Below are 72,089 nucleotides of genomic sequence, written 5' to 3' on the forward strand. Positions count from 1 at the left end.
ACTACAATTACACCTTTGGCCCGACACTTTGTAGCTATTTTTCCTAGATTGCCAGCAAACAGATGAATGCACACCTAGCAAAAAATTTAAACTAAAACGCATAGGCCTCCTCCATATCCCCTCTAGCCCACCTTTCCATCTCCAAACGTGGTGTGCTTTCTACCATTAAAGGTAGGTAGAAAAAAATGTTCTTTCAATCTGCTGACTATCTAGGAGAAATAGAAGGACCATCTAGTAGAGCTCATCAATATCACATATGCAGACCGGACAAGTTTACAACTTTTACCCTAATCCTTAAACTAATATTACATTTTCAAACAAAACAGCAAGTTCCTCACCGTTCACAGGTAATGGCTCACATTATTGTGGTCGGTGCCTAAAACCTACAACTGGGCACCGTTAGGTCAGCAAGCGGATGTGGACCCGCTTTGCCACAAACTGATTTGGCTTTGGGCTAAATCTGGAGGCTGCACTTGGGATACCCCGGTTTTCACCTCTTGCACCTCAAAGGGGCATTTGGTCTTCGCTGCAGGGTACCCAAGCCGTTACTCGCAAAAGTAGTCTCAGTTATGTGGCAGCTGACACTAACATAAGACCAAGGTGCAAAACCTATTAATGCTATACTCACCTCAGATGAAGCCTGTTGCAAAAAAAGGATTACATTGTGAGCCATTACTATGCTTCCTAAGAGCAACGTGCAATGCAATTAAGTAAAGTTCTAACTTTTATCTATTGGACAACTATACAAAGTTTCTGACAAGGCCTTCAATTAAAATGATCTATACTGCTGATCTGCTCATAAGTCTCCTCACTATCCCACACCCCAAACCACTTTTCGATACAGTCCACTCCCTTCTCAGCCCCAAAGAACATGCCACCGTGACGCATCTCAGTGCTGAAGAGCAAGCCGCCCATGGCGCTACACAAATAAGGTTTATTATTTTATTATTATTATGAAGGGATCCCTAAGGTCCAAAGGCCCAAGTAAAACACAAACTTTCCACCCACTACAATTACACCTTTGGCCCGACACTTTGTAGCTATTTTTCCTAGATTGCCAGCAAACAGATGAATGCACACCTAGCAAAAAATTTAAACTAAAACGCATAGGCCTCCTCCATATCCCCTCTAGCCCACCTTTCCATCTCCAAACGTGGTGTGCTTTCTACCATTAAAGGTAGGTAGAAAAAAATGTTCTTTCAATCTGCTGACTATCTAGGAGAAATAGAAGGACCATCTAGTAGAGCTCATCAATATCACATATGCAGACCGGACAACTTTACAACTTTTACCCTAATCCTTAAACTAATATTACATTTTCAAACAAAACAGCAAGTTCCTCACCGTTCACAGGTAATGGCTCACATTATTGTGGTCGGTGCCTAAAACCTACAACTGGGCACCGTTAGGTCAGCAAGCGGATGTGGACCCGCTTTGCCACAAACTGATTTGGCTTTGGGCTAAATCTGGAGGCTGCACTTGGGATACCCCGGTTTTCACCTCCTGCACCTCAAAGGGGCATTTGGTCTTCGCTGCGGGGTACACAAGCCGTTACTCGCAAAAGTAGTCTCAGTTATGTGGCAGCTGACACTAACATAAGACCAAGGTGCAAAACCTATTAATGCTATACTCACCTCAGATGAAGCCTGTTGCAAAAAAAGGATTACATTGTGAGCCATTACTATGCTTCCTAAGAGCAACGTGCAATGCAATTAAGTAAAGTTCTAACTTTTATCTATTGGACAACTATACAAAGTTTCTGACAAGGCCTTCAATTAAAATGATCTATACTGCTGATCTGCTCATAAGTCTCCTCACTATACCACACCCCTAACCACTTTTCGATACAGTCCACTCCCTCCTCAGCCCCAAAGAACATGCCACCGTGACGCATCTCAGTGCTGAAGAGCAAGACGCCCATGGCGCTACACAAATAAGGATTACTATTATTTTATTATTATTATGAAGGGATCCCTAAGGTCCAAAGGCCCAAGTAAAACACAAACTTTCCACCCACTACAATTACACCTTTGGCCCGACACTTTGTAGCTATTTTTCCTAGATTGCCAGCAAACAGATGAATGAACACCTAGCAAAAAATTTAAACTAAAACGCATAGGCCTCCTCCATATCCCCTCTAGCCCACCTTTCCATCTCCAAACGTGGTGTGCTTTCTACCATTAAAGGTAGGTAGAAAAAAATGTTCTTTCAATCTGCTGACTATCTAGGAGAAATAGAAGGACCATCTAGTAGAGCTCATCAATATCACATATGCAGACCGGACAACTTTACAACTTTTACCCTAATCCTTAAACTAATATTACATTTTCAAACAAAACAGCAAGTTCCTCACCGTTCACAGGTAATGGCTCACATTATTGTGGTCGGTGCCTAAAACCTACAACTGGGCACCGTTAGGTCAGCAAGCGGATGTGGACCCGCTTTGCCACAAACTGATTTGGCTTTGGGCTAAATCTGGAGGCTGCATTTGGGATACCCCGGTTTTCACCTCCTGCACCTCAAAGGGGCATTTGGTCTTCGCTGCGGGGTACACAAGCCGTTACTCGCAAAAGTAGTCTCAGTTATGTGGCAGCTGACACTAACATAAGACCAAGGTGCAAAACCTATTAATGCTATACTCACCTCAGATGAAGCCTGTTGCAAAAAAAGGATTACATTGTGAGCCATTACTATGCTTCCTAAGAGCAACGTGCAATGCAATTAAGTAAAGTTCTAACTTTTATCTATTGGACAACTATACAAAGTTTCTGACAAGGCCTTCAATTAAAATGATCTATACTGCTGATCCGCTCATAAGTCTCCTCACTATCCCACACCCCTAACCACTTTTCGATACAGTCCACTCCCTCCTCAGCCCCAAAGAACATGCCACCGTGACGCATCTCAGTGCTGAAGAGCAAGACGCCCATGGCGCTACACAAATAAGGATTACTATTATTTTATTATTATTATGAAGGGATCCCTAAGGTCCAAAGGCCCAAGTAAAACACAAACTTTCCACCCACTACAATTACACCTTTGGCCCGACACTTTGTAGCTATTTTTCCTAGATTGCCAGCAAACAGATGAATGCACACCTAGCAAAAAATTTAAACTAAAACGCATAGGCCTCCTCCATATCCCCTCTAGCCCACCTTTCCATCTCCAAACGTGGTGTGCTTTCTACCATTAAAGGTAGGTAGAAAAAAATGTTCTTTCAATCTGCTGACTATCTAGGAGAAATAGAAGGACCATCTAGTAGAGCTCATCAATATCACATATGCAGACCGGACAAGTTTACAACTTTTACCCTAATCCTTAAACTAATATTACATTTTCAAACAAAACAGCAAGTTCCTCACCGTTCACAGGTAATGGCTCACATTATTGTGGTCGGTGCCTAAAACCTACAACTGGGCACCGTTAGGTCAGCAAGCGGATGTGGACCCGCTTTGCCACAAACTGATTTGGCTTTGGGCTAAATCTGGAGGCTGCACTTGGGATACCCCGGTTTTCACCTCTTGCACCTCAAAGGGGCATTTGGTCTTCGCTGCGGGGTACCCAAGCCATTACTCGCAAAAGTAGTCTCAGTTATGTGGCAGCTGACACCAACATAAGACCAAGGTGCAAAACCTATTAATGCTATACTCACCTCAGATGAAGCCTGTTGCAAAAAAAAGGATTACATTGTGAGCCATTACTATGCTTCCTAAGAGCAACGTGCAATACATTTACGTAAAGTTCTAACTTTTATCTATTGGACAACTATACAAAGTTTCTGACAAGGCCTTCAATTAAAATGATCTATACTGCTGATCTGCTCATAAGTCTCCTCACTATCCCACACCCCAAACCACTTTTTTATACAGTCCACTCCCTCCTCAGCCCCAAAGAACATGCCACCGTGACGCATCTCAGTGCTGAAGAGCAAGCCACCCATGGCGCTACACAAATAAGGATTATTATTATTTTATTATTATTATGAAGGGATCCCTAAGGTCCAAAGGCCCAAGTAAAACACAAACTTTCCACCCACTACAATTACACCTTTGGCCCGACACTTTGTAGCTATTTTTCCTAGATTGCCAGCAAACAGATGAATGCACACCTAGCAAAAAATTTAAACTAAAACGCATAGGCCTCCTCCATATCCCCTCTAGCCCACCTTTCCATCTCCAAACGTGGTGTGCTTTCTACCATTAAAGGTAGGTAGAAAAAAATGTTCTTTCAATCTGCTGACTATCTAGGAGAAATAGAAGGACCATCTAGTAGAGCTCCTCAATATGACATATGCAGACCGGACAAGTTTACAACTTTTACCCTAATCCTTAAACTAATATTACATTTTCAAACAAAACAGCAAGTTCCTCACCGTTCACAGGTAATGGCTCACATTATTGTGGTCGGTGCCTAAAACCTACAACTGGGCACCGTTAGGTCAGCAAGCGGATGTGGACCCGCTTTGCCACAAACTGATTTGGCTTTGGGCTAAATCTGGAGGCTGCACTTGGGATACCCCGGTTTTCACCTCTTGCACCTCAAAGGGGCATTTGGTCTTCGCTGCAGGGTACCCAAGCCGTTACTCGCAAAAGTAGTCTCAGTTATGTGGCAGCTGACACTAACATAAGACCAAGGTGCAAAACCTATTAATGCTATACTCACCTCAGATGAAGCCTGTTGCAAAAAAAGGATTACATTGTGAGCCATTACTATGCTTCCTAAGAGCAACGTGCAATGCAATTAAGTAAAGTTCTAACTTTTATCTATTGGACAACTATACAAAGTTTCTGACAAGGCCTTCAATTAAAATGATCTATACTGCTGATCTGCTCATAAGTCTCCTCACTATCCCACACCCCAAACCACTTTTCGATACAGTCCACTCCCTCCTCAGCCCCAAAGAACATGCCACCGTGACGCATCTCAGTGCTGAAGAGCAAGACGCCCATGGCGCTACACAAATAAGGATTACTATTATTTTATTATTATTATGAAGGGATCCCTAAGGTCCAAAGGCCCAAGTAAAACACAAACTTTCCACCCACTACAATTACACCTTTGGCCCGACACTTTGTAGCTATTTTTCCTAGATTGCCAGCAAACAGATGAATGCACACCTAGCAAAAAATTTAAACTAAAACGCATAGGCCTCTTCCATATCCCCTCTAGCCCACCTTTCCATCTCCAAACGTGGTGTGCTTTCTACCATTAAAGGTAGGTAGAAAAAAATGTTCTTTCAATCTGCTGACTATCTAGGAGAAATAGAAGGACCATCTAGTAGAGCTCCTCAATATGACATATGCAGACCGGACAAGTTTACAACTTTTACCCTAATCCTTAAACTAATATTACATTTTCAAACAAAACAGCAAGTTCCTCACCGTTCACAGGTAATGGCTCACATTATTGTGGTCGGTGCCTAAAACCTACAACTGGGCACCGTTAGGCCAGCAAGCGGATGTGGACCCGCTTTGCCACAAACTGATTTGGCTTTGGGCTAAATCTGGAGGCTGCACTTGGGATACCCCGGTTTTCACCTCCTGCACCTCAAAGGGGCATTTGGTCTTCGCTGCGGGGTACCCAAGCCGTTACTCGCAAAAGTAGTCTCAGTTATGTGGCAGCTGACACTAACATAAGACCAAGGTGCAAAACCTATTAATGCTATACTCACCTCAGATGAAGCCTGTTGCAAAAAAAGGATTACATTGTGAGCCATTACTATGCTTCCTAAGAGCAACGTGCAATGCAATTACGTAAAGTTCTAACTTTTATCTATTGGACAACTATACAAAGTTTCTGACAAGGCCTTCAATTAAAATGATCTATACTGCTGATCTGCTCATAAGTCTCCTCACTATCCCACACCCCTAACCACTTTTCGATACAGTCCACTCCCTCCTCAGCCCCAAAGAACATGCCACCGTGACACATCTCAGTGCTGATGAGCAAGACGCCCATGGCGCTACACAAATAAGGATTACTATTATTTTATTATTATTATGAAGGGATCCCTAAGGTCCAAAGGCCCAAGTAAAACACAAACTTTCCACCCACTACAATTACACCTTTGGCCCGACACTTTGTAGCTATTTTTCCTAGATTGCCAGCAAACAGATGAATGCACACCTAGCAAAAAATTTAAACTAAAACGCATAGGCCTCCTCCATATCCCCTCTAGCCCACCTTTCCATCTCCAAACGTGGTGTGCTTTCTACCATTAAAGGTAGGTAGAAAAAAATGTTCTTTCAATCTGCTGACTATCTAGGAGAAATAGAAGGACCATCTAGTAGAGCTCATCAATATCACATATGCAGACCGGACAAGTTTACAACTTTTACCCTAATCCTTAAACTAATATTACATTTTCAAACAAAACAGCAAGTTCCTCACCGTTCACAGGTAATGGCTCACATTATTGTGGTCGGTGCCTAAAACCTACAACTGGGCACCGTTAGGTCAGCAAGCGGATGTGGACCCGCTTTGCCACAAACTGATTTTGCTTTGGGCTAAATCTGGAGGCTGCACTTGGGATACCCCGGTTTTCACCTCTTGCACCTCAAAGGGGCATTTGGTCTTCGCTGCGGGGTACCCAAGCCGTTACTCGCAAAAGTAGTCTCAGTTATGTGGCAGCTGACACCAACATAAGACCAAGGTGCAAAACCTATTAATGCTATACTCACCTCAGATGAAGCCTGTTGCAAAAAAAAGGATTACATTGTGAGCCATTACTATGCTTCCTAAGAGCAACGTGCAATACATTTACGTAAAGTTCTAACTTTTATCTATTGGACAACTATACAAAGTTTCTGACAAGGCCTTCAATTAAAATGATCTATACTGCTGATCTGCTCATAAGTCTCCTCACTATCCCACACCCCTAACCACTTTTCGATACAGTCCACTCCCTCCTCAGCCCCAAAGAACATGCCACCGTGACACATCTCAGTGCTGATGAGCAAGCCGCCCATGGCGCTACACAAATAAGGATTACTATTATTTTATTATTATTATGAAGGGATTCCTAAGGTCCAAAGGCCCAAGTAAAACACAAACTTTCCACCCACTACAATTACACCTTTGGCCCGACACTTTGTAGCTATTTTTCCTAGATTGCCAGCAAACAGATGAATGCACACCTAGCAAAAAATTTAAACTAAAACGCATAGGCCTCCTCCATATCCCCTCTAGCCCACCTTTCCATCTCCAAACGTGGTGTGCTTTCTACCATTAAAGGTTGGTAGAAAAAAATGTTCTTTCAATCTGCTGACTATCTAGGAGAAATAGAAGGACCATCTAGTAGAGCTCCTCAATATGACATATGCAGACCGGCCAAGTTTACAACTTTTACCCTAATCCTTAAACTAATATTACATTTTCAAACAAAACAGCAAGTTCCTCACCGTTCACAGGTAATGGCTCACATTATTGTGGTCGGTGCCTAAAACCTACAACTGGGCACCGTTAGGCCAGCAAGCGGATGTGGACCCGCTTTGCCACAAACTGATTTGGCTTTGGGCTAAATCTGGAGGCTGCACTTGGGATACCCCGGTTTTCACCTCCTGCACCTCAAAGGGGCATTTGGTCTTCGCTGCGGGGTACCCAAGCCGTTACTCGCAAAAGTAGTCTCAGTTATGTGGCAGCTGACACTAACATAAGACCAAGGTGCAAAACCTATTAATGCTATACTCACCTCAGATGAAGCCTGTTGCAAAAAAAAGGATTACATTGTGAGCCATTACTATGCTTCCTAAGAGCAACGTGCAATACATTTACGTAAAGTTCTAACTTTTATCTATTGGACAACTATACAAAGTTTCTGACAAGGCCTTCAATTAAAATGATCTATACTGCTGATCTGCTCATAAGTCTCCTCACTATCCCACACCCCTAACCACTTTTCGATACAGTCCACTCCCTCCTCAGCCCCAAAGAACATGCCACCGTGACGCATCTCAGTGCTGATGAGCAAGCCGCCCATGGCGCTACACAAATAAGGATTACTATTATTTTATTATTATTATGAAGGGATCCCTAAGGTCCAAAGGCCCAAGTAAAACACAAACTTTCCACCCACTACAATTACACCTTTGGCCCGACACTTTGAAGCTATTTTTCCTAGATTGCCAGCAAACAGATGAATGCACACCTAGCAAAAAATTTAAACTAAAACGCATAGGCCTCCTCCATATCCCCTCTAGCCCACCTTTCCATCTCCAAACGTGGTGTGCTTTCTACCATTAAAGGTTGGTAGAAAAAAATGTTCTTTCAATCTGCTGACTATCTAGGAGAAATAGAAGGACCATCTAGTAGAGCTCCTCAATATGACATATGCAGACCGGCCAAGTTTACAACTTTTACCCTAATCCTTAAACTAATATTACATTTTCAAACAAAACAGCAAGTTCCTCACCGTTCACAGGTAATGGCTCACATTATTGTGGTCGGTGCCTAAAACCTACAACTGGGCACCGTTAGGCCAGCAAGCGGATGTGGACCCGCTTTGCCACAAACTGATTTGGCTTTGGGCTAAATCTGGAGGCTGCACTTGGGATACCCCAGTTTTCACCTCCTGCACCTCAAAGGGGCATTTGGTCTTCGCTGCGGGGTACCCAAGCCGTTACTCGCAAAAGTAGTCTCAGTTATGTGGCAGCTGACACTAACATAAGACCAAGGTGCAAAACCTATTAATGCTATACTCACCTCAGATGAAGCCTGTTGCAAAAAAAGGATTACATTGTGAGTAGAGATGAGCGAACGTGTCCGTTACGGACACATCCGCACCCGGACACCGGCTTTGGCGAACACTGCAGTGTTCGCGCGTAAGTGTCCGGGTGCCGCCGGGGGGCGGGGAGATGCGCGGCGGCGCGGGCGGCAGTAGCGGGGAACAGGGGGGAGCCCTCTCTCTCTCCCTCTCCCCCCCACTCCCCGCCGCACCCCCCCGCGCTGCCACGGCGGCCCCCGAACTTTTTCGCCCGAACACTGAAGTGTTCGCCAAGTTCGGTGTTCGGGCGAAAAAGGGGCGGGGCCGAACGTGTTCGCTCATCTCTAATTGTGAGCCATTACTATGCTTCCTAAGAGCAACGTGCAATGCAATTACGTAAAGTTCTAACTTTTATCTATTGGACAACTATACAAAGTTTCTGACAAGGCCTTCAATTAAAATGATCTATACTGCTGATCTGCTCATAAGTCTCCTCACTATCCCACACCCCAAACCACTTTTCGATACAGTCCACTCCCTCCTCAGCCCCAAAGAACATGCCACCGTGACGCATCTCAGTGCTGAAGAGCAAGCCGCCCATGGCGCTACACAAATAAGGTTTATTATTTTATTATTATTATGAAGGGATCCCTAAGGTCCAAAGGCCCAAGTAAAACACAAACTTTCCACCCACTACAATTACACCTTTGGCCCGACACTTTGTAGCTATTTTTCCTAGATTGCCAGCAAACAGATGAATGCACACCTAGCAAAAAATTTAAACTAAAACGCATAGGCCTCCTCCATATCCCCTCTAGCCCACCTTTCCATCTCCAAACGTGGTGTGCTTTCTACCATTAAAGGTTGGTAGAAAAAAATGTTCTTTCAATCTGCTGACTATCTAGGAGAAATAAAAGGACCATCTAGTAGAGCTCATCAATATCACATATGCAGACCGGCCAAGTTTACAACTTTTACCCTAATCCTTAAACTAATATTACATTTTCAAACAAAACAGCAAGTTCCTCACCGTTCACAGGTAATGGCTCACATTATTGTGGTCGGTGCCTAAAACCTACAACTGGGCACCGTTAGGCCAGCAAGCGGATGTGGACCCGCTTTGCCACAAACTGATTTGGCTTTGGGCTAAATCTGGAGGCTGCACTTGGGATACCCCGGTTTTCACCTCCTGCACCTCAAAGGGGCATTTGGTCTTCGCTGCGGGGTACCCAAGCCGTTACTCGCAAAAGTAGTCTCAGTTATGTGGCAGCTGACACTAACATAAGACCAAGGTGCAAAACCTATTAATGCTATACTCACCTCAGATGAAGCCTGTTGCAAAAAAAGGATTACATTGTGAGCCATTACTATGCTTCCTAAGAGCAACGTGCAATGCAATTACGTAAAGTTCTAACTTTTATCTATTGGACAACTATACAAAGTTTCTGACAAGGCCTTCAATTAAAATGATCTATACTGCTGATCTGCTCATAAGTCTCCTCACTATCCCACACCCCTAACCACTTTTCGATACAGTCCACTCCCTCCTCAGCCCCAAAGAACATGCCACCGTGACACATCTCAGTGCTGATGAGCAAGACGCCCATGGCGCTACACAAATAAGGATTACTATTATTTTATTATTATTATGAAGGGATCCCTAAGGTCCAAAGGCCCAAGTAAAACACAAACTTTCCACCCACTACAATTACACCTTTGGCCCGACACTTTGTAGCTATTTTTCCTAGATTGCCAGCAAACAGATGAATGCACACCTAGCAAAAAATTTAAACTAAAACGCATAGGCCTCCTCCATATCCCCTCTAGCCCACCTTTCCATCTCCAAACGTGGTGTGCTTTCTACCATTAAAGGTTGGTAGAAAAAAATGTTCTTTCAATCTGCTGACTATCTAGGAGAAATAGAAGGACCATCTAGTAGAGCTCCTCAATATGACATATGCAGACCGGCCAAGTTTACAACTTTTACCCTAATCCTTAAACTAATATTACATTTTCAAACAAAACAGCAAGTTCCTCACCGTTCACAGGTAATGGCTCACATTATTGTGGTCGGTGCCTAAAACCTACAACTGGGCACCGTTAGGCCAGCAAGCGGATGTGGACCCGCTTTGCCACAAACTGATTTGGCTTTGGGCTAAATCTGGAGGCTGCACTTGGGATACCCCGGTTTTCACCTCCTGCACCTCAAAGGGGCATTTGGTCTTCGCTGCGGGGTACCCAAGCCGTTACTCGCAAAAGTAGTCTCAGTTATGTGGCAGCTGACACTAACATAAGACCAAGGTGCAAAACCTATTAATGCTATACTCACCTCAGATGAAGCCTGTTGCAAAAAAAGGATTACATTGTGAGCCATTACTATGCTTCCTAAGAGCAACGTGCAATGCAATTACGTAAAGTTCTAACTTTTATCTATTGGACAACTATACAAAGTTTCTGACAAGGCCTTCAATTAAAATGATCTATACTGCTGATCTGCTCATAAGTCTCCTCACTATCCCACACCCCAAACCACTTTTCGATACAGTCCACTCCCTCCTCAGCCCCAAAGAACATGCCACCGTGACGCATCTCAGTGCTGAAGAGCAAGCCGCCCATGGCGCTACACAAATAAGGTTTATTATTTTATTATTATTATGAAGGGATCCCTAAGGTCCAAAGGCCCAAGTAAAACACAAACTTTCCACCCACTACAATTACACCTTTGGCCCGACACTTTGTAGCTATTTTTCCTAGATTGCCAGCAAACAGATGAATGCACACCTAGCAAAAAATTTAAACTAAAACGCATAGGCCTCCTCCATATCCCCTCTAGCCCACCTTTCCATCTCCAAACGTGGTGTGCTTTCTACCATTAAAGGTTGGTAGAAAAAAATGTTCTTTCAATCTGCTGACTATCTAGGAGAAATAAAAGGACCATCTAGTAGAGCTCATCAATATCACATATGCAGACCGGCCAAGTTTACAACTTTTACCCTAATCCTTAAACTAATATTACATTTTCAAACAAAACAGCAAGTTCCTCACCGTTCACAGGTAATGGCTCACATTATTGTGGTCGGTGCCTAAAACCTACAACTGGGCACCGTTAGGTCAGCAAGCGGATGTGGACCCGCTTTGCCACAAACTGATTTGGCTTTGGGCTAAATCTGGAGGCTGCACTTGGGATACCCCGGTTTTCACCTCCTGCACCTCAAAGGGGCATTTGGTCTTCGCTGCGGGGTACCCAAGCCGTTACTCGCAAAAGTAGTCTCAGTTATGTGGCAGCTGACACTAACATAAGATCAAGGTGCAAAACCTATTAATGCTATACTCACCTCAGATGAAGCCTGTTGCAAAAAAAAGGATTACATTGTGAGCCATTACTATGCTTCCTAAGAGCAACGTGCAATACATTTACGTAAAGTTCTAACTTTTATCTATTGGACAACTATACAAAGTTTCTGACAAGGCCTTCAATTAAAATGATCTATACTGCTGATCTGCTCATAAGTCTCCTCACTATCCCACACCCCTAACCACTTTTCGATACAGTCCACTCCCTCCTCAGCCCCAAAGAACATGCCACCGTGACACATCTCAGTGCTGATGAGCAAGACGCCCATGGCGCTACACAAATAAGGATTACTATTATTTTATTATTATTATGAAGGGATCCCTAAGGTCCAAAGGCCCAAGTAAAACACAAACTTTCCACCCACTACAATTACACCTTTGGCCCGACACTTTGTAGCTATTTTTCCTAGATTGCCAGCAAACAGATGAATGCACACCTAGCAAAAAATTTAAACTAAAACGCATAGGCCTCCTCCATATCCCCTCTAGCCCACCTTTCCATCTCCAAACGTGGTGTGCTTTCTACCATTAAAGGTAGGTAGAAAAAAATGTTCTTTCAATCTGCTGACTATCTAGGAGAAATAGAAGGACCATCTAGTAGAGCTCCTCAATATCACATATGCAGACCGGACAACTTTACAACTTTTACCCTAATCCTTAAACTAATATTACATTTTCAAACAAAACAGCAAGTTCCTCACCGTTCACAGGTAATGGCTCACATTATTGTGGTCGGTGCCTAAAACCTACAACTGGGCACCGTTAGGTCAGCAAGCGGATGTGGACCCGCTTTGCCACAAACTGATTTGGCTTTGGGCTAAATCTGGAGGCTGCATTTGGGATACCCCGGTTTTCACCTCCTGCACCTCAAAGGGGCATTTGGTCTTCGCTGCGGGGTACACAAGCCGTTACTCGCAAAAGTAGTCTCAGTTATGTGGCAGCTGACACTAACATAAGACCAAGGTGCAAAACCTATTAATGCTATACTCACCTCAGATGAAGCCTGTTGCAAAAAAAGGATTACATTGTGAGCCATTACTATGCTTCCTAAGAGCAACGTGCAATGCAATTAAGTAAAGTTCTAACTTTTATCTATTGGACAACTATACAAAGTTTCTGACAAGGCCTTCAATTAAAATGATCTATACTGCTGATCCGCTCATAAGTCTCCTCACTATCCCACACCCCTAACCACTTTTCGATACAGTCCACTCCCTCCTCAGCCCCAAAGAACATGCCACCGTGACGCATCTCAGTGCTGAAGAGCAAGACGCCCATGGCGCTACACAAATAAGGTTTATTATTTTATTATTATTATGAAGGGATCCCAAAGGTCCAAAGGCCCAAGTAAAACACAAACTTTCCACCCACTACAATTACACCTTTGGCCCGACACTTTGTAGCTATTTTTCCTAGATTGCCAGCAAACAGATGAATGCACACCTAGCAAAAAATTTAAACTAAAACGCATAGGCCTCCTCCATATCCCCTCTAGCCCACCTTTCCATCTCCAAACGTGGTGTGCTTTCTACCATTAAAGGTAGGTAGAAAAAAATGTTCTTTCAATCTGCTGACTATCTAGGAGAAATAGAAGGACCATCTAGTAGAGCTCATCAATATCACATATGCAGACCGGACAAGTTTACAACTTTTACCCTAATCCTTAAACTAATATTACATTTTCAAACAAAACAGCAAGTTCCTCACCGTTCACAGGTAATGGCTCACATTATTGTGGTCGGTGCCTAAAACCTACAACTGGGCACCGTTAGGTCAGCAAGCGGATGTGGACCCGCTTTGCCACAAACTGATTTGGCTTTGGGCTAAATCTGGAGGCTGCACTTGGGATACCCCGGTTTTCACCTCTTGCACCTCAAAGGGGCATTTGGTCTTCGCTGCGGGGTACCCAAGCCATTACTCGCAAAAGTAGTCTCAGTTATGTGGCAGCTGACACCAACATAAGACCAAGGTGCAAAACCTATTAATGCTATACTCACCTCAGATGAAGCCTGTTGCAAAAAAAAGGATTACATTGTGAGCCATTACTATGCTTCCTAAGAGCAACGTGCAATACATTTACGTAAAGTTCTAACTTTTATCTATTGGACAACTATACAAAGTTTCTGACAAGGCCTTCAATTAAAATGATCTATACTGCTGATCTGCTCATAAGTCTCCTCACTATCCCACACCCCAAACCACTTTTTTATACAGTCCACTCCCTCCTCAGCCCCAAAGAACATGCCACCGTGACGCATCTCAGTGCTGAAGAGCAAGCCACCCATGGCGCTACACAAATAAGGATTATTATTATTTTATTATTATTATGAAGGGATCCCTAAGGTCCAAAGGCCCAAGTAAAACACAAACTTTCCACCCACTACAATTACACCTTTGGCCCGACACTTTGTAGCTATTTTTCCTAGATTGCCAGCAAACAGATGAATGCACACCTAGCAAAAAATTTAAACTAAAACGCATAGGCCTCCTCCATATCCCCTCTAGCCCACCTTTCCATCTCCAAACGTGGTGTGCTTTCTACCATTAAAGGTAGGTAGAAAAAAATGTTCTTTCAATCTGCTGACTATCTAGGAGAAATAGAAGGACCATCTAGTAGAGCTCATCAATATCACATATGCAGACCGGACAAGTTTACAACTTTTACCCTAATCCTTAAACTAATATTACATTTTCAAACAAAACAGCAAGTTCCTCACCGTTCACAGGTAATGGCTCACATTATTGTGGTCGGTGCCTAAAACCTACAACTGGGCACCGTTAGGTCAGCAAGCGGATGTGGACCCGCTTTGCCACAAACTGATTTGGCTTTGGGCTAAATCTGGAGGCTGCACTTGGGATACCCCGGTTTTCACCTCTTGCACCTCAAAGGGGCATTTGGTCTTCGCTGCAGGGTACCCAAGCCGTTACTCGCAAAAGTAGTCTCAGTTATGTGGCAGCTGACACTAACATAAGACCAAGGTGCAAAACCTATTAATGCTATACTCACCTCAGATGAAGCCTGTTGCAAAAAAAGGATTACATTGTGAGCCATTACTATGCTTCCTAAGAGCAACGTGCAATGCAATTAAGTAAAGTTCTAACTTTTATCTATTGGACAACTATACAAAGTTTCTGACAAGGCCTTCAATTAAAATGATCTATACTGCTGATCTGCTCATAAGTCTCCTCACTATCCCACACCCCAAACCACTTTTCGATACAGTCCACTCCCTTCTCAGCCCCAAAGAACATGCCACCGTGACGCATCTCAGTGCTGAAGAGCAAGCCGCCCATGGCGCTACACAAATAAGGTTTATTATTTTATTATTATTATGAAGGGATCCCTAAGGTCCAAAGGCCCAAGTAAAACACAAACTTTCCACCCACTACAATTACACCTTTGGCCCGACACTTTGTAGCTATTTTTCCTAGATTGCCAGCAAACAGATGAATGCACACCTAGCAAAAAATTTAAACTAAAACGCATAGGCCTCCTCCATATCCCCTCTAGCCCACCTTTCCATCTCCAAACGTGGTGTGCTTTCTACCATTAAAGGTAGGTAGAAAAAAATGTTCTTTCAATCTGCTGACTATCTAGGAGAAATAGAAGGACCATCTAGTAGAGCTCATCAATATCACATATGCAGACCGGACAACTTTACAACTTTTACCCTAATCCTTAAACTAATATTACATTTTCAAACAAAACAGCAAGTTCCTCACCGTTCACAGGTAATGGCTCACATTATTGTGGTCGGTGCCTAAAACCTACAACTGGGCACCGTTAGGTCAGCAAGCGGATGTGGACCCGCTTTGCCACAAACTGATTTGGCTTTGGGCTAAATCTGGAGGCTGCACTTGGGATACCCCGGTTTTCACCTCCTGCACCTCAAAGGGGCATTTGGTCTTCGCTGCGGGGTACACAAGCCGTTACTCGCAAAAGTAGTCTCAGTTATGTGGCAGCTGACACTAACATAAGACCAAGGTGCAAAACCTATTAATGCTATACTCACCTCAGATGAAGCCTGTTGCAAAAAAAGGATTACATTGTGAGCCATTACTATGCTTCCTAAGAGCAACGTGCAATGCAATTAAGTAAAGTTCTAACTTTTATCTATTGGACAACTATACAAAGTTTCTGACAAGGCCTTCAATTAAAATGATCTATACTGCTGATCCGCTCATAAGTCTCCTCACTATACCACACCCCTAACCACTTTTCGATACAGTCCACTCCCTCCTCAGCCCCAAAGAACATGCCACCGTGACGCATCTCAGTGCTGAAGAGCAAGACGCCCATGGCGCTACACAAATAAGGATTACTATTATTTTATTATTATTATGAAGGGATCCCTAAGGTCCAAAGGCCCAAGTAAAACACAAACTTTCCACCCACTACAATTACACCTTTGGCCCGACACTTTGTAGCTATTTTTCCTAGATTGCCAGCAAACAGATGAATGAACACCTAGCAAAAAATTTAAACTAAAACGCATAGGCCTCCTCCATATCCCCTCTAGCCCACCTTTCCATCTCCAAACGTGGTGTGCTTTCTACCATTAAAGGTAGGTAGAAAAAAATGTTCTTTCAATCTGCTGACTATCTAGGAGAAATAGAAGGACCATCTAGTAGAGCTCCTCAATATGACATATGCAGACCGGCCAAGTTTACAACTTTTACCCTAATCCTTAAACTAATATTACATTTTCAAACAAAACAGCAAGTTCCTCACCGTTCACAGGTAATGGCTCACATTATTGTGGTCGGTGCCTAAAACCTACAACTGGGCACCGTTAGGCCAGCAAGCAGATGTGGACCCGCTTTGCCACAAACTGATTTGGCTTTGGGCTAAATCTGGAGGCTGCACTTGGGATACCCCGGTTTTCACCTCCTGCACCTCAAAGGGGCATTTGGTCTTCGCTGCGGGGTACCCAAGCCGTTACTCGCAAAAGTAGTCTCAGTTATGTGGCAGCTGACACTAACATAAGACCAAGGTGCAAAACCTATTAATGCTATACTCACCTCAGATGAAGCCTGTTGCAAAAAAAGGATTACATTGTGAGCCATTACTATGCTTCCTAAGAGCAACGTGCAATGCAATTACGTAAAGTTCTAACTTTTATCTATTGGACAACTATACAAAGTTTCTGACAAGGCCTTCAATTAAAATGATCTATACTGCTGATCTGCTCATAAGTCTCCTCACTATCCCACACCCCAAACCACTTTTCGATACAGTCCACTCCCTCCTCAGCCCCAAAGAACATGCCACCGTGACGCATCTCAGTGCTGAAGAGCAAGCCGCCCATGGCGCTACACAAATAAGGTTTATTATTTTATTATTATTATGAAGGGATCCCTAAGGTCCAAAGGCCCAAGTAAAACACAAACTTTCCACCCACTACAATTACACCTTTGGCCCGACACTTTGTAGCTATTTTTCCTAGATTGCCAGCAAACAGATGAATGCACACCTAGCAAAAAATTTAAACTAAAACGCATAGGCCTCCTCCATATCCCCTCTAGCCCACCTTTCCATCTCCAAACGTGGTGTGCTTTCTACCATTAAAGGTTGGTAGAAAAAAATGTTCTTTCAATCTGCTGACTATCTAGGAGAAATAAAAGGACCATCTAGTAGAGCTCATCAATATCACATATGCAGACCGGCCAAGTTTACAACTTTTACCCTAATCCTTAAACTAATATTACATTTTCAAACAAAACAGCAAGTTCCTCACCGTTCACAGGTAATGGCTCACATTATTGTGGTCGGTGCCTAAAACCTACAACTGGGCACCGTTAGGTCAGCAAGCGGATGTGGACCCGCTTTGCCACAAACTGATTTGGCTTTGGGCTAAATCTGGAGGCTGCACTTGGGATACCCCGGTTTTCACCTCCTGCACCTCAAAGGGGCATTTGGTCTTCGCTGCGGGGTACCCAAGCCGTTACTCGCAAAAGTAGTCTCAGTTATGTGGCAGCTGACACTAACATAAGATCAAGGTGCAAAACCTATTAATGCTATACTCACCTCAGATGAAGCCTGTTGCAAAAAAAAGGATTACATTGTGAGCCATTACTATGCTTCCTAAGAGCAACGTGCAATACATTTACGTAAAGTTCTAACTTTTATCTATTGGACAACTATACAAAGTTTCTGACAAGGCCTTCAATTAAAATGATCTATACTGCTGATCTGCTCATAAGTCTCCTCACTATCCCACACCCCTAACCACTTTTCGATACAGTCCACTCCCTCCTCAGCCCCAAAGAACATGCCACCGTGACACATCTCAGTGCTGATGAGCAAGACGCCCATAGCGCTACACAAATAAGGATTACTATTATTTTATTATTATTATGAAGGGATCCCTAAGGTCCAAAGGCCCAAGTAAAACACAAACTTTCCACCCACTACAATTACACCTTTGGCCCGACACTTTGTAGCTATTTTTCCTAGATTGCCAGCAAACAGATGAATGCACACCTAGCAAAAAATTTAAACTAAAACGCATAGGCCTCCTCCATATCCCCTCTAGCCCACCTTTCCATCTCCAAACGTGGTGTGCTTTCTACCATTAAAGGTAGGTAGAAAAAAATGTTCTTTCAATCTGCTGACTATCTAGGAGAAATAGAAGGACCATCTAGTAGAGCTCCTCAATATGACATATGCAGACCGGCCAAGTTTACAACTTTTACCCTAATCCTTAAACTAATATTACATTTTCAAACAAAACAGCAAGTTCCTCACCGTTCACAGGTAATGGCTCACATTATTGTGGTCGGTGCCTAAAACCTACAACTGGGCACCGTTAGGCCAGCAAGCGGATGTGGACCCGCTTTGCCACAAACTGATTTGGCTTTGGGCTAAATCTGGAGGCTGCACTTGGGATACCCCGGTTTTCACCTCCTGCACCTCAAAGGGGCATTTGGTCTTCGCTGCGGGGTACCCAAGCCGTTACTCGCAAAAGTAGTCTCAGTTATGTGGCAGCTGACACTAACATAAGACCAAGGTGCAAAACCTATTAATGCTATACTCACCTCAGATGAAGCCTGTTGCAAAAAAAGGATTACATTGTGAGCCATTACTATGCTTCCTAAGAGCAACGTGCAATGCAATTAAGTAAAGTTCTAACTTTTATCTATTGGACAACTATACAAAGTTTCTGACAAGGCCTTCAATTAAAATGATCTATACTGCTGATCTGCTCATAAGTCTCCTCACTATCCCACACCCCAAACCACTTTTCGATACAGTCCACTCCCTTCTCAGCCCCAAAGAACATGCCACCGTGACGCATCTCAGTGCTGAAGAGCAAGCCGCCCATGGCGCTACACAAATAAGGTTTATTATTTTATTATTATTATGAAGGGATCCCTAAGGTCCAAAGGCCCAAGTAAACACAAACTTTCCACCCACTACAATTACACCTTTGGCCCGACACTTTGTAGCTATTTTTCCTAGATTGCCAGCAAACAGATGAATGCACACCTAGCAAAAAATTTAAACTAAAACGCATAGGCCTCCTCCATATCCCCTCTAGCCCACCTTTCCATCTCCAAACGTGGTGTGCTTTCTACCATTAAAGGTAGGTAGAAAAAAATGTTCTTTCAATCTGCTGACTATCTAGGAGAAATAGAAGGACCATCTAGTAGAGCTCATCAATATCACATATGCAGACCGGACAACTTTACAACTTTTACCCTAATCCTTAAACTAATATTACATTTTCAAACAAAACAGCAAGTTCCTCACCGTTCACAGGTAATGGCTCACATTATTGTGGTCGGTGCCTAAAACCTACAACTGGGCACCGTTAGGTCAGCAAGCGGATGTGGACCCGCTTTGCCACAAACTGATTTGGCTTTGGGCTAAATCTGGAGGCTGCATTTGGGATACCCCGGTTTTCACCTCCTGCACCTCAAAGGGGCATTTGGTCTTCGCTGCGGGGTACACAAGCCGTTACTCGCAAAAGTAGTCTCAGTTATGTGGCAGCTGACACTAACATAAGACCAAGGTGCAAAACCTATTAATGCTATACTCACCTCAGATGAAGCCTGTTGCAAAAAAAGGATTACATTGTGAGCCATTACTATGCTTCCTAAGAGCAACGTGCAATGCAATTAAGTAAAGTTCTAACTTTTATCTATTGGACAACTATACAAAGTTTCTGACAAGGCCTTCAATTAAAATGATCTATACTGCTGATCCGCTCATAAGTCTCCTCACTATCCCACACCCCTAACCACTTTTCGATACAGTCCACTCCCTCCTCAGCCCCAAAGAACATGCCACCGTGACGCATCTCAGTGCTGAAGAGCAAGACGCCCATGGCGCTACACAAATAAGGATTACTATTATTTTATTATTATTATGAAGGGATCCCTAAGGTCCAAAGGCCCAAGTAAAACACAAACTTTCCACCCACTACAATTACACCTTTGGCCCGACACTTTGTAGCTATTTTTCCTAGATTGCCAGCAAACAGATGAATGCACACCTAGCAAAAAATTTAAACTAAAACGCATAGGCCTCCTCCATATCCCCTCTAGCCCACCTTTCCATCTCCAAACGTGGTGTGCTTTCTACCATTAAAGGTAGGTAGAAAAAAATGTTCTTTCAATCTGCTGACTATCTAGGAGAAATAGAAGGACCATCTAGTAGAGCTCATCAATATCACATATGCAGACCGGACAAGTTTACAACTTTTACCCTAATCCTTAAACTAATATTACATTTTCAAACAAAACAGCAAGTTCCTCACCGTTCACAGGTAATGGCTCACATTATTGTGGTCGGTGCCTAAAACCTACAACTGGGCACCGTTAGGTCAGCAAGCGGATGTGGACCCGCTTTGCCACAAACTGATTTGGCTTTGGGCTAAATCTGGAGGCTGCACTTGGGATACCCCGGTTTTCACCTCTTGCACCTCAAAGGGGCATTTGGTCTTCGCTGCGGGGTACCCAAGCCATTACTCGCAAAAGTAGTCTCAGTTATGTGGCAGCTGACACCAACATAAGACCAAGGTGCAAAACCTATTAATGCTATACTCACCTCAGATGAAGCCTGTTGCAAAAAAAAGGATTACATTGTGAGCCATTACTATGCTTCCTAAGAGCAACGTGCAATACATTTACGTAAAGTTCTAACTTTTATCTATTGGACAACTATACAAAGTTTCTGACAAGGCCTTCAATTAAAATGATCTATACTGCTGATCTGCTCATAAGTCTCCTCACTATCCCACACCCCAAACCACTTTTTTATACAGTCCACTCCCTCCTCAGCCCCAAAGAACATGCCACCGTGACGCATCTCAGTGCTGAAGAGCAAGCCACCCATGGCGCTACACAAATAAGGATTATTATTATTTTATTATTATTATGAAGGGATCCCTAAGGTCCAAAGGCCCAAGTAAAACACAAACTTTCCACCCACTACAATTACACCTTTGGCCTGACACTTTGTAGCTATTTTTCCTAGATTGCCAGCAAACAGATGAATGCACACCTAGCAAAAAATTTAAACTAAAACGCATAGGCCTCCTCCATATCCCCTCTAGCCCACCTTTCCATCTCCAAACGTGGTGTGCTTTCTACCATTAAAGGTAGGTAGAAAAAAATGTTCTTTCAATCTGCTGACTATCTAGGAGAAATAGAAGGACCATCTAGTAGAGCTCATCAATATCACATATGCAGACCGGACAAGTTTACAACTTTTACCCTAATCCTTAAACTAATATTACATTTTCAAACAAAACAGCAAGTTCCTCACCGTTCACAGGTAATGGCTCACATTATTGTGGTCGGTGCCTAAAACCTACAACTGGGCACCGTTAGGTCAGCAAGCGGATGTGGACCCGCTTTGCCACAAACTGATTTGGCTTTGGGCTAAATCTGGAGGCTGCACTTGGGATACCCCGGTTTTCACCTCTTGCACCTCAAAGGGGCATTTGGTCTTCGCTGCAGGGTACCCAAGCCGTTACTCGCAAAAGTAGTCTCAGTTATGTGGCAGCTGACACTAACATAAGACCAAGGTGCAAAACCTATTAATGCTATACTCACCTCAGATGAAGCCTGTTGCAAAAAAAGGATTACATTGTGAGCCATTACTATGCTTCCTAAGAGCAACGTGCAATGCAATTAAGTAAAGTTCTAACTTTTATCTATTGGACAACTATACAAAGTTTCTGACAAGGCCTTCAATTAAAATGATCTATACTGCTGATCTGCTCATAAGTCTCCTCACTATCCCACACCCCAAACCACTTTTCGATACAGTCCACTCCCTCCTCAGCCCCAAAGAACATGCCACCGTGACGCATCTCAGTGCTGAAGAGCAAGACGCCCATGGCGCTACACAAATAAGGATTACTATTATTTTATTATTATTATGAAGGGATCCCTAAGGTCCAAAGGCCCAAGTAAAACACAAACTTTCCACCCACTACAATTACACCTTTGGCCCGACACTTTGTAGCTATTTTTCCTAGATTGCCAGCAAACAGATGAATGCACACCTAGCAAAAAATTTAAACTAAAACGCATAGGCCTCTTCCATATCCCCTCTAGCCCACCTTTCCATCTCCAAACGTGGTGTGCTTTCTACCATTAAAGGTAGGTAGAAAAAAATGTTCTTTCAATCTGCTGACTATCTAGGAGAAATAGAAGGACCATCTAGTAGAGCTCCTCAATATGACATATGCAGACCGGACAAGTTTACAACTTTTACCCTAATCCTTAAACTAATATTACATTTTCAAACAAAACAGCAAGTTCCTCACCGTTCACAGGTAATGGCTCACATTATTGTGGTCGGTGCCTAAAACCTACAACTGGGCACCGTTAGGCCAGCAAGCAGATGTGGACCCGCTTTGCCACAAACTGATTTGGCTTTGGGCTAAATCTGGAGGCTGCACTTGGGATACCCCGGTTTTCACCTCCTGCACCTCAAAGGGGCATTTGGTCTTCGCTGCGGGGTACCCAAGCCGTTACTCGCAAAAGTAGTCTCAGTTATGTGGCAGCTGACACTAACATAAGACCAAGGTGCAAAACCTATTAATGCTATACTCACCTCAGATGAAGCCTGTTGCAAAAAAAGGATTACATTGTGAGCCATTACTATGCTTCCTAAGAGCAACGTGCAATGCAATTACGTAAAGTTCTAACTTTTATCTATTGGACAACTATACAAAGTTTCTGACAAGGCCTTCAATTAAAATGATCTATACTGCTGGTCTGCTCATAAGTCTCCTCACTATCCCACACCCCAAACCACTTTTCGATACAGTCCACTCCCTCCTCAGCCCCAAAGAACATGCCACCGTGACGCATCTCAGTGCTGAAGAGCAAGCCGCCCATGGCGCTACACAAATAAGGTTTATTATTTTATTATTATTATGAAGGGATCCCTAAGGTCCAAAGGCCCAAGTAAAACACAAACTTTCCACCCACTACAATTACACCTTTGGCCCGACACTTTGTAGCTATTTTTCCTAGATTGCCAGCAAACAGATGAATGCACACCTAGCAAAAAATTTAAACTAAAACGCATAGGCCTCCTCCATATCCCCTCTAGCCCACCTTTCCATCTCCAAACGTGGTGTGCTTTCTACCATTAAAGGTAGGTAGAAAAAAATGTTCTTTCAATCTGCTGACTATCTAGGAGAAATAGAAGGACCATCTAGTAGAGCTCATCAATATCACATATGCAGACCGGACAAGTTTACAACTTTTACCCTAATCCTTAAACTAATATTACATTTTCAAACAAAACAGCAAGTTCCTCACCGTTCACAGGTAATGGCTCACATTATTGTGGTCGGTGCCTAAAACCTACAACTGGGCACCGTTAGGTCAGCAAGCGGATGTGGACCCGCTTTGCCACAAACTGATTTGGCTTTGGGCTAAATCTGGAGGCTGCACTTGGGATACCCCGGTTTTCACCTCTTGCACCTCAAAGGGGCATTTGGTCTTCGCTGCGGGGTACCCAAGCCATTACTCGCAAAAGTAGTCTCAGTTATGTGGCAGCTGACACCAACATAAGACCAAGGTGCAAAACCTATTAATGCTATACTCACCTCAGATGAAGCCTGTTGCAAAAAAAAGGATTACATTGTGAGCCATTACTATGCTTCCTAAGAGCAACGTGCAATACATTTACGTAAAGTTCTAACTTTTATCTATTGGACAACTATACAAAGTTTCTGACAAGGCCTTCAATTAAAATGATCTATACTGCTGATCTGCTCATAAGTCTCCTCACTATCCCACACCCCAAACCACTTTTTTATACAGTCCACTCCCTCCTCAGCCCCAAAGAACATGCCACCGTGACGCATCTCAGTGCTGAAGAGCAAGCCACCCATGGCGCTACACAAATAAGGATTATTATTATTTTATTATTATTATGAAGGGATCCCTAAGGTCCAAAGGCCCAAGTAAAACACAAACTTTCCACCCACTACAATTACACCTTTGGCCCGACACTTTGTAGCTATTTTTCCTAGATTGCCAGCAAACAGATGAATGCACACCTAGCAAAAAATTTAAACTAAAACGCATAGGCCTCCTCCATATCCCCTCTAGCCCACCTTTCCATCTCCAAACGTGGTGTGCTTTCTACCATTAAAGGTAGGTAGAAAAAAATGTTCTTTCAATCTGCTGACTATCTAGGAGAAATAGAAGGACCATCTAGTAGAGCTCATCAATATCACATATGCAGACCGGACAAGTTTACAACTTTTACCCTAATCCTTAAACTAATATTACATTTTCAAACAAAACAGCAGGTTCCTCACCGTTCACAGGTAATGGCTCACATTATTGTGGTCGGTGCCTAAAACCTACAACTGGGCACCGTTAGGTCAGCAAGCGGATGTGGACCCGCTTTGCCACAAACTGATTTGGCTTTGGGCTAAATCTGGAGGCTGCACTTGGGATACCCCGGTTTTCACCTCTTGCACCTCAAAGGGGCATTTGGTCTTCGCTGCAGGGTACCCAAGCCGTTACTCGCAAAAGTAGTCTCAGTTATGTGGCAGCTGACACTAACATAAGACCAAGGTGCAAAACCTATTAATGCTATACTCACCTCAGATGAAGCCTGTTGCAAAAAAAGGATTACATTGTGAGCCATTACTATGGTTCCTAAGAGCAACGTGCAATGCAATTAAGTAAAGTTCTAACTTTTATCTATTGGACAACTATACAAAGTTTCTGACAAGGCCTTCAATTAAAATGATCTATACTGCTGATCTGCTCATAAGTCTCCTCACTATCCCACACCCCAAACCACTTTTCGATACAGTCCACTCCCTCCTCAGCCCCAAAGAACATGCCACCGTGACACATCTCAGTGCTGATGAGCAAGACGCCCATAGCGCTACACAAATAAGGATTACTATTATTTTATTATTATTATGAAGGGATCCCTAAGGTCCAAAGGCCCAAGTAAAACACAAACTTTCCACCCACTACAATTACACCTTTGGCCCGACACTTTGTAGCTATTTTTCCTAGATTGCCAGCAAACAGATGAATGCACACCTAGCAAAAAATTTAAACTAAAACGCATAGGCCTCCTCCATATCCCCTCTAGCCCACCTTTCCATCTCCAAACGTGGTGTGCTTTCTACCATTAAAGGTAGGTAGAAAAAAATGTTCTTTCAATCTGCTGACTATCTAGGAGAAATAGAAGGACCATCTAGTAGAGCTCCTCAATATGACATATGCAGACCGGCCAAGTTTACAACTTTTACCCTAATCCTTAAACTAATATTACATTTTCAAACAAAACAGCAAGTTCCTCACCGTTCACAGGTAATGGCTCACATTATTGTGGTCGGTGCCTAAAACCTACAACTGGGCACCGTTAGGCCAGCAAGCGGATGTGGACCCGCTTTGCCACAAACTGATTTGGCTTTGGGCTAAATCTGGAGGCTGCACTTGGGATACCCCGGTTTTCACCTCCTGCACCTCAAAGGGGCATTTGGTCTTCGCTGCGGGGTACCCAAGCCGTTACTCGCAAAAGTAGTCTCAGTTATGTGGCAGCTGACACTAACATAAGACCAAGGTGCAAAACCTATTAATGCTATACTCACCTCAGATGAAGCCTGTTGCAAAAAAAGGATTACATTGTGAGCCATTACTATGCTTCCTAAGAGCAACGTGCAATGCAATTACGTAAAGTTCTAACTTTTATCTATTGGACAACTATACAAAGTTTCTGACAAGGCCTTCAATTAAAATGATCTATACTGCTGATCTGCTCATAAGTCTCCTCACTATCCCACACCCCTAACCACTTTTCGATACAGTCCACTCCCTCCTCAGCCCCAAAGAACATGCCACCGTGACACATCTCAGTGCTGATGAGCAAGACGCCCATGGCGCTACACAAATAAGGATTACTATTATTTTATTATTATTATGAAGGGATCCCTAAGGTCCAAAGGCCCAAGTAAAACACAAACTTTCCACCCACTACAATTACACCTTTGGCCCGACACTTTGTAGCTATTTTTCCTAGATTGCCAGCAAACAGATGAATGCACACCTAGCAAAAAATTTAAACTAAAACGCATAGGCCTCCTCCATATCCCCTCTAGCCCACCTTTCCATCTCCAAACGTGGTGTGCTTTCTACCATTAAAGGTAGGTAGAAAAAAATGTTCTTTCAATCTGCTGACTATCTAGGAGAAATAGAAGGACCATCTAGTAGAGCTCATCAATATCACATATGCAGACCGGACAAGTTTACAACTTTTACCCTAATCCTTAAACTAATATTACATTTTCAAACAAAACAGCAAGTTCCTCACCGTTCACAGGTAATGGCTCACATTATTGTGGTCGGTGCCTAAAACCTACAACTGGGCACCGTTAGGTCAGCAAGCGGATGTGGACCCGCTTTGCCACAAACTGATTTTGCTTTGGGCTAAATCTGGAGGCTGCACTTGGGATACCCCGGTTTTCACCTCTTGCACCTCAAAGGGGCATTTGGTCTTCGCTGCGGGGTACCCAAGCCGTTACTCGCAAAAGTAGTCTCAGTTATGTGGCAGCTGACACCAACATAAGACCAAGGTGCAAAACCTATTAATGCTATACTCACCTCAGATGAAGCCTGTTGCAAAAAAAAGGATTACATTGTGAGCCATTACTATGCTTCCTAAGAGCAACGTGCAATACATTTACGTAAAGTTCTAACTTTTATCTATTGGACAACTATACAAAGTTTCTGACAAGGCCTTCAATTAAAATGATCTATACTGCTGATCTGCTCATAAGTCTCCTCACTATCCCACACCCCTAACCACTTTTCGATACAGTCCACTCCCTCCTCAGCCCCAAAGAACATGCCACCGTGACGCATCTCAGTGCTGATGAGCAAGCCACCCATGGCGCTACACAAATAAGGATTACTATTATTTTATTATTATTATGAAGGGATTCCTAAGGTCCAAAGGCCCAAGTAAAACACAAACTTTCCACCCACTACAATTACACCTTTGGCCCGACACTTTGTAGCTATTTTTCCTAGATTGCCAGCAAACAGATGAATGCACACCTAGCAAAAAATTTAAACTAAAACGCATAGGCCTCCTCCATATCCCCTCTAGCCCACCTTTCCATCTCCAAACGTGGTGTGCTTTCTACCATTAAAGGTTGGTAGAAAAAAATGTTCTTTCAATCTGCTGACTATCTAGGAGAAATAGAAGGACCATCTAGTAGAGCTCCTCAATATGACATATGCAGACCGGCCAAGTTTACAACTTTTACCCTAATCCTTAAACTAATATTACATTTTCAAACAAAACAGCAAGTTCCTCACCGTTCACAGGTAATGGCTCACATTATTGTGGTCGGTGCCTAAAACCTACAACTGGGCACCGTTAGGCCAGCAAGCGGATGTGGACCCGCTTTGCCACAAACTGATTTGGCTTTGGGCTAAATCTGGAGGCTGCACTTGGGATACCCCGGTTTTCACCTCCTGCACCTCAAAGGGGCATTTGGTCTTCGCTGCGGGGTACCCAAGCCGTTACTCGCAAAAGTAGTCTCAGTTATGTGGCAGCTGACACTAACATAAGACCAAGGTGCAAAACCTATTAATGCTATACTCACCTCAGATGAAGCCTGTTGCAAAAAAAAGGATTACATTGTGAGCCATTACTATGCTTCCTAAGAGCAACGTGCAATACATTTACGTAAAGTTCTAACTTTTATCTATTGGACAACTATACAAAGTTTCTGACAAGGCCTTCAATTAAAATGATCTATACTGCTGATCTGCTCATAAGTCTCCTCACTATCCCACACCCCTAACCACTTTTCGATACAGTCCACTCCCTCCTCAGCCCCAAAGAACATGCCACCGTGACGCATCTCAGTGCTGATGAGCAAGCCGCCCATGGCGCTACACAAATAAGGATTACTATTATTTTATTATTATTATGAAGGGATCCCTAAGGTCCAAAGGCCCAAGTAAAACACAAACTTTCCACCCACTACAATTACACCTTTGGCCCGACACTTTGAAGCTATTTTTCCTAGATTGCCAGCAAACAGATGAATGCACACCTAGCAAAAAATTTAAACTAAAACGCATAGGCCTCCTCCATATCCCCTCTAGCCCACCTTTCCATCTCCAAACGTGGTGTGCTTTCTACCATTAAAGGTTGGTAGAAAAAAATGTTCTTTCAATCTGCTGACTATCTAGGAGAAATAGAAGGACCATCTAGTAGAGCTCCTCAATATGACATATGCAGACCGGCCAAGTTTACAACTTTTACCCTAATCCTTAAACTAATATTACATTTTCAAACAAAACAGCAAGTTCCTCACCGTTCACAGGTAATGGCTCACATTATTGTGGTCGGTGCCTAAAACCTACAACTGGGCACCGTTAGGCCAGCAAGCGGATGTGGACCCGCTTTGCCACAAACTGATTTGGCTTTGGGCTAAATCTGGAGGCTGCACTTGGGATACCCCAGTTTTCACCTCCTGCACCTCAAAGGGGCATTTGGTCTTCGCTGCGGGGTACCCAAGCCGTTACTCGCAAAAGTAGTCTCAGTTATGTGGCAGCTGACACTAACATAAGACCAAGGTGCAAAACCTATTAATGCTATACTCACCTCAGATGAAGCCTGTTGCAAAAAAAGGATTACATTGTGAGTAGAGATGAGCGAACGTGTCCGTTACGGACACATCCGCACCCGGACACCGGCTTTGGCGAACACTGCAGTGTTCGCGCGTAAGTGTCCGGGTGCCGCCGGGGGGCGGGGAGATGCGCGGCGGCGCGGGCGGCAGTAGCGGGGAACAGGGGGGAGCCCTCTCTCTCTCCCTCTCCCCCCCACTCCCCGCCGCACCCCCCCGCGCTGCCACGGCGGCCCCCGAACTTTTTCGCCCGAACACTGAAGTGTTCGCCAAGTTCGGTGTTCGGGCGAAAAAGGGGCGGGGCCGAACGTGTTCGCTCATCTCTAATTGTGAGCCATTACTATGCTTCCTAAGAGCAACGTGCAATGCAATTACGTAAAGTTCTAACTTTTATCTATTGGACAACTATACAAAGTTTCTGACAAGGCCTTCAATTAAAATGATCTATACTGCTGATCTGCTCATAAGTCTCCTCACTATCCCACACCCCAAACCACTTTTCGATACAGTCCACTCCCTCCTCAGCCCCAAAGAACATGCCACCGTGACGCATCTCAGTGCTGAAGAGCAAGCCGCCCATGGCGCTACACAAATAAGGTTTATTATTTTATTATTATTATGAAGGGATCCCTAAGGTCCAAAGGCCCAAGTAAAACACAAACTTTCCACCCACTACAATTACACCTTTGGCCCGACACTTTGTAGCTATTTTTCCTAGATTGCCAGCAAACAGATGAATGCACACCTAGCAAAAAATTTAAACTAAAACGCATAGGCCTCCTCCATATCCCCTCTAGCCCACCTTTCCATCTCCAAACGTGGTGTGCTTTCTACCATTAAAGGTTGGTAGAAAAAAATGTTCTTTCAATCTGCTGACTATCTAGGAGAAATAAAAGGACCATCTAGTAGAGCTCATCAATATCACATATGCAGACCGGCCAAGTTTACAACTTTTACCCTAATCCTTAAACTAATATTACATTTTCAAACAAAACAGCAAGTTCCTCACCGTTCACAGGTAATGGCTCACATTATTGTGGTCGGTGCCTAAAACCTACAACTGGGCACCGTTAGGCCAGCAAGCGGATGTGGACCCGCTTTGCCACAAACTGATTTGGCTTTGGGCTAAATCTGGAGGCTGCACTTGGGATACCCCGGTTTTCACCTCCTGCACCTCAAAGGGGCATTTGGTCTTCGCTGCGGGGTACCCAAGCCGTTACTCGCAAAAGTAGTCTCAGTTATGTGGCAGCTGACACTAACATAAGACCAAGGTGCAAAACCTATTAATGCTATACTCACCTCAGATGAAGCCTGTTGCAAAAAAAGTATTACATTGTGAGCCATTACTATGCTTCCTAAGAGCAACGTGCAATGCAATTACGTAAAGTTCTAACTTTTATCTATTGGACAACTATACAAAGTTTCTGACAAGGCCTTCAATTAAAATGATCTATACTGCTGATCTGCTCATAAGTCTCCTCACTATCCCACACCCCTAACCACTTTTCGATACAGTCCACTCCCTCCTCAGCCCCAAAGAACATGCCACCGTGACACATCTCAGTGCTGATGAGCAAGACGCCCATGGCGCTACACAAATAAGGATTACTATTATTTTATTATTATTATGAAGGGATCCCTAAGGTCCAAAGGCCCAAGTAAAACACAAACTTTCCACCCACTACAATTACACCTTTGGCCCGACACTTTGTAGCTATTTTTCCTAGATTGCCAGCAAACAGATGAATGCACACCTAGCAAAAAATTTAAACTAAAACGCATAGGCCTCCTCCATATCCCCTCTAGCCCACCTTTCCATCTCCAAACGTGGTGTGCTTTCTACCATTAAAGGTTGGTAGAAAAAAATGTTCTTTCAATCTGCTGACTATCTAGGAGAAATAGAAGGACCATCTAGTAGAGCTCCTCAATATGACATATGCAGACCGGCCAAGTTTACAACTTTTACCCTAATCCTTAAACTAATATTACATTTTCAAACAAAACAGCAAGTTCCTCACCGTTCACAGGTAATGGCTCACATTATTGTGGTCGGTGCCTAAAACCTACAACTGGGCACCGTTAGGCCAGCAAGCGGATGTGGACCCGCTTTGCCACAAACTGATTTGGCTTTGGGCTAAATCTGGAGGCTACACTTGGGATACCCCGGTTTTCACCTCCTGCACCTCAAAGGGGCATTTGGTCTTCGCTGCGGGGTACCCAAGCCGTTACTCGCAAAAGTAGTCTCAGTTATGTGGCAGCTGACACTAACATAAGACCAAGGTGCAAAACCTATTAATGCTATACTCACCTCAGATGAAGCCTGTTGCAAAAAAAGGATTACATTGTGAGCCATTACTATGCTTCCTAAGAGCAACGTGCAATGCAATTACGTAAAGTTCTAACTTTTATCTATTGGACAACTATACAAAGTTTCTGACAAGGCCTTCAATTAAAATGATCTATACTGCTGATCTGCTCATAAGTCTCCTCACTATCCCACACCCCAAACCACTTTTCGATACAGTCCACTCCCTCCTCAGCCCCAAAGAACATGCCACCGTGACGCATCTCAGTGCTGAAGAGCAAGCCGCCCATGGCGCTACACAAATAAGGTTTATTATTTTATTATTATTATGAAGGGATCCCTAAGGTCCAAAGGCCCAAGTAAAACACAAACTTTCCACCCACTACAATTACACCTTTGGCCCGACACTTTGTAGCTATTTTTCCTAGATTGCCAGCAAACAGATGAATGCACACCTAGCAAAAAATTTAAACTAAAACGCATAGGCCTCCTCCATATCCCCTCTAGCCCACCTTTCCATCTCCAAACGTGGTGTGCTTTCTACCATTAAAGGTTGGTAGAAAAAAATGTTCTTTCAATCTGCTGACTATCTAGGAGAAATAAAAGGACCATCTAGTAGAGCTCATCAATATCACATATGCAGACCGGCCAAGTTTACAACTTTTACCCTAATCCTTAAACTAATATTACATTTTCAAACAAAACAGCAAGTTCCTCACCGTTCACAGGTAATGGCTCACATTATTGTGGTCGGTGCCTAAAACCTACAACTGGGCACCGTTAGGTCAGCAAGCGGATGTGGACCCGCTTTGCCACAAACTGATTTGGCTTTGGGCTAAATCTGGAGGCTGCACTTGGGATACCCCGGTTTTCACCTCCTGCACCTCAAAGGGGCATTTGGTCTTCGCTGCGGGGTACCCAAGCCGTTACTCGCAAAAGTAGTCTCAGTTATGTGGCAGCTGACACTAACATAAGATCAAGGTGCAAAACCTATTAATGCTATACTCACCTCAGATGAAGCCTGTTGCAAAAAAAAGGATTACATTGTGAGCCATTACTATGCTTCCTAAGAGCAACGTGCAATACATTTACGTAAAGTTCTAACTTTTATCTATTGGACAACTATACAAAGTTTCTGACAAGGCCTTCAATTAAAATGATCTATACTGCTGATCTGCTCATAAGTCTCCTCACTATCCCACACCCCTAACCACTTTTCGATACAGTCCACTCCCTCCTCAGCCCCAAAGAACATGCCACCGTGACACATCTCAGTGCTGATGAGCAAGACGCCCATGGCGCTACACAAATAAGGATTACTATTATTTTATTATTATTATGAAGGGATCCCTAAGGTCCAAAGGCCCAAGTAAAACACAAACTTTCCACCCACTACAATTACACCTTTGGCCCGACACTTTGTAGCTATTTTTCCTAGATTGCCAGCAAACAGATGAATGCACACCTAGCAAAAAATTTAAACTAAAACGCATAGGCCTCCTCCATATCCCCTCTAGCCCACCTTTCCATCTCCAAACGTGGTGTGCTTTCTACCATTAAAGGTAGGTAGAAAAAAATGTTCTTTCAATCTGCTGACTATCTAGGAGAAATAGAAGGACCATCTAGTAGAGCTCCTCAATATGACATATGCAGACCGGCCAAGTTTACAACTTTTACCCTAATCCTTAAACTAATATTACATTTTCAAACAAAACAGCAAGTTCCTCACCGTTCACAGGTAATGGCTCACATTATTGTGGTCGGTGCCTAAAACCTACAACTGGGCACCGTTAGGCCAGCAAGCGGATGTGGACCCGCTTTGCCACAAACTGATTTGGCTTTGGGCTAAATCTGGAGGCTGCACTTGGGATACCCCGGTTTTCACCTCCTGCACCTCAAAGGGGCATTTGGTCTTCGCTGCGGGGTACCCAAGCCGTTACTCGCAAAAGTAGTCTCAGTTATGTGGCAGCTGACACTAACATAAGACCAAGGTGCAAAACCTATTAATGCTATACTCACCTCAGATGAAGCCTGTTGCAAAAAAAGGATTACATTGTGAGCCATTACTATGCTTCCTAAGAGCAACGTGCAATGCAATTACGTAAAGTTCTAACTTTTATCTATTGGACAACTATACAAAGTTTCTGACAAGGCCTTCAATTAAAATGATCTATACTGCTGATCTGCTCATAAGTCTCCTCACTATCCCACACCCCTAACCACTTTTCGATACAGTCCACTCCCTCCTCAGCCCCAAAGAACATGCCACCGTGACACATCTCAGTGCTGATGAGCAAGACGCCCATGGCGCTACACAAATAAGGATTACTATTATTTTATTATTATTATGAAGGGATCCCTAAGGTCCAAAGGCCCAAGTAAAACACAAACTTTCCACCCACTACAATTACACCTTTGGCCCGACACTTTGTAGCTATTTTTCCTAGATTGCCAGCAAACAGATGAATGCACACCTAGCAAAAAATTTAAACTAAAACGCATAGGCCTCCTCCATATCCCCTCTAGCCCACCTTTCCATCTCCAAACGTGGTGTGCTTTCTACCATTAAAGGTAGGTAGAAAAAAATGTTCTTTCAATCTGCTGACTATCTAGGAGAAATAGAAGGACCATCTAGTAGAGCTCATCAATATCACATATGCAGACCGGACAAGTTTACAACTTTTACCCTAATCCTTAAACTAATATTACATTTTCAAACAAAACAGCAAGTTCCTCACCGTTCACAGGTAATGGCTCACATTATTGTGGTCGGTGCCTAAAACCTACAACTGGGCACCGTTAGGTCAGCAAGCGGATGTGGACCCGCTTTGCCACAAACTGATTTGGCTTTGGGCTAAATCTGGAGGCTGCACTTGGGATACCCCGGTTTTCACCTCCTGCACCTCAAAGGGGCATTTGGTCTTCGCTGCGGGGTACCCAAGCCGTTACTCGCAAAAGTAGTCTCAGTTATGTGGCAGCTGACACTAACATAAGATCAAGGTGCAAAACCTATTAATGCTATACTCACCTCAGATGAAGCCTGTTGCAAAAAAAAGGATTACATTGTGAGCCATTACTATGCTTCCTAAGAGCAACGTGCAATACATTTACGTAAAGTTCTAACTTTTATCTATTGGACAACTATACAAAGTTTCTGACAAGGCCTTCAATTAAAATGATCTATACTGCTGATCTGCTCATAAGTCTCCTCACTATCCCACACCCCTAACCACTTTTTTATACAGTCCACTCCCTCCTCAGCCCCAAAGAACATGCCACCGTGACGCATCTCAGTGCTGAAGAGCAAGCCACCCATGGCGCTACACAAATAAGGATTACTATTATTTTATTATTATTATGAAGGGATCCCTAAGGTCCAAAGGCCCAAGTAAAACACAAACTTTCCACCCACTACAATTACACCTTTGGCCCGACACTTTGTAGCTATTTTTCCTAGATTGCCAGCAAACAGATGAATGCACACCTAGCAAAAAATTTAAACTAAAACGCATAGGCCTCCTCCATATCCCCTCTAGCCCACCTTTCCATCTCCAAACGTGGTGTGCTTTCTACCATTAAAGGTAGGTAGAAAAAAATGTTCTTTCAATCTGCTGACTATCTAGGAGAAATAGAAGGACCATCTAGTAGAGCTCCTCAATATCACATATGCAGACCGGACAAGTTTACAACTTTTACCCTAATCCTTAAACTAATATTACATTTTCAAACAAAACAGCAAGTTCCTCACCGTTCACAGGTAATGGCTCACATTATTGTGGTCGGTGCCTAAAACCTACAACTGGGCACCGTTAGGTCAGCAAGCGGATGTGGACCCGCTTTGCCACAAACTGATTTGGCTTTGGGCTAAATCTGGAGGCTGCACTTGGGATACCCCGGTTTTCACCTCCTGCACCTCAAAGGGGCATTTGGTCTTCGCTGCGGGGTACCCAAGCCATTACTCGCAAAAGTAGTCTCAGTTATGTGGCAGCTGACACTAACATAAGACCAAGGTGCAAAACCTATTAATGCTATACTCACCTCAGATGAAGCCTGTTGCAAAAAAAGGATTACATTGTGAGCCATTACTATGCTTCCTAAGAGCAACGTGCAATGCAATTACGTAAAGTTCTAACTTTTATCTATTGGACAACTATACAAAGTTTCTGACAAGGCCTTCAATTAAAATGATCTATACTGCTGATCTGCTCATAAGTCTCCTCACTATCCCACACCCCTAACCACTTTTCGATACAGTCCACTCCCTCCTCAGCCCCAAAGAACATGCCACCGTGACACATCTCAGTGCTGATGAGCAAGACGCCCATGGCGCTACACAAATAAGGATTACTATTATTTTATTATTATTATGAAGGGATCCCTAAGGTCCAAAGGCCCAAGTAAAACACAAACTTTCCACCCACTACAATTACACCTTTGGCCCGACACTTTGTAGCTATTTTTCCTAGATTGCCAGCAAACAGATGAATGCACACCTAGCAAAAAATTTAAACTAAAACGCATAGGCCTCCTCCATATCCCCTCTAGCCCACCTTTCCATCTCCAAACGTGGTGTGCTTTCTACCATTAAAGGTAGGTAGAAAAAAATGTTCTTTCAATCTGCTGACTATCTAGGAGAAATAGAAGGACCATCTAGTAGAGCTCATCAATATCACATATGCAGACCGGACAAGTTTACAACTTTTACCCTAATCCTTAAACTAATATTACATTTTCAAACAAAACAGCAAGTTCCTCACCGTTCACAGGTAATGGCTCACATTATTGTGGTCGGTGCCTAAAACCTACAACTGGGCACCGTTAGGCCAGCAAGCGGATGTGGACCCGCTTTGCCACAAACTGATTTGGCTTTGGGCTAAATCTGGAGGCTGCACTTGGGATACCCCGGTTTTCACCTCCTGCACCTCAAAGGGGCATTTGGTCTTCGCTGCGGGGTACACAAGCCGTTACTCGCAAAAGTAGTCTCAGTTATGTGGCAGCTGACACTAACATAAGACCAAGGTGCAAAACCTATTAATGCTATACTCACCTCAGATGAAGCCTGTTGCAAAAACAGGATTACATTGTGAGCCATTACTATGCTTCCTAAGAGCAACGTGCAATGCAATTAAGTAAAGTTCTAACTTTTATCTATTGGACAACTATACAAAGTTTCTGACAAGGCCTTCAATTAAAATGATCTATACTGCTGATCTGCTCATAAGTCTCCTCACTATCCCACACCCCTAACCACTTTTCGATACAGTCCACTCCCTCCTCAGCCCCAAAGAACATGCCACCGTGACGCATCTCAGTGCTGAAGAGCAAGCCGCCCATGGCGCTACACAAATAAGGATTACTATTATTTTATTATTATTATGAAGGGATCCCTAAGGTCCAAAGGCCCAAGTAAAACACAAACTTTCCACCCACTACAATTACACCTTTGGCCCGACACTTTGTAGCTATTTTTCCTAGATTGCCAGCAAACAGATGAATGCACACCTAGCAAAAAATTTAAACTAAAACGCATAGGCCTCCTCCATATCCCCTCTAGCCCACCTTTCCATCTCCAAACGTGGTGTGCTTTCTACCATTAAAGGTTGGTAGAAAAAAATGTTCTTTCAATCTGCTGACTATCTAGGAGAAATAAAAGGACCATCTAGTAGAGCTCATCAATATCACATATGCAGACCGGCCAAGTTTACAACTTTTACCCTAATCCTTAAACTAATATTACATTTTCAAACAAAACAGCAAGTTCCTCACCGTTCACAGGTAATGGCTCACATTATTGTGGTCGGTGCCTAAAACCTACAACTGGGCACCGTTAGGTCAGCAAGCGGATGTGGACCCGCTTTGCCACAAACTGATTTCGCTTTGGGCTAAATCTGGAGGCTGCACTTGGGATACCCCGGTTTTCACCTCCTGCACCTCAAAGGGGCATTTGGTCTTCGCTGCGGGGTACCCAAGCCGTTACTCGCAAAAGTAGTCTCAGTTATGTGGCAGCTGACACTAACATAAGATCAAGGTGCAAAACCTATTAATGCTATACTCACCTCAGATGAAGCCTGTTGCAAAAAAAAGGATTACATTGTGAGCCATTACTATGCTTCCTAAGAGCAACGTGCAATACATTTACGTAAAGTTCTAACTTTTATCTATTGGACAACTATACAAAGTTTCTGACAAGGCCTTCAATTAAAATGATCTATACTGCTGATCTGCTCATAAGTCTCCTCACTATCCCACACCCCTAACCACTTTTCGATACAGTCCACTCCCTCCTCAGCCCCAAAGAACATGCCACCGTGACACATCTCAGTGCTGATGAGCAAGACGCCCATGGCGCTACACAAATAAGGATTACTATTATTTTATTATTATTATGAAGGGATCCCTAAGGTCCAAAGGCCCAAGTAAAACACAAACTTTCCACCCACTACAATTACACCTTTGGCCCGACACTTTGTAGCTATTTTTCCTAGATTGCCAGCAAACAGATGAATGCACACCTAGCAAAAAATTTAAACTAAAACGCATAGGCCTCCTCCATATCCCCTCTAGCCCACCTTTCCATCTCCAAACGTGGTGTGCTTTCTACCATTAAAGGTAGGTAGAAAAAAATGTTCTTTCAATCTGCTGACTATCTAGGAGAAATAGAAGGACCATCTAGTAGAGCTCCTCAATATGACATATGCAGACCGGCCAAGTTTACAACTTTTACCCTAATCCTTAAACTAATATTACATTTTCAAACAAAACAGCAAGTTCCTCACCGTTCACAGGTAATGGCTCACATTATTGTGGTCGGTGCCTAAAACCTACAACTGGGCACCGTTAGGCCAGCAAGCGGATGTGGACCCGCTTTGCCACAAACTGATTTGGCTTTGGGCTAAATCTGGAGGCTGCACTTGGGATACCCCGGTTTTCACCTCCTGCACCTCAAAGGGGCATTTGGTCTTCGCTGCGGGGTACCCAAGCCGTTACTCGCAAAAGTAGTCTCAGTTATGTGGCAGCTGACACTAACATAAGACCAAGGTGCAAAACCTATTAATGCTATACTCACCTCAGATGAAGCCTGTTGCAAAAAAAGGATTACATTGTGAGCCATTACTATGCTTCCTAAGAGCAACGTGCAATGCAATTACGTAAAGTTCTAACTTTTATCTATTGGACAACTATACAAAGTTTCTGACAAGGCCTTCAATTAAAATGATCTATACTGCTGATCTGCTCATAAGTCTCCTCACTATCCCACACCCCTAACCACTTTTCGATACAGTCCACTCCCTCCTCAGCCCCAAAGAACATGCCACCGTGACACATCTCAGTGCTGATGAGCAAGACGCCCATGGCGCTACACAAATAAGGATTACTATTATTTTATTATTATTATGAAGGGATCCCTAAGGTCCAAAGGCCCAAGTAAAACACAAACTTTCCACCCACTACAATTACACCTTTGGCCCGACACTTTGTAGCTATTTTTCCTAGATTGCCAGCAAACAGATGAATGCACACCTAGCAAAAAATTTAAACTAAAACGCATAGGCCTCCTCCATATCCCCTCTAGCCCACCTTTCCATCTCCAAACGTGGTGTGCTTTCTACCATTAAAGGTAGGTAGAAAAAAATGTTCTTTCAATCTGCTGACTATCTAGGAGAAATAGAAGGACCATCTAGTAGAGCTCATCAATATCACATATGCAGACCGGACAAGTTTACAACTTTTACCCTAATCCTTAAACTAATATTACATTTTCAAACAAAACAGCAAGTTCCTCACCGTTCACAGGTAATGGCTCACATTATTGTGGTCGGTGCCTAAAACCTACAACTGGGCACCGTTAGGTCAGCAAGCGGATGTGGACCCGCTTTGCCACAAACTGATTTGGCTTTGGGCTAAATCTGGAGGCTGCACTTGGGATACCCCGGTTTTCACCTCTTGCACCTCAAAGGGGCATTTGGTCTTCGCTGCGGGGTACCCAAGCCGTTACTCGCAAAAGTAGTCTCAGTTATGTGGCAGCTGACACCAACATAAGACCAAGGTGCAAAACCTATTAATGCTATACTCACCTCAGATGAAGCCTGTTGCAAAAAAAAGGATTACATTGTGAGCCATTACTATGCTTCCTAAGAGCAACGTGCAATACATTTACGTAAAGTTCTAACTTTTATCTATTGGACAACTATACAAAGTTTCTGACAAGGCCTTCAATTAAAATGATCTATACTGCTGATCTGCTCATAAGTCTCCTCACTATCCCACACCCCAAACCACTTTTCGATACAGTCCACTCCCTCCTCAGCCCCAAAGAACATGCCACCGTGACGCATCTCAGTGCTGAAGAGCAAGCCGCCCATGGCGCTACACAAATAAGGTTTATTATTTTATTATTATTATGAAGGGATCCCTAAGGTCCAAAGGCCCAAGTAAAACACAAACTTTCCACCCACTACAATTACACCTTTGGCCCGACACTTTGTAGCTATTTTTCCTAGATTGCCAGCAAACAGATGAATGCACACCTAGCAAAAAATTTAAACTAAAACGCATAGGCCTCCTCCATATCCCCTCTAGCCCACCTTTCCATCTCCAAACGTGGTGTGCTTTCTACCATTAAAGGTTGGTAGAAAAAAATGTTCTTTCAATCTGCTGACTATCTAGGAGAAATAGAAGGACCATCTACTATAGCTCCTCAATATCACATATGCAGACCGGCCAAGTTTACAACTTTTACCCTAATCCTTAAACTAATATTACATTTTCAAACAAAACAGCAAGTTCCTCACCGTTCACAGGTAATGGCTCACATTATTGTGGTCGGTGCCTAAAACCTACAACTGGGCACCGTTAGGTCAGCAAGCGGATGTGGACCCGCTTTGCCACAAACTGATTTGGCTTTGGGCTAAATCTGGAGGCTGCACTTGGGATACCCCGGTTTTCACCTCCTGCACCTCAAAGGGGCATTTGGTCTTCGCTGCGGGGTACCCAAGCCGTTACTCGCAAAAGTAGTCTCAGTTATGTGGCAGCTGACACTAACATAAGACCAAGGTGCAAAACCTATTAATGCTATACTCACCTCAGATGAAGCCTGTTGCAAAAAAAGGATTACATTGTGAGCCATTACTATGCTTCCTAAGAGCAACGTGCAATACATTTACGTAAAGTTCTAACTTTTATCTATTGGACAACTATACAAAGTTTCTGACAAGGCCTTCAATTAAAATGATCTATACTGCTGATCTGCTCATAAGTCTCCTCACTATCCCACACCCCAAACCACTTTTTTATACAGTCCACTCCCTCCTCAGCCCCAAAGAACATGCCACCGTGACGCATCTCAGTGCTGAAGAGCAAGCCACCCATGGCGCTACACAAATAAGGATTATTATTATTTTATTATTATTATGAAGGGATCCCTAAGGTCCAAAGGCCCAAGTAAAACACAAACTTTCCACCCACTACAATTACACCTTTGGCCCGACACTTTGTAGCTATTTTTCCTAGATTGCCAGCAAACAGATGAATGCACACCTAGCAAAAAATTTAAACTAAAACGCATAGGCCTCCTCCATATCCCCTCTAGCCCACCTTTCCATCTCCAAACGTGGTGTGCTTTCTACCATTAAAGGTAGGTAGAAAAAAATGTTCTTTCAATCTGCTGACTATCTAGGAGAAATAGAAGGACCATCTAGTAGAGCTCATCAATATCACATATGCAGACCGGCCAAGTTTACAACTTTTACCCTAATCCTTAAACTAATATTACATTTTCAAACAAAACAGCAAGTTCCTCACCGTTCACAGGTAATGGCTCACATTATTGTGGTCGGTGCCTAAAACCTACAACTGGGCACCGTTAGGTCAGCAAGCGGATGTGGACCCGCTTTGCCACAAACTGATTTGGCTTTGGGCTAAATCTGGAGGCTGCACTTGGGATACCCCGGTTTTCACCTCTTGCACCTCAAAGGGGCATTTGGTCTTCGCTGCAGGGTACCCAAGCCGTTACTCGCAAAAGTAGTCTCAGTTATGTGGCAGCTGACACTAACATAAGACCAAGGTGCAAAACCTATTAATGCTATACTCACCTCAGATGAAGCCTGTTGCAAAAAAAAGGATTACATTGTGAGCCATTACTATGCTTCCTAAGAGCAACGTGCAATACATTTACGTAAAGTTCTAACTTTTATCTATTGGACAACTATACAAAGTTTCTGACAAGGCCTTCAATTAAAATGATCTATACTGCTGATCTGCTCATAAGTCTCCTCACTATCCCACACCCCAAACCACTTTTCGATACAGTCCACTCCCTCCTCAGCCCCAAAGAACATGCCACCGTGACGCATCTCAGTGCTGAAGAGCAAGCCGCCCATGGCGCTACACAAATAAGGTTTATTATTTTATTATTATTATGAAGGGATCCCTAAGGTCCAAAGGCCCAAGTAAAACACAAACTTTCCACCCACTACAATTACACCTTTGGCCCGACACTTTGTAGCTATTTTTCCTAGATTGCCAGCAAACAGATGAATGCACACCTAGCAAAAAATTTAAACTAAAACGCATAGGCCTCCTCCATATCCCCTCTAGCCCACCTTTCCATCTCCAAACGTGGTGTGCTTTCTACCATTAAAGGTTGGTAGAAAAAAATGTTCTTTCAATCTGCTGACTATCTAGGAGAAATAAAAGGACCATCTAGTAGAGCTCATCAATATCACATATGCAGACCGGCCAAGTTTACAACTTTTACCCTAATCCTTAAACTAATATTACATTTTCAAACAAAACAGCAAGTTCCTCACCGTTCACAGGTAATGGCTCACATTATTGTGGTCGGTGCCTAAAACCTACAACTGGGCACCGTTAGGTCAGCAAGCGGATGTGGACCCGCTTTGCCACAAACTGATTTGGCTTTGGGCTAAATCTGGAGGCTGCACTTGGGATACCCCGGTTTTCACCTCCTGCACCTCAAAGGGGCATTTGGTCTTCGCTGCGGGGTACCCAAGCCGTTACTCGCAAAAGTAGTCTCAGTTATGTGGCAGCTGACACTAACATAAGATCAAGGTGCAAAACCTATTAATGCTATACTCACCTCAGATGAAGCCTGTTGCAAAAAAAAGGATTACATTGTGAGCCATTACTATGCTTCCTAAGAGCAACGTGCAATACATTTACGTAAAGTTCTAACTTTTATCTATTGGACAACTATACAAAGTTTCTGACAAGGCCTTCAATTAAAATGATCTATACTGCTGATCTGCTCATAAGTCTCCTCACTATCCCACACCCCAAACCACTTTTTTATACAGTCCACTCCCTCCTCAGCCCCAAAGAACATGCCACCGTGACGCATCTCAGTGCTGAAGAGCAAGCCACCCATGGCGCTACACAAATAAGGATTATTATTATTTTATTATTATTATGCAGGGATCCCTAAGGTCCAAAGGCCCAAGTAAAACACAAACTTTCCACCCACTACAATTACACCTTTGGCCCGACACTTTGTAGCTATTTTTCCTAGATTGCCAGCAAACAGATGAATGCACACCTAGCAAAAAATTTAAACTAAAACGCATAGGCCTCCTCCATATCCCCTCTAGCCCACCTTTCCATCTCCAAACGTGGTGTGCTTTCTACCATTAAAGGTAGGTAGAAAAAAATGTTCTTTCAATCTGCTGACTATCTAGGAGAAATAGAAGGACCATCTAGTAGAGCTCATCAATATCACATATGCAGACCGGACAAGTTTACAACTTTTACCCTAATCCTTAAACTAATATTACATTTTCAAACAAAACAGCAAGTTCCTCACCGTTCACAGGTAATGGCTCACATTATTGTGGTCGGTGCCTAAAACCTACAACTGGGCACCGTTAGGCCAGCAAGCGGATGTGGACCCGCTTTGCCACAAACTGATTTGGCTTTGGGCTAAATCTGGAGGCTGCACTTGGGATACCCCGGTTTTCACCTCCTGCACCTCAAAGGGGCATTTGGTCTTCGCTGCGGGGTACACAAGCCGTTACTCGCAAAAGTAGTCTCAGTTATGTGGCAGCTGACACTAACATAAGACCAAGGTGCAAAACCTATTAATGCTATACTCACCTCAGATGAAGCCTGTTGCAAAAAAAGGATTACATTGTGAGCCATTACTATGCTTCCTAAGAGCAACGTGCAATGCAATTAAGTAAAGTTCTAACTTTTATCTATTGGACAACTATACAAAGTTTCTGACAAGGCCTTCAATTAAAATGATCTATACTGCTGATCTGCTCATAAGTCTCCTCACTATCCCACACCCCTAACCACTTTTCGATACAGTCCACTCCCTCCTCAGCCCCAAAGAACATGCCACCGTGACGCATCTCAGTGCTGAAGAGCAAGCCGCCCATGGCGCTACACAAATAAGGATTACTATTATTTTATTATTATTATGAAGGGATCCCTAAGGTCCAAAGGCCCAAGTAAAACACAAACTTTCCACCCACTACAATTACACCTTTGGCCCGACACTTTGTAGCTATTTTTCCTAGATTGCCAGCAAACAGATGAATGCACACCTAGCAAAAAATTTAAACTAAAACGCATAGGCCTCCTCCATATCCCCTCTAGCCCACCTTTCCATCTCCAAACGTGGTGTGCTTTCTACCATTAAAGGTAGGTAGAAAAAAATGTTCTTTCAATCTGCTGACTATCTAGGAGAAATAGAAGGACCATCTAGTAGAGCTCCTCAATATGACATATGCAGACCGGCCAAGTTTACAACTTTTACCCTAATCCTTAAACTAATATTACATTTTCAAACAAAACAGCAAGTTCCTCACCGTTCACAGGTAATGGCTCACATTATTGTGGTCGGTGCCTAAAACCTACAACTGGGCACCGTTAGGCCAGCAAGCGGATGTGGACCCGCTTTGCCACAAACTGATTTGGCTTTGGGCTAAATCTGGAGGCTGCACTTGGGATACCCCGGTTTTCACCTCCTGCACCTCAAAGGGGCATTTGGTCTTCGCTGCGGGGTACACAAGCCGTTACTCGCAAAAGTAGTCTCAGTTATGTGGCAGCTGACACTAACATAAGACCAAGGTGCAAAACCTATTAATGCTATACTCACCTCAGATGAAGCCTGTTGCAAAAACAGGATTACATTGTGAGCCATTACTATGCTTCCTAAGAGCAACGTGCAATGCAATTAAGTAAAGTTCTAACTTTTATCTATTGGACAACTATACAAAGTTTCTGACAAGGCCTTCAATTAAAATGATCTATACTGCTGATCTGCTCATAAGTCTCCTCACTATCCCACACCCCTAACCACTTTTCGATACAGTCCACTCCCTCCTCAGCCCCAAAGAACATGCCACCGTGACGCATCTCAGTGCTGAAGAGCAAGCCGCCCATGGCGCTACACAAATAAGGATTACTATTATTTTATTATTATTATGAAGGGATCCCTAAGGTCCAAAGGCCCAAGTAAAACACAAACTTTCCACCCACTACAATTACACCTTTGGCCCGACACTTTGTAGCTATTTTTCCTAGATTGCCAGCAAACAGATGAATGCACACCTAGCAAAAAATTTAAACTAAAACGCATAGGCCTCCTCCATATCCCCTCTAGCCCACCTTTCCATCTCCAAACGTGGTGTGCTTTCTACCATTAAAGGTTGGTAGAAAAAAATGTTCTTTCAATCTGCTGACTATCTAGGAGAAATAAAAGGACCATCTAGTAGAGCTCATCAATATCACATATGCAGACCGGCCAAGTTTACAACTTTTACCCTAATCCTTAAACTAATATTACATTTTCAAACAAAACAGCAAGTTCCTCACCGTTCACAGGTAATGGCTCACATTATTGTGGTCGGTGCCTAAAACCTACAACTGGGCACCGTTAGGTCAGCAAGCGGATGTGGACCCGCTTTGCCACAAACTGATTTCGCTTTGGGCTAAATCTGGAGGCTGCACTTGGGATACCCCGGTTTTCACCTCCTGCACCTCAAAGGGGCATTTGGTCTTCGCTGCGGGGTACCCAAGCCGTTACTCGCAAAAGTAGTCTCAGTTATGTGGCAGCTGACACTAACATAAGATCAAGGTGCAAAACCTATTAATGCTATACTCACCTCAGATGAAGCCTGTTGCAAAAAAAAGGATTACATTGTGAGCCATTACTATGCTTCCTAAGAGCAACGTGCAATACATTTACGTAAAGTTCTAACTTTTATCTATTGGACAACTATACAAAGTTTCTGACAAGGCCTTCAATTAAAATGATCTATACTGCTGATCTGCTCATAAGTCTCCTCACTATCCCACACCCCTAACCACTTTTCGATACAGTCCACTCCCTCCTCAGCCCCAAAGAACATGCCACCGTGACACATCTCAGTGCTGATGAGCAAGACGCCCATGGCGCTACACAAATAAGGATTACTATTATTTTATTATTATTATGAAGGGATCCCTAAGGTCCAAAGGCCCAAGTAAAACACAAACTTTCCACCCACTACAATTACACCTTTGGCCCGACACTTTGTAGCTATTTTTCCTAGATTGCCAGCAAACAGATGAATGCACACCTAGCAAAAAATTTAAACTAAAACGCATAGGCCTCCTCCATATCCCCTCTAGCCCACCTTTCCATCTCCAAACGTGGTGTGCTTTCTACCATTAAAGGTAGGTAGAAAAAAATGTTCTTTCAATCTGCTGACTATCTAGGAGAAATAGAAGGACCATCTAGTAGAGCTCCTCAATATCACATATGCAGACCGGCCAAGTTTACAACTTTTACCCTAATCCTTAAACTAATATTACATTTTCAAACAAAACAGCAAGTTCCTCACCGTTCACAGGTAATGGCTCACATTATTGTGGTCGGTGCCTAAAACCTACAACTGGGCACCGTTAGGCCAGCAAGCGGATGTGGACCCGCTTTGCCACAAACTGATTTGGCTTTGGGCTAAATCTGGAGGCTGCACTTGGGATACCCCGGTTTTCACCTCCTGCACCTCAAAGGGGCATTTGGTCTTCGCTGCGGGGTACCCAAGCCGTTACTCGCAAAAGTAGTCTCAGTTATGTGGCAGCTGACACTAACATAAGACCAAGGTGCAAAACCTATTAATGCTATACTCACCTCAGATGAAGCCTGTTGCAAAAAAAGGATTACATTGTGAGCCATTACTATGCTTCCTAAGAGCAACGTGCAATGCAATTACGTAAAGTTCTAACTTTTATCTATTGGACAACTATACAAAGTTTCTGACAAGGCCTTCAATTAAAATGATCTATACTGCTGATCTGCTCATAAGTCTCCTCACTATCCCACACCCCTAACCACTTTTCGATACAGTCCACTCCCTCCTCAGCCCCAAAGAACATGCCACCGTGACACATCTCAGTGCTGATGAGCAAGACGCCCATGGCGCTACACAAATAAGGATTACTATTATTTTATTATTATTATGAAGGGATCCCTAAGGTCCAAAGGCCCAAGTAAAACACAAACTTTCCACCCACTACAATTACACCTTTGGCCCGACACTTTGTAGCTATTTTTCCTAGATTGCCAGCAAACAGATGAATGCACACCTAGCAAAAAATTTAAACTAAAACGCATAGGCCTCCTCCATATCCCCTCTAGCCCACCTTTCCATCTCCAAACGTGGTGTGCTTTCTACCATTAAAGGTAGGTAGAAAAAAATGTTCTTTCAATCTGCTGACTATCTAGGAGAAATAGAAGGACCATCTAGTAGAGCTCATCAATATCACATATGCAGACCGGACAAGTTTACAACTTTTACCCTAATCCTTAAACTAATATTACATTTTCAAACAAAACAGCAAGTTCCTCACCGTTCACAGGTAATGGCTCACATTATTGTGGTCGGTGCCTAAAACCTACAACTGGGCACCGTTAGGTCAGCAAGCGGATGTGGACCCGCTTTGCCACAAACTGATTTGGCTTTGGGCTAAATCTGGAGGCTGCACTTGGGATACCCCGGTTTTCACCTCTTGCACCTCAAAGGGGCATTTGGTCTTCGCTGCGGGGTACCCAAGCCGTTACTCGCAAAAGTAGTCTCAGTTATGTGGCAGCTGACACCAACATAAGACCAAGGTGCAAAACCTATTAATGCTATACTCACCTCAGATGAAGCCTGTTGCAAAAAAAAGGATTACATTGTGAGCCATTACTATGCTTCCTAAGAGCAACGTGCAATACATTTACGTAAAGTTCTAACTTTTATCTATTGGACAACTATACAAAGTTTCTGACAAGGCCTTCAATTAAAATGATCTATACTGCTGATCTGCTCATAAGTCTCCTCACTATCCCACACCCCAAACCACTTTTCGATACAGTCCACTCCCTCCTCAGCCCCAAAGAACATGCCACCGTGACGCATCTCAGTGCTGAAGAGCAAGCCGCCCATGGCGCTACACAAATAAGGTTTATTATTTTATTATTATTATGAAGGGATCCCTAAGGTCCAAAGGCCCAAGTAAAACACAAACTTTCCACCCACTACAATTACACCTTTGGCCCGACACTTTGTAGCTATTTTTCCTAGATTGCCAGCAAACAGATGAATGCACACCTAGCAAAAAATTTAAACTAAAACGCATAGGCCTCCTCCATATCCCCTCTAGCCCACCTTTCCATCTCCAAACGTGGTGTGCTTTCTACCATTAAAGGTTGGTAGAAAAAAATGTTCTTTCAATCTGCTGACTATCTAGGAGAAATAGAAGGACCATCTACTATAGCTCCTCAATATCACATATGCAGACCGGCCAAGTTTACAACTTTTACCCTAATCCTTAAACTAATATTACATTTTCAAACAAAACAGCAAGTTCCTCACCGTTCACAGGTAATGGCTCACATTATTGTGGTCGGTGCCTAAAACCTACAACTGGGCACCGTTAGGTCAGCAAGCGGATGTGGACCCGCTTTGCCACAAACTGATTTGGCTTTGGGCTAAATCTGGAGGCTGCACTTGGGATACCCCGGTTTTCACCTCCTGCACCTCAAAGGGGCATTTGGTCTTCGCTGCGGGGTACCCAAGCCGTTACTCGCAAAAGTAGTCTCAGTTATGTGGCAGCTGACACTAACATAAGACCAAGGTGCAAAACCTATTAATGCTATACTCACCTCAGATGAAGCCTGTTGCAAAAAAAGGATTACATTGTGAGCCATTACTATGCTTCCTAAGAGCAACGTGCAATACATTTACGTAAAGTTCTAACTTTTATCTATTGGACAACTATACAAAGTTTCTGACAAGGCCTTCAATTAAAATGATCTATACTGCTGATCTGCTCATAAGTCTCCTCACTATCCCACACCCCAAACCACTTTTTTATACAGTCCACTCCCTCCTCAGCCCCAAAGAACATGCCACCGTGACGCATCTCAGTGCTGAAGAGCAAGCCACCCATGGCGCTACACAAATAAGGATTATTATTATTTTATTATTATTATGAAGGGATCCCTAAGGTCCAAAGGCCCAAGTAAAACACAAACTTTCCACCCACTACAATTACACCTTTGGCCCGACACTTTGTAGCTATTTTTCCTAGATTGCCAGCAAACAGATGAATGCACACCTAGCAAAAAATTTAAACTAAAACGCATAGGCCTCCTCCATATCCCCTCTAGCCCACCTTTCCATCTCCAAACGTGGTGTGCTTTCTACCATTAAAGGTAGGTAGAAAAAAATGTTCTTTCAATCTGCTGACTATCTAGGAGAAATAGAAGGACCATCTAGTAGAGCTCATCAATATCACATATGCAGACCGGCCAAGTTTACAACTTTTACCCTAATCCTTAAACTAATATTACATTTTCAAACAAAACAGCAAGTTCCTCACCGTTCACAGGTAATGGCTCACATTATTGTGGTCGGTGCCTAAAACCTACAACTGGGCACCGTTAGGTCAGCAAGCGGATGTGGACCCGCTTTGCCACAAACTGATTTGGCTTTGGGCTAAATCTGGAGGCTGCACTTGGGATACCCCGGTTTTCACCTCTTGCACCTCAAAGGGGCATTTGGTCTTCGCTGCAGGGTACCCAAGCCGTTACTCGCAAAAGTAGTCTCAGTTATGTGGCAGCTGACACTAACATAAGACCAAGGTGCAAAACCTATTAATGCTATACTCACCTCAGATGAAGCCTGTTGCAAAAAAAAGGATTACATTGTGAGCCATTACTATGCTTCCTAAGAGCAACGTGCAATACATTTACGTAAAGTTCTAACTTTTATCTATTGGACAACTATACAAAGTTTCTGACAAGGCCTTCAATTAAAATGATCTATACTGCTGATCTGCTCATAAGTCTCCTCACTATCCCACACCCCAAACCACTTTTCGATACAGTCCACTCCCTCCTCAGCCCCAAAGAACATGCCACCGTGACGCATCTCAGTGCTGAAGAGCAAGCCGCCCATGGCGCTACACAAATAAGGTTTATTATTTTATTATTATTATGAAGGGATCCCTAAGGTCCAAAGGCCCAAGTAAAACACAAACTTTCCACCCACTACAATTACACCTTTGGCCCGACACTTTGTAGCTATTTTTCCTAGATTGCCAGCAAACAGATGAATGCACACCTAGCAAAAAATTTAAACTAAAACGCATAGGCCTCCTCCATATCCCCTCTAGCCCACCTTTCCATCTCCAAACGTGGTGTGCTTTCTACCATTAAAGGTTGGTAGAAAAAAATGTTCTTTCAATCTGCTGACTATCTAGGAGAAATAAAAGGACCATCTAGTAGAGCTCATCAATATCACATATGCAGACCGGCCAAGTTTACAACTTTTACCCTAATCCTTAAACTAATATTACATTTTCAAACAAAACAGCAAGTTCCTCACCGTTCACAGGTAATGGCTCACATTATTGTGGTCGGTGCCTAAAACCTACAACTGGGCACCGTTAGGTCAGCAAGCGGATGTGGACCCGCTTTGCCACAAACTGATTTGGCTTTGGGCTAAATCTGGAGGCTGCACTTGGGATACCCCGGTTTTCACCTCCTGCACCTCAAAGGGGCATTTGGTCTTCGCTGCGGGGTACCCAAGCCGTTACTCGCAAAAGTAGTCTCAGTTATGTGGCAGCTGACACTAACATAAGATCAAGGTGCAAAACCTATTAATGCTATACTCACCTCAGATGAAGCCTGTTGCAAAAAAAAGGATTACATTGTGAGCCATTACTATGCTTCCTAAGAGCAACGTGCAATACATTTACGTAAAGTTCTAACTTTTATCTATTGGACAACTATACAAAGTTTCTGACAAGGCCTTCAATTAAAATGATCTATACTGCTGATCTGCTCATAAGTCTCCTCACTATCCCACACCCCAAACCACTTTTTTATACAGTCCACTCCCTCCTCAGCCCCAAAGAACATGCCACCGTGACGCATCTCAGTGCTGAAGAGCAAGCCACCCATGGCGCTACACAAATAAGGATTATTATTATTTTATTATTATTATGCAGGGATCCCTAAGGTCCAAAGGCCCAAGTAAAACACAAACTTTCCACCCACTACAATTACACCTTTGGCCCGACACTTTGTAGCTATTTTTCCTAGATTGCCAGCAAACAGATGAATGCACACCTAGCAAAAAATTTAAACTAAAACGCATAGGCCTCCTCCATATCCCCTCTAGCCCACCTTTCCATCTCCAAACGTGGTGTGCTTTCTACCATTAAAGGTAGGTAGAAAAAAATGTTCTTTCAATCTGCTGACTATCTAGGAGAAATAGAAGGACCATCTAGTAGAGCTCATCAATATCACATATGCAGACCGGACAAGTTTACAACTTTTACCCTAATCCTTAAACTAATATTACATTTTCAAACAAAACAGCAAGTTCCTCACCGTTCACAGGTAATGGCTCACATTATTGTGGTCGGTGCCTAAAACCTACAACTGGGCACCGTTAGGCCAGCAAGCGGATGTGGACCCGCTTTGCCACAAACTGATTTGGCTTTGGGCTAAATCTGGAGGCTGCACTTGGGATACCCCGGTTTTCACCTCCTGCACCTCAAAGGGGCATTTGGTCTTCGCTGCGGGGTACACAAGCCGTTACTCGCAAAAGTAGTCTCAGTTATGTGGCAGCTGACACTAACATAAGACCAAGGTGCAAAACCTATTAATGCTATACTCACCTCAGATGAAGCCTGTTGCAAAAAAAGGATTACATTGTGAGCCATTACTATGCTTCCTAAGAGCAACGTGCAATGCAATTAAGTAAAGTTCTAACTTTTATCTATTGGACAACTATACAAAGTTTCTGACAAGGCCTTCAATTAAAATGATCTATACTGCTGATCTGCTCATAAGTCTCCTCACTATCCCACACCCCTAACCACTTTTCGATACAGTCCACTCCCTCCTCAGCCCCAAAGAACATGCCACCGTGACGCATCTCAGTGCTGAAGAGCAAGCCGCCCATGGCGCTACACAAATAAGGATTACTATTATTTTATTATTATTATGAAGGGATCCCTAAGGTCCAAAGGCCCAAGTAAAACACAAACTTTCCACCCACTACAATTACACCTTTGGCCCGACACTTTGTAGCTATTTTTCCTAGATTGCCAGCAAACAGATGAATGCACACCTAGCAAAAAATTTAAACTAAAACGCATAGGCCTCCTCCATATCCCCTCTAGCCCACCTTTCCATCTCCAAACGTGGTGTGCTTTCTACCATTAAAGGTAGGTAGAAAAAAATGTTCTTTCAATCTGCTGACTATCTAGGAGAAATAGAAGGACCATCTAGTAGAGCTCCTCAATATGACATATGCAGACCGGCCAAGTTTACAACTTTTACCCTAATCCTTAAACTAATATTACATTTTCAAACAAAACAGCAAGTTCCTCACCGTTCACAGGTAATGGCTCACATTATTGTGGTCGGTGCCTAAAACCTACAACTGGGCACCGTTAGGCCAGCAAGCGGATGTGGACCCGCTTTGCCACAAACTGATTTGGCTTTGGGCTAAATCTGGAGGCTGCACTTGGGATACCCCGGTTTTCACCTCCTGCACCTCAAAGGGGCATTTGGTCTTCGCTGCGGGGTACCCAAGCCGTTACTCGCAAAAGTAGTCTCAGTTATGTGGCAGCTGACACTAACATAAGACCAAGGTGCAAAACCTATTAATGCTATACTCACCTCAGATGAAGCCTGTTGCAAAAAAAAGGATTACATTGTGAGCCATTACTATGCTTCCTAAGAGCAACGTGCAATACATTTACGTAAAGTTCTAACTTTTATCTATTGGACAACTATACAAAGTTTCTGACAAGGCCTTCAATTAAAATGATCTATACTGCTGATCTGCTCATAAGTCTCCTCACTATCCCACACCCCAAACCACTTTTCGATACAGTCCACTCCCTCCTCAGCCCCAAAGAACATGCCACCGTGACGCATCTCAGTGCTGAAGAGCAAGCCGCCCATGGCGCTACACAAATAAGGTTTATTATTTTATTATTATTATGAAGGGATCCCTAAGGTCCAAAGGCCCAAGTAAAACACAAACTTTCCACCCACTACAATTACACCTTTGGCCCGACACTTTGTAGCTATTTTTCCTAGATTGCCAGCAAACAGATGAATGCACACCTAGCAAAAAATTTAAACTAAAACGCATAGGCCTCCTCCATATCCCCTCTAGCCCACCTTTCCATCTCCAAACGTGGTGTGCTTTCTACCATTAAAGGTTGGTAGAAAAAAATGTTCTTTCAATCTGCTGACTATCTAGGAGAAATAAAAGGACCATCTAGTAGAGCTCATCAATATCACATATGCAGACCGGCCAAGTTTACAACTTTTACCCTAATCCTTAAACTAATATTACATTTTCAAACAAAACAGCAAGTTCCTCACCGTTCACAGGTAATGGCTCACATTATTGTGGTCGGTGCCTAAAACCTACAACTGGGCACCGTTAGGTCAGCAAGCGGATGTGGACCCGCTTTGCCACAAACTGATTTGGCTTTGGGCTAAATCTGGAGGCTGCACTTGGGATACCCCGGTTTTCACCTCCTGCACCTCAAAGGGGCATTTGGTCTTCGCTGCGGGGTACCCAAGCCGTTACTCGCAAAAGTAGTCTCAGTTATGTGGCAGCTGACACTAACATAAGATCAAGGTGCAAAACCTATTAATGCTATACTCACCTCAGATGAAGCCTGTTGCAAAAAAAAGGATTACATTGTGAGCCATTACTATGCTTCCTAAGAGCAACGTGCAATACATTTACGTAAAGTTCTAACTTTTATCTATTGGACAACTATACAAAGTTTCTGACAAGGCCTTCAATTAAAATGATCTATACTGCTGATCTGCTCATAAGTCTCCTCACTATCCCACACCCCAAACCACTTTTTTATACAGTCCACTCCCTCCTCAGCCCCAAAGAACATGCCACCGTGACGCATCTCAGTGCTGAAGAGCAAGCCACCCATGGCGCTACACAAATAAGGATTATTATTATTTTATTATTATTATGCAGGGATCCCTAAGGTCCAAAGGCCCAAGTAAAACACAAACTTTCCACCCACTACAATTAGACCTTTGGCCCGACACTTTGTAGCTATTTTTCCTAGATTGCCAGCAAACAGATGAATGCACACCTAGCAAAAAATTTAAACTAAAACGCATAGGCCTCCTCCATATCCCCTCTAGCCCACCTTTCCATCTCCAAACGTGGTGTGCTTTCTACCATTAAAGGTAGGTAGAAAAAAATGTTCTTTCAATCTGCTGACTATCTAGGAGAAATAGAAGGACCATCTAGTAGAGCTCCTCAATATGACATATGCAGAACGGCCAAGTTTACAACTTTTACCCTAATCCTTAAACTAATATTACATTTTCAAACAAAACAGCAAGTTCCTCACCGTTCACAGGTAATGGCTCACATTATTGTGGTCGGTGCCTAAAACCTACAACTGGGCACCGTTAGGCCAGCAAGCGGATGTGGACCCGCTTTGCCACAAACTGATTTGGCTTTGGGCTAAATCTGGAGGCTGCACTTGGGATACCCCGGTTTTCACCTCCTGCACCTCAAAGGGGCATTTGGTCTTCGCTGCGGGGTACCCAAGCCGTTACTCGCAAAAGTAGTCTCAGTTATGTGGCAGCTGACACTAACATAAGACCAAGGTGCAAAACCTATTAATGCTATACTCACCTCAGATGAAGCCTGTTGCAAAAAAAGGATTACATTGTGAGCCATTACTATGCTTCCTAAGAGCAACGTGCAATGCAATTAAGTAAAGTTCTAACTTTTATCTATTGGACAACTATACAAAGTTTCTGACAAGGCCTTCAATTAAAATGATCTATACTGCTGATCTGCTCATAAGTCTCCTCACTATCCCACACCCCTAACCACTTTTCGATACAGTCCACTCCCTCCTCAGCCCCAAAGAACATGCCACCGTGACGCATCTCAGTGCTGAAGAGCAAGCCGCCCATGGCGCTACACAAATAAGGATTACTATTATTTTATTATTATTATGAAGGGATCCCTAAGGTCCAAAGGCCCAAGTAAAACACAAACTTTCCACCCACTACAATTACACCTTTGGCCCGACACTTTGTAGCTATTTTTCCTAGATTGCCAGCAAACAGATGAATGCACACCTAGCAAAAAATTTAAACTAAAACGCATAGGCCTCCTCCATATCCCCTCTAGCCCACCTTTCCATCTCCAAACGTGGTGTGCTTTCTACCATTAAAGGTAGGTAGAAAAAAATGTTCTTTCAATCTGCTGACTATCTAGGAGAAATAGAAGGACCATCTAGTAGAGCTCCTCAATATGACATATGCAGACCGGCCAAGTTTACAACTTTTACCCTAATCCTTAAACTAATATTACATTTTCAAACAAAACAGCAAGTTCCTCACCGTTCACAGGTAATGGCTCACATTATTGTGGTCGGTGCCTAAAACCTACAACTGGGCACCGTTAGGCCAGCAAGCGGATGTGGACCCGCTTTGCCACAAACTGATTTGGCTTTGGGCTAAATCTGGAGGCTGCACTTGGGATACCCCGGTTTTCACCTCCTGCACCTCAAAGGGGCATTTGGTCTTCGCTGCGGGGTACCCAAGCCGTTACTCGCAAAAGTAGTCTCAGTTATGTGGCAGCTGACACTAACATAAGACCAAGGTGCAAAACCTATTAATGCTATACTCACCTCAGATGAAGCCTGTTGCAAAAAAAAGGATTACATTGTGAGCCATTACTATGCTTCCTAAGAGCAACGTGCAATACATTTACGTAAAGTTCTAACTTTTATCTATTGGACAACTATACAAAGTTTCTGACAAGGCCTTCAATTAAAATGATCTATACTGCTGATCTGCTCATAAGTCTCCTCACTATCCCACACCCCAAACCACTTTTCGATACAGTCCACTCCCTCCTCAGCCCCAAAGAACATGCCACCGTGACGCATCTCAGTGCTGAAGAGCAAGCCGCCCATGGCGCTACACAAATAAGGTTTATTATTTTATTATTATTATGAAGGGATCCCTAAGGTCCAAAGGCCCAAGTAAAACACAAACTTTCCACCCACTACAATTACACCTTTGGCCCGACACTTTGTAGCTATTTTTCCTAGATTGCCAGCAAACAGATGAATGCACACCTAGCAAAAAATTTAAACTAAAACGCATAGGCCTCCTCCATATCCCCTCTAGCCCACCTTTCCATCTCCAAACGTGGTGTGCTTTCTACCATTAAAGGTTGGTAGAAAAAAATGTTCTTTCAATCTGCTGACTATCTAGGAGAAATAAAAGGACCATCTAGTAGAGCTCATCAATATCACATATGCAGACCGGCCAAGTTTACAACTTTTACCCTAATCCTTAAACTAATATTACATTTTCAAACAAAACAGCAAGTTCCTCACCGTTCACAGGTAATGGCTCACATTATTGTGGTCGGTGCCTAAAACCTACAACTGGGCACCGTTAGGTCAGCAAGCGGATGTGGACCCGCTTTGCCACAAACTGATTTGGCTTTGGGCTAAATCTGGAGGCTGCACTTGGGATACCCCGGTTTTCACCTCCTGCACCTCAAAGGGGCATTTGGTCTTCGCTGCGGGGTACCCAAGCCGTTACTCGCAAAAGTAGTCTCAGTTATGTGGCAGCTGACACTAACATAAGATCAAGGTGCAAAACCTATTAATGCTATACTCACCTCAGATGAAGCCTGTTGCAAAAAAAAGGATTACATTGTGAGCCATTACTATGCTTCCTAAGAGCAACGTGCAATACATTTACGTAAAGTTCTAACTTTTATCTATTGGACAACTATACAAAGTTTCTGACAAGGCCTTCAATTAAAATGATCTATACTGCTGATCTGCTCATAAGTCTCCTCACTATCCCACACCCCAAACCACTTTTTTATACAGTCCACTCCCTCCTCAGCCCCAAAGAACATGCCACCGTGACGCATCTCAGTGCTGAAGAGCAAGCCACCCATGGCGCTACACAAATAAGGATTATTATTATTTTATTATTATTATGCAGGGATCCCTAAGGTCCAAAGGCCCAAGTAAAACACAAACTTTCCACCCACTACAATTACACCTTTGGCCCGACACTTTGTAGCTATTTTTCCTAGATTGCCAGCAAACAGATGAATGCACACCTAGCAAAAAATTTAAACTAAAACGCATAGGCCTCCTCCATATCCCCTCTAGCCCACCTTTCCATCTCCAAACGTAGTGTGCTTTCTACCATTAAAGGTAGGTTGAAAAAAATGTTCTTTCAATCTGCTGACTATCTAGGAGAAATAGAAGGACCATCTAGTAGAGCTCATCAATATCACATATGCAGACCGGACAAGTTTACAACTTTTACCCTAATCCTTAAACTAATATTACATTTTCAAACAAAACAGCAAGTTCCTCACCGTTCACAGGTAATGGCTCACATTATTGTGGTCGGTGCCTAAAACCTACAACTGGGCACCGTTAGGCCAGCAAGCGGATGTGGACCCGCTTTGCCACAAACTGATTTGGCTTTGGGCTAAATCTGGAGGCTGCACTTGGGATACCCCGGTTTTCACCTCCTGCACCTCAAAGGGGCATTTGGTCTTCGCTGCGGGGTACACAAGCCGTTACTCGCAAAAGTAGTCTCAGTTATGTGGCAGCTGACACTAACATAAGACCAAGGTGCAAAACCTATTAATGCTATACTCACCTCAGATGAAGCCTGTTGCAAAAAAAGGATTACATTGTGAGCCATTACTATGCTTCCTAAGAGCAACGTGCAATGCAATTAAGTAAAGTTCTAACTTTTATCTATTGGACAACTATACAAAGTTTCTGACAAGGCCTTCAATTAAAATGATCTATACTGCTGATCTGCTCATAAGTCTCCTCACTATCCCACACCCCTAACCACTTTTCGATACAGTCCACTCCCTCCTCAGCCCCAAAGAACATGCCACCGTGACGCATCTCAGTGCTGAAGAGCAAGCCGCCCATGGCGCTACACAAATAAGGATTACTATTATTTTATTATTATTATGAAGGGATCCCTAAGGTCCAAAGGCCCAAGTAAAACACAAACTTTCCACCCACTACAATTACACCTTTGGCCCGACACTTTGTAGCTATTTTTCCTAGATTGCCAGCAAACAGATGAATGCACACCTAGCAAAAAATTTAAACTAAAACGCATAGGCCTCCTCCATATCCCCTCTAGCCCACCTTTCCATCTCCAAACGTGGTGTGCTTTCTACCATTAAAGGTAGGTAGAAAAAAATGTTCTTTCAATCTGCTGACTATCTAGGAGAAATAGAAGGACCATCTAGTAGAGCTCCTCAATATGACATATGCAGACCGGCCAAGTTTACAACTTTTACCCTAATCCTTAAACTAATATTACATTTTCAAACAAAACAGCAAGTTCCTCACCGTTCACAGGTAATGGCTCACATTATTGTGGTCGGTGCCTAAAACCTACAACTGGGCACCGTTAGGCCAGCAAGCGGATGTGGACCCGCTTTGCCACAAACTGATTTGGCTTTGGGCTAAATCTGGAGGCTGCACTTGGGATACCCCGGTTTTCACCTCCTGCACCTCAAAGGGGCATTTGGTCTTCGCTGCGGGGTACCCAAGCCGTTATTCGCAAAAGTAGTCTCAGTTATGTGGCAGCTGACACTAACATAAGACCAAGGTGCAAAACCTATTAATGCTATACTCACCTCAGATGAAGCCTGTTGCAAAAAAAGGATTACATTGTGAGCCATTACTATGCTTCCTAAGAGCAACGTGCAATGCAATTAAGTAAAGTTCTAACTTTTATCTATTGGACAACTATACAAAGTTTCTGACAAGGCCTTCAATTAAAATGATCTATACTGCTGATCTGCTCATAAGTCTCCTCACTATCCCACACCCCTAACCACTTTTCGATACAGTCCACTCCCTCCTCAGCCCCAAAGAACATGCCACCGTGACGCATCTCAGTGCTGAAGAGCAAGCCGCCCATGGCGCTACACAAATAAGGATTACTATTATTTTATTATTATTATGAAGGGATCCCTAAGGTCCAAAGGCCCAAGTAAAACACAAACTTTCCACCCACTACAATTACACCTTTGGCCCGACACTTTGTAGCTATTTTTCCTAGATTGCCAGCAAACAGATGAATGCACACCTAGCAAAAAATTTAAACTAAAACGCATAGGCCTCCTCCATATCCCCTCTAGCCCACCTTTCCATCTCCAAACGTGGTGTGCTTTCTACCATTAAAGGTAGGTAGAAAAAAATGTTCTTTCAATCTGCTGACTATCTAGGAGAAATAGAAGGACCATCTAGTAGAGCTCCTCAATATGACATATGCAGACCGGCCAAGTTTACAACTTTTACCCTAATCCTTAAACTAATATTACATTTTCAAACAAAACAGCAAGTTCCTCACCGTTCACAGGTAATGGCTCACATTATTGTGGTCGGTGCCTAAAACTTACAACTGGGCACCGTTAGGTCAGCAAGCGGATGTGGACCCGCTTTGCCACAAACTGATTTGGCTTTGGGCTAAATCTGGAGGCTGCACTTGGGATACCCCGGTTTTCACCTCTTGCACCTCAAAGGGGCATTTGGTCTTCGCTGCAGGGTACCCAAGCCGTTACTCGCAAAAGTAGTCTCAGTTATGTGGCAGCTGACACTAACATAAGACCAAGGTGCAAAACCTATTAATGCTATACTCACCTCAGATGAAGCCTGTTGCAAAAAAAAGGATTACATTGTGAGCCATTACTATGCTTCCTAAGAGCAACGTGCAATACATTTACGTAAAGTTCTAACTTTTATCTATTGGACAACTATACAAAGTTTCTGACAAGGCCTTCAATTAAAATGATCTATACTGCTGATCTGCTCATAAGTCTCCTCACTATCCCACACCCCAAACCACTTTTTTATACAGTCCACTCCCTCCTCAGCCCCAAAGAACATGCCACCGTGACGCATCTCAGTGCTGAAGAGCAAGCCACCCATGGCGCTACACAAATAAGGTTTATTATTTTATTATTATTATGAAGGGATCCCTAAGGTCCAAAGGCCCAAGTAAAACACAAACTTTCCACCCACTACAATTACACCTTTGGCCCGACACTTTGTAGCTATTTTTCCTAGATTGCCAGCAAACAGATGAATGCACACCTAGCAAAAAATTTAAACTAAAACGCATAGGCCTCCTCCATATCCCCTCTAGCCCACCTTTCCATCTCCAAACGTGGTGTGCTTTCTACCATTAAAGGTAGGTAGAAAAAAATGTTCTTTCAATCTGCTGACTATCTAGGAGAAATAGAAGGACCATCTAGTAGAGCTCCTCAATATGACATATGCAGACCGGCCAAGTTTACAACTTTTACCCTAATCCTTAAACTAATATTACATTTTCAAACAAAACAGCAAGTTCCTCACCGTTCACAGGTAATGGCTCACATTATTGTGGTCGGTGCCTAAAACCTACAACTGGGCACCGTTAGGTCAGCAAGCGGATGTGGACCCGCTTTGCCACAAACTGATTTGGCTTTGGGCTAAATCTGGAGGCTGCACTTGGGATACCCCGGTTTTCACCTCCTGCACCTCAAAGGGGCATTTGGTCTTCGCTGCGGGGTACCCAAGCCGTTACTCGCAAAAGTAGTCTCAGTTATGTGGCAGCTGAAACTAACATAAGACCAAGGTGCAAAACCTATTAATGCTATACTCACCTCAGATGAAGCCTGTTGCAAAAAAAGGATTACATTGTGAGCCATTACTATGCTTCCTAAGAGCAACGTGCAATGCAATTACGTAAAGTTCTAACTTTTATCTATTGGACAACTATACAAAGTTTCTGACAAGGCCTTCAATTAAAATGATCTATACTGCTGATCTGCTCATAAGTCTCCTCACTATCCCACACCCCTAACCACTTTTCGATACAGTCCACTCCCTCCTCAGCCCCAAAGAACATGCCACCGTGACACATCTCAGTGCTGATGAGCAAGACGCCCATGGCGCTACACAAATAAGGATTACTATTATTTTATTATTATTATGAAGGGATCCCTAAGGTCCAAAGGCCCAAGTAAAACACAAACTTTCCACCCACAACAATTACACCTTTGGCCCGACACTTTGTAGCTATTTTTCCTAGATTGCCAGCAAACAGATGAATGCACACCTAGCAAAAAATTTAAACTAAAACGCATAGGCCTCCTCCATATCCCCTCTAGCCCACCTTTCCATCTCCAAACGTGGTGTGCTTTCTACCATTAAAGGTAGGTAGAAAAAAATGTTCTTTCAATCTGCTGACTATCTAGGAGAAATAGAAGGACCATCTAGTAGAGCTCATCAATATCACATATGCAGACCGGACAAGTTTACAACTTTTACCCTAATCCTTAAACTAATATTACATTTTCAAACAAAACAGCAAGTTCCTCACCGTTCACAGGTAATGGCTCACATTATTGTGGTCGGTGCCTAAAACTTACAACTGGGCACCGTTAGGTCAGCAAGCGGATGTGGACCCGCTTTGCCACAAACTGATTTGGCTTTGGGCTAAATCTGGAGGCTGCACTTGGGATACCCTGGTTTTCACCTCTTGCACCTCAAAGGGGCATTTGGTCTTCGCTGCGGGGTACCCAAGCCGTTACTCGCAAAAGTAGTCTCAGTTATGTGGCAGCTGACACCAACATAAGACCAAGGTGCAAAACCTATTAATGCTATACTCACCTCAGATGAAGCCTGTTGCAAAAAAAAAGATTACATTGTGAGCCATTACTATGCTTCCTAAGAGCAACGTGCAATACATTTACGTAAAGTTCTAACTTTTATCTATTGGACAACTATACAAAGTTTCTGACAAGGCCTTCAATTAAAATGATCTATACTGCTGATCTGCTCATAAGTCTCCTCACTATCCCACACCCCAAACCACTTTTTTATACAGTCCACTCCCTCCTCAGCTCCAAAGAACATGCCACCGTGACGCATCTCAGTGCTGAAGAGCAAGCCACCCATGGCGCTACACAAATAAGGATTATTATTATTTTATTATTATTATGAAGGGATCCCTAAGGTCCAAAGGCCCAAGTAAAACACAAACTTTCCACCCACTACAATTACACCTTTGGCCCGACACTTTGTAGCTATTTTTCCTAGATTGCCAGCAAACAGATGAATGCACACCTAGCAAAAAATTTAAACTAAAACGCATAGGCCTCCTCCATATCCCCTCTAGCCCACCTTTCCATCTCCAAACGTGGTGTGCTTTCTACCATTAAAGGTAGGTAGAAAAAAATGTTCTTTCAATCTGCTGACTATCTAGGAGAAATAGAAGGACCATCTAGTAGAGCTCCTCAATATCACATATGCAGACCGGACAAGTTTACAACTTTTACCCTAATCCTTAAACTAATATTACATTTTCAAACAAAACAGCAAGTTCCTCACCGTTCACAGGTAATGGCTCACATTATTGTGGTCGGTGCCTAAAACCTACAACTGGGCACCGTTAGGTCAGCAAGCGGATGTGGACCCGCTTTGCCACAAACTGATTTGGCTTTGGGCTAAATCTGGAGGCTGCACTTGGGATACCCCGGTTTTCACCTCTTGCACCTCAAAGGGGCATTTGGTCTTCGCTGCAGGGTACCCAAGCCGTTACTCGCAAAAGTAGTCTCAGTTATGTGGCAGCTGACACTAACATAAGACCAAGGTGCAAAACCTATTAATGCTATACTCACCTCAGATGAAGCCTGTTGCAAAAAAAAGGATTACATTGTGAGCCATTACTATGCTTCCTAAGAGCAACGTGCAATACATTTACGTAAAGTTCTAACTTTTATCTATTGGACAACTATACAAAGTTTCTGACAAGGCCTTCAATTAAAATGATCTATACTGCTGATCTGCTCATAAGTCTCCTCACTATCCCACACCCCAAACCACTTTTCGATACAGTCCACTCCCTCCTCAGCCCCAAAGAACATGCCACCGTGACGCATCTCAGTGCTGAAGAGCAAGCCGCCCATGGCGCTACACAAATAAGGTTTATTATTTTATTATTATTATGAAGGGATCCCTAAGGTCCAAAGGCCCAAGTAAAACACAAACTTTCCACCCACTACAATTACACCTTTGGCCCGACACTTTGTAGCTATTTTTCCTAGATTGCCAGCAAACAGATGAATGCACACCTAGAAAAAAATTTAAACTAAAACGCATAGGCCTCCTCCATATCCCCTCTAGCCCACCTTTCCATCTCCAAACGTGGTGTGCTTTCTACCATTAAAGGTAGGTAGAAAAAAATGTTCTTTCAATCTGCTGACTATCTAGGAGAAATAGAAGGACCATCTACTATAGCTCCTCAATATCACATATGCAGACCGGACAAGTTTACAACTTTTACCCTAATCCTTAAACTAATATTACATTTTCAAACAAAACAGCAAGTTCCTCACCGTTCACAGGTAATGGCTCACATTATTGTGGTCGGTGCCTAAAACTTACAACTGGGCACCGTTAGGTCAGCAAGCGGATGTGGACCCGCTTTGCCACAAACTGATTTGGCTTTGGGCTAAATCTGGAGGCTGCACTTGGGATACCCCGGTTTTCACCTCTTGCACCTCAAAGGGGCATTTGGTCTTCGCTGCGGGGTACCCAAGCCGTTACTCGCAAAAGTAGTCTCAGTTATGTGGCAGCTGACACCAACATAAGACCAAGGTGCAAAACCTATTAATGCTATACTCACCTCAGATGAAGCCTGTTGCAAAAAAAAGGATTACATTGTGAGCCATTACTATGCTTCCTAAGAGCAACGTGCAATACATTTACGTAAAGTTCTAACTTTTATCTATTGGACAACTATACAAAGTTTCTGACAAGGCCTTCAATTAAAATGATCTATACTGCTGATCTGCTCATAAGTCTCCTCACTATCCCACACCCCAAACCACTTTTTTATACAGTCCACTCCCTCCTCAGCCCCAAAGAACATGCCACCGTGACGCATCTCAGTGCTGAAGAGCAAGCCACCCATGGCGCTACACAAATAAGGATTATTATTATTTTATTATTATTATGAAGGGATCCCTAAGGTCCAAAGGCCCAAGTAAAACACAAACTTTCCACCCACTACAATTACACCTTTGGCCCGACACTTTGTAGCTATTTTTCCTAGATTGCCAGCAAACAGATGAATGCACACCTAGCAAAAAATTTAAACTAAAACGCATAGGCCTCCTCCATATCCCCTCTAGCCCACCTTTCCATCTCCAAACGTGGTGTGCTTTCTACCATTAAAGGTAGGTAGAAAAAAATGTTCTTTCAATCTGCTGACTATTTAGGAGAAATAGAAGGACCATCTAGTAGAGCTCATCAATATCACATATGCAGACCGGACAAGTTTACAACTTTTACCCTAATCCTTAAACTAATATTACATTTTCAAACAAAACAGCAAGTTCCTCACCGTTCACAGGTAATGGCTCACATTATTGTGGTCGGTGCCTAAAACCTACAACTGGGCACCGTTAGGTCAGCAAGCGGATGTGGACCCGCTTTGCCACAAACTGATTTGGCTTTGGGCTAAATCTGGAGGCTGCACTTGGGATACCCCGGTTTTCACCTCTTGCACCTCAAAGGGGCATTTGGTCTTCGCTGCAGGGTACCCAAGCCGTTACTCGCAAAAGTAGTCTCAGTTATGTGGCAGCTGACACTAACATAAGACCAAGGTGCAAAACCTATTAATGCTATACTCACCTCAGATGAAGCCTGTTGCAAAAAAAAGGATTACATTGTGAGCCATTACTATGCTTCCTAAGAGCAACGTGCAATACATTTACGTAAAGTTCTAACTTTTATCTATTGGACAACTATACAAAGTTTCTGACAAGGCCTTCAATTAAAATGATCTATACTGCTGATCTGCTCATAAGTCTCCTCAGTATCCCACACCCCAAACCACTTTTCGATACAGTCCACTCCCTCCTCAGCCCCAAAGAACATGCCACCGTGACGCATCTCAGTGCTGAAGAGCAAGCCGCCCATGGCGCTACACAAATAAGGTTTATTATTTTATTATTATTATGAAGGGATCCCTAAGGTCCAAAGGCCCAAGTAAAACACAAACTTTCCACCCACTACAATTACACCTTTGGCCCGACACTTTGTAGCTATTTTTCCTAGATTGCCAGCAAACAGATGAATGCACACCTAGCAAAAAATTTAAACTAAAACGCATAGGCCTCCTCCATATCCCCTCTAGCCCACCTTTCCATCTCCAAACGTGGTGTGCTTTCTACCATTAAAGGTTGGTAGAAAAAAATGTTCTTTCAATCTGCTGACTATCTAGGAGAAATAAAAGGACCATCTAGTAGAGCTCATCAATATCACATATGCAGACCGGCCAAGTTTACAACTTTTACCCTAATCCTTAAACTAATATTACATTTTCAAACAAAACAGCAAGTTCCTCACCGTTCACAGGTAATGGCTCACATTATTGTGGTCGGTGCCTAAAACCTACAACTGGGCACCGTTAGGTCAGCAAGCGGATGTGGACCCGCTTTGCCACAAACTGATTTGGCTTTGGGCTAAATCTGGAGGCTGCACTTGGGATACCCCGGTTTTCACCTCCTGCACCTCAAAGGGGCATTTGGTCTTCGCTGCGGGGTACCCAAGCCGTTACTCGCAAAAGTAGTCTCAGTTATGTGGCAGCTGACACTAACATAAGATCAAGGTGCAAAACCTATTAATGCTATACTCACCTCAGATGAAGCCTGTTGCAAAAAAAGGATTACATTGTGAGCCATTACTATGCTTCCTAAGAGCAACGTGCAATGCAATTAAGTAAAGTTCTAACTTTTATCTATTGGACAACTATACAAAGTTTCTGACAAGGCCTTCAATTAAAATGATCTATACTGCTGATCTGCTCATAAGTCTCCTCACTATCCCACACCCCTAACCACTTTTCGATACAGTCCACTCCCTCCTCAGCCCCAAAGAACATGCCACCGTGACGCATCTCAGTGCTGAAGAGCAAGCCACTCATGGCGCTACACAAATAAGGATTATTATTATTTTATTATTATTATGCAGGGATCCCTAAGGTCCAAAGGCCCAAGTAAAACACAAACTTTCCACCCACTACAATTACACCTTTGGCCCGACACTTTGTAGCTATTTTTCCTAGATTGCCAGCAAACAGATGAATGCACACCTAGCAAAAAATTTAAACTAAAACGCATAGGCCTCCTCCATATCCCCTCTAGCCCACCTTTCCATCTCCAAACGTGGTGTGCTTTCTACCATTAAAGGTAGGTAGAAAAAAATGTTCTTTCAATCTGCTGACTATCTAGGAGAAATAGAAGGACCATCTAGTAGAGCTCATCAATATCACATATGCAGACCGGACAAGTTTACAACTTTTACCCTAATCCTTAAACTAATATTACATTTTCAAACAAAACAGCAAGTTCCTCACCGTTCACAGGTAATGGCTCACATTATTGTGGTCGGTGCCTAAAACCTACAACTGGGCACCGTTAGGCCAGCAAGCGGATGTGGACCCGCTTTGCCACAAACTGATTTGGCTTTGGGCTAAATCTGGAGGCTGCACTTGGGATACCCCGGTTTTCACCTCCTGCACCTCAAAGGGGCATTTGGTCTTCGCTGCGGGGTACACAAGCCGTTACTCGCAAAAGTAGTCTCAGTTATGTGGCAGCTGACACTAACATAAGACCAAGGTGCAAAACCTATTAATGCTATACTCACCTCAGATGAAGCCTGTTGCAAAAAAAGGATTACATTGTGAGCCATTACTATGCTTCCTAAGAGCAACGTGCAATGCAATTAAGTAAAGTTCTAACTTTTATCTATTGGACAACTATACAAAGTTTCTGACAAGGCCTTCAATTAAAATGATCTATACTGCTGATCTGCTCATAAGTCTCCTCACTATCCCACACCCCTAACCACTTTTCGATACAGTCCACTCCCTCCTCAGCCCCAAAGAACATGCCACCGTGACGCATCTCAGTGCTGAAGAGCAAGCCGCCCATGGCGCTACACAAATAAGGATTACTATTATTTTATTATTATTATGAAGGGATCCCTAAGGTCCAAAGGCCCAAGTAAAACACAAACTTTCCACCCACTACAATTACACCTTTGGCCCGACACTTTGTAGCATTTTTTCCTAGATTGCCAGCAAACAGATGAATGCACACCTAGCAAAAAATTTAAACTAAAACGCATAGGCCTCCTCCATATCCCCTCTAGCCCACCTTTCCATCTCCAAACGTGGTGTGCTTTCTACCATTAAAGGTAGGTAGAAAAAAATGTTCTTTCAATCTGCTGACTATCTAGGAGAAATAGAAGGACCATCTAGTAGAGCTCCTCAATATGACATATGCAGACCGGCCAAGTTTACAACTTTTACCCTAATCCTTAAACTAATATTACATTTTCAAACAAAACAGCAAGTTCCTCACCGTTCACAGGTAATGGCTCACATTATTGTGGTCGGTGCCTAAAACCTACAACTGGGCACCGTTAGGTCAGCAAGCGGATGTGGACCCGCTTTGCCACAAACTGATTTGGCTTTGGGCTAAATCTGGAGGCTGCACTTGGGATACCCCGGTTTTCACCTCCTGCACCTCAAAGGGGCATTTGGTCTTCGCTGCGGGGTACCCAAGCCGTTACTCGCAAAAGTAGTCTCAGTTATGTGGCAGCTGACACTAACATAAGACCAAGGTGCAAAACCTATTAATGCTATACTCACCTCAGATGAAGCCTGTTGCAAAAAAAGGATTACATTGTGAGCCATTACTATGCTTCCTAAGAGCAACGTGCAATGCAATTACGTAAAGTTCTAACTTTTATCTATTGGACAACTATACAAAGTTTCTGACAAGGCCTTCAATTAAAATGATCTATACTGCTGATCTGCTCATAAGTCTCCTCACTATCCCACACCCCTAACCACTTTTCGATACAGTCCACTCCATCCTCAGCCCCAAAGAACATGCCACCGTGACACATCTCAGTGCTGATGAGCAAGACGCCCATGGCGCTACACAAATAAGGATTACTATTATTTTATTATTATTATGAAGGGACCCCTAAGGTCCAAAGGCCCAAGTAAAACACAAACTTTCCACCCACTACAATTACACCTTTGGCCCGACACTTTGTAGCTATTTTTCCTAGATTGCCAGCAAACAGATGAATGCACACCTAGCAAAAAATTTAAACTAAAACGCATAGGCCTCCTCCATATCCCCTCTAGCCCACCTTTCCATCTCCAAACGTGGTGTGCTTTCTACCATTAAAGGTAGGTAGAAAAAAATGTTCTTTCAATCTGCTGACTATCTAGGAGAAATAGAAGGACCATCTACTATAGCTCCTCAATATCACATATGCAGACCGGACAAGTTTACAACTTTTACCCTAATCCTTAAACTAATATTACATTTTCAAACAAAACAGCAAGTTCCTCACCGTTCACAGGTAATGGCTCACATTATTGTGGTCGGTGCCTAAAACTTACAACTGGGCACCGTTAGGTCAGCAAGCGGATGTGGACCCGCTTTGCCACAAACTGATTTGGCTTTGGGCTAAATCTGGAGGCTGCACTTGGGATACCCCGGTTTTCACCTCTTGCACCTCAAAGGGGCATTTGGTCTTCGCTGCGGGGTACCCAAGCCGTTACTCGCAAAAGTAGTCTCAGTTATGTGGCAGCTGACACCAACATAAGACCAAGGTGCAAAACCTATTAATGCTATACTCACCTCAGATGAAGCCTGTTGCAAAAAAAAGGATTACATTGTGAGCCATTACTATGCTTCCTAAGAGCAACGTGCAATACATTTACGTAAAGTTCTAACTTTTATCTATTGGACAACTATACAAAGTTTCTGACAAGGCCTTCAATTAAAATGATCTATACTGCTGATCTGCTCATAAGTCTCCTCACTATCCCACACCCCAAACCACTTTTTTATACAGTCCACTCCCTCCTCAGCCCCAAAGAACATGCCACCGTGACGCATCTCAGTGCTGAAGAGCAAGCCACCCATGGCGCTACACAAATAAGGATTATTATTATTTTATTATTATTATGAAGGGATCCCTAAGGTCCAAAGGCCCAAGTAAAACACAAACTTTCCACCCACTACAATTACACCTTTGGCCCGACACTTTGTAGCTATTTTTCCTAGATTGCCAGCAAACAGATGAATGCACACCTAGCAAAAAATTTAAACTAAAACGCATAGGCCTCCTCCATATCCCCTCTAGCCCACCTTTCCATCTCCAAACGTGGTGTGCTTTCTACCATTAAAGGTAGGTAGAAAAAAATGTTCTTTCAATCTGCTGACTATCTAGGAGAAATAGAAGGACCATCTAGTAGAGCTCATCAATATCACATATGCAGACCGGACAAGTTTACAACTTTTACCCTAATCCTTAAACTAATATTACATTTTCAAACAAAACAGCAAGTTCCTCACCGTTCACAGGTAATGGCTCACATTATTGTGGTCGGTGCCTAAAACCTACAACTGGGCACCGTTAGGTCAGCAAGCGGATGTGGACCCGCTTTGCCACAAACTGATTTGGCTTTGGGCTAAATCTGGAGGGTGCACTTGGGATACCCCGGTTTTCACCTCTTGCACCTCAAAGGGGCATTTGGTCTTCGCTGCAGGGTACCCAAGCCGTTACTCGCAAAAGTAGTCTCAGTTATGTGGCAGCTGACACTAACATAAGACCAAGGTGCAAAACCTATTAATGCTATACTCACCTCAGATGAAGCCTGTTGCAAAAAAAAGGATTACATTGTGAGCCATTACTATGCTTCCTAAGAGCAACGTGCAATACATTTACGTAAAGTTCTAACTTTTATCTATTGGACAACTATACAAAGTTTCTGACAAGGCCTTCAATTAAAATGATCTATACTGCTGATCTGCTCATAAGTCTCCTCACTATCCCACACCCCTAACCACTTTTCGATACAGTCCACTCCCTCCTCAGCCCCAAAGAACATGCCACCGTGACACATCTCAGTGCTGATGAGCAAGCCGCCCATGGCGCTACACAAATAAGGATTATTATTATTTTATTATTATTATGAAGGGATCCCTAAGGTCCAAAGGCCCAAGTAAAACACAAACTTTCCACCCACTACAATTACACCTTTGGCCCGACACTTTGTAGCTATTTTTCCTAGATTGCCAGCAAACAGATGAATGCACACCTAGCAAAAAATTTAAACTAAAACGCATAGGCCTCCTCCATATCCCCTCTAGCCCACCTTTCCATCTCCAAACGTGGTGTGCTTTCTACCATTAAAGGTAGGTAGAAAAAAATGTTCTTTCAATCTGCTGACTATCTAGGAGAAATAGAAGGACCATCTAGTAGAGCTCATCAATATCACATATGCAGACCGGACAAGTTTACAACTTTTACCCTAATCCTTAAACTAATATTACATTTTCAAACAAAACAGCAAGTTCCTCACCGTTCACAGGTAATGGCTCACATTATTGTGGTCGGTGCCTAAAACCTACAACTGGGCACCGTTAGGTCAGCAAGCGGATGTGGACCCGCTTTGCCACAAACTGATTTGGTTTTGGGCTAAATCTGGAGGCTGCACTTGGGATACCCCGGTTTTCACCTCTTGCACCTCAAAGGGGCATTTGGTCTTCGCTGCGGGGTACCCAAGCCGTTACTCGCAAAAGTAGTCTCAGGTATGTGGCAGCTGACACCAACATAAGACCAAGGTGCAAAACCTATTAATGCTATACTCACCTCAGATGAAGCCTGTTGCAAAAAAAAGGATTACATTGTGAGCCATTACTATGCTTCCTAAGAGCAACGTGCAATACATTTACGTAAAGTTCTAACTTTTATCTATTGGACAACTATACAAAGTTTCTGACAAGGCCTTCAATTAAAATGATCTATACTGCTGATCTGCTCATAAGTCTCCTCACTATCCCACACCCCTAACCACTTTTCGATACAGTCCACTCCCTCCTCAGCCCCAAAGAACATGCCACCGTGACACATCTCAGTGCTGATGAGCAAGACGCCCATGGCGCTACACAAATAAGGATTACTATTATTTTATTATTATTATGAAGGGATCCCTAAGGTCCAAAGGCCCAAGTAAAACACAAACTTTCCACCCACTACAATTACACCTTTGGCCCGACACTTTGTAGCTATTTTTCCTAGATTGCCAGCAAACAGATGAATGCACACCTAGCAAAAAATTTAAACTAAAACGCATAGGCCTCCTCCATATCCCCTCTAGCCCACCTTTCCATCTCCAAACGTGGTGTGCTTTCTACCATTAAAGGTAGGTAGAAAAAAATGTTCTTTCAATCTGCTGACTATCTAGGAGAAATAGAAGGACCATCTAGTAGAGCTCCTCAATATGACATATGCAGACCGGCCAAGTTTACAACTTTTACCCTAATCCTTAAACTAATATTACATTTTCAAATAAAACAGCAAGTTCCTCACCGTTCACAGGTAATGGCTCACATTATTGTGGTCGGTGCCTAAAACCTACAACTGGGCACCGTTAGGCCAGCAAGCGGATGTGGACCCGCTTTGCCACAAACTGATTTGGCTTTGGGCTAAATCTGGAGGCTGCACTTGGGATACCCCGGTTTTCACCTCCTGCACCTCAAAGGGGCATTTGGTCTTCGCTGCGGGGTACCCAAGCCGTTACTCGCAAAAGTAGTCTCAGTTATGTGGCAGCTGACACTAACATAAGACCAAGGTGCAAAACCTATTAATGCTATACTCACCTCAGATGAAGCCTGTTGCAAAAAAAGGATTACATTGTGAGCCATTACTATGCTTCCTAAGAGCAACGTGCAATGCAATTGCGTAAAGTTCTAACTTTTATCTATTGGACAACTATACAAAGTTTCTGACAAGGCCTTCAATTAAAATGATCTATACTGCTGATCTGCTCATAAGTCTCCTCACTATCCCACACCCCTAACCACTTTTCGATACAGTCCACTCCCTC

Source organism: Eleutherodactylus coqui, chromosome 8 (assembly GCF_035609145.1).
Source record: "Eleutherodactylus coqui strain aEleCoq1 chromosome 8, aEleCoq1.hap1, whole genome shotgun sequence".
Classification (NCBI taxonomy): domain Eukaryota; kingdom Metazoa; phylum Chordata; class Amphibia; order Anura; family Eleutherodactylidae; genus Eleutherodactylus; species Eleutherodactylus coqui.